The sequence below is a fragment of the Leptinotarsa decemlineata genome, unplaced genomic scaffold, assembly GCF_025532065.1.
Source record: "Leptinotarsa decemlineata unplaced genomic scaffold, Ldec_3_MD MMD2_tig00078422_RagTag_RagTag, whole genome shotgun sequence".
Classification (NCBI taxonomy): Eukaryota; Metazoa; Arthropoda; class Insecta; order Coleoptera; family Chrysomelidae; genus Leptinotarsa; species Leptinotarsa decemlineata.
Window position 1 is genome coordinate 22,366,286 of NW_027412747.1, and position 72,089 is coordinate 22,438,374.

A 72,089-nucleotide genomic window follows, 5' to 3' on the forward strand; every position below is an offset into this window, starting at 1 on the left:
AATAGGTGCTATTTATTTTCTTTCAGAATTCTCTGTACATTAGATTTACTCACACCGACTTCTTCTGCAAGAGTACGGATAGAAACATGTGGATGAATAATAATATAAGCCAACACATTGATCTCTAAATCTTCAGTTCTAACAGATCTCGTATGATGACGATGCTTTATAGTAGAAGGAAATGGCCCAGTTCGCAATTTTTCTACAACTCTCGAAAAAGTCATTCGTGACGGAATGGGTCTGTCTGGAAAACGTTCTTGGTATAGACGTTGTGCTTGACGGCAGTTTTTCTGACATTCCCCAAAAATTGGTAACATATCAATGCAATCACTTGGACTAAACGCGAAAGGCATACTGGAGTTTTCGCACAAAGAACACAGTTACTGTTTTGCAAAGAATCACTGAATCGAACTGACAAATAGATACAATTCGTAGAGGTGAGAATAATGGTTTGTATTCAGTAGTAGTCTAGTTCAATTTAATAAAAGATATAGACTGGATTCGTGTACGAGTAAATAAGTTTTTTGAAACTTTATATTTAAGGAAAAGTGCAATAACTCAACAACGCCGTAACCGAATTTCAAAAACCAAACATGAAATGATATCAGAATTCAACGTAGCATCTGAATATGTAATGATATACAGGGCGTTCTATTTTAAAAAATGGAATTTTGGTCTGTAGCACCTACACCAAACACCCTGTATATTTAAAACTTATATCAAAATATAGCTCTCATGAACTCCTAAAACTTTTGTATGAAACATTTTTGTGTATCTCCTTCAACAAACCAGATATTGCCTGTCACATAAAATGTGGGACATCCGGTATATGCTAAGGAAACCTACTGAATAAAGAAAATAGCCAGGACTTAGTATTTATATTCTACATGTGGAAGTTTTAGGATATCACGCTGTTCGCAATACAGCAACAAAACTTAAACTATCGAATCATTTATCCGAAATCGAAATATTGACGTCAAACGGTTTCAACGGATTATTGAAAATATAGAATATTGCAGAAAATCAATCGAATTTATGATTAAAAGTTGGACAACAAAATATGTCACCTCTATTTCGTTCGTTTCAGAATCAGTGGACCGATGGTTTGACATCAAGAATGTACATTAACAGGGCACACCTAGGGGATTCAGGAAATTACTCGTGTGTGCCAACCACCGCGGGATCAGCGAGCGTCAACGTCCACATTATCAGTGGTGAGTAATCTATATACAAAGATAGGTACATGTATTTATTTACCAGGGTGGTCTCATCTAGAGATGGCGGTAGTTGATTGAAAAATATCACTGTATTAGGGAGTACACAATCTATAAAGCATGTGTTTTAAGTTTGAAGACGCTGCGTTGTTTAGTATTTTTTTCTTCTGGGATACGAGGACGTTATTCGACAGTATAGAGTCTCCCCAGGCAAATACCATACCTCAGTCGTTTTTCCAAATGGATTTAATCTCCAGTGATTCAACTCCAATGTGAATCGCTACTTTCGCACAGACACCGCTCTAAGAGAGCTTTAAGGATTTTCCTGTAGTACTTGTGTTTTGTCTTTGAAAAAAATTATGAAAAAATTCAATTCAGGCTTTTGCGGAATTGAAAAAAAAATAAATGAGTGAAATTTTGACAATATTTGAAAGATATCTTCAACAGTTCAAAAGAGCTGAAACTCTGCATTCATTTGAAGAAAATATTCTTCTCCACGAGAATAAATACACTGTTCCAAGTTAGCACCATCAGAAACTGCATCATTCGCATTTATGTGACGGCGAAGTCATAATCTCTTTTCTCCAAAGGTGAAAACTTCATTAGCGTTTGTTTCACTAGTTTTTGCGCTCCTGGAATGCCCGCTAGCCATTCTGAAACATTAATAATGGCTCACTTTGACAAAAAGCAATGGAGTGCATCCGCCGCATACGCTATCTTCTGTTAATTCGTTTCTCTGCAGCTCATCCTCGTGAAATATTTGCCTGGCACTCCAAATTAGAGCTATCATTTATCAAATTTATTACATTCATTGTTATCTCGATAGTTGGATGTAGGATACAAACACCATTATTTAAAGCAAATAATGTCCATACATACGGTTCGAAAATTGAACAGCCCCGTTCCTGAACGTGATACCTGAAATGATGTGGACTCGAATTCGCATGTAACAATGAAGCTATAGTTCAAGTTAACGATAGTGCAATCTACCTTTAATCTACCTTTAATTTAATCTCCCCTTTAATAATATAGTTGGGGATCTAACTAATTTCGTTATTCAATAATAATTTCTAATTATATTAGAATCACAATAACTATATAATATACAGAGTGTTCCTTAAACACCTGCTAATATTTAAGGAGGTAATTCTTAGACCCATTTTAAGGGGACATAGGACATACGTCCTATGGACGTATGTCCTAAACGCCTTAACTTTTGAGATACAGGGTGGCAAAGTTTTCAAAAATAATCAGTTTTTAATAATAACTGAGATAATTTTGTAGACATCTTTGGCATATTTGGTACATATGTTCCATGCCTCAAGGCGCATTTTCTGATGTACAATTTTCTGTATATTTTTAGCGAAAAAAATACTACGCCACTGCTTTATCTTGAATTAAAAATTATTTTTGAAATCTGCATACATTTTTGAGCACATTTGATATGCTGGGTTTTCTTTGTCCGACGCATGGTTTTCGCTCAAAAAATTAAAAATCGCTTTACTTAACGATAAAATCCTTAAAAATCTGATGCGGTATCGTGCATCGACTGAAAGCAAACTAAGAGATCAGATTTGTTGCAAAATAATTGAGGATCTAAAAGGTATTTGTTTGTTGTCAGATGCACTGTTCTCAATTAAAATTACGTCATAACGCAGCACCGCTTAATAATTTTTGAAAACATAAATTTAGTTATCCTGGAATAAATGACGTGTAGCAGAATTTATTTACTGCACCTCTTGGAAATATGGAGTTTGTCTATATGTGATTTCTTTTAAAGATTAAAAGCAGAAAAAACAGCGTACCCGCCATAGCAATAAAAAACGAATTCTCTGTATGTACAAACGTCAGTAGCTAATATTGATGTTGGTTTAAAGTAAGGTGTTGGTGTTAAAAACTGTCACAGCGCGTTTTGATTGATTTTGAAGTGTTATTGAAGTTATTTTGGTAGTCCGCTGTTTTTCTGAATATCAGTAAATATGGTAAATCATACGAATGCGGAAATGGCACAAATGCATTACGTATATGGCCTTGCCAATGGTAATGCAACAGAAGCCAGGCGCATTTATCAGGAAAGATATCCTAATCGTGCCTTACCAGATAGCCGAACCTTTTCAAATATTCATCGTCGACTTGGGTAAACTGGTAGTTTCAAGAATGGAAATCCGGAAGGTAGACCTCGTGTAGTAAGAACTCCTGAAATTGAGGAAGCGGTGCTGCAAGAAATTGAGGAACATCCTGAGACGAGTACGAGGAAGATCGCTAGAACTCTGGATATTTGTCATCGAATTGTTTGGCGTATTTTGGTTGATTTTTTTTATACCCATACCTAATTTCAAGAGTGCAGGCATTACTCCCCAGAGATTTTCCACAGCGTGTGAACTTCAGTCAGTGGTATCTACAAAGTATTGCACTAAATCCGCAGTTTGAGACACAAATTTTGTTCACAGACGAAGCAAATTTTTCTAGGAATGCCATTCAAAATTTACATAACAATCATCTGTGGGCTGAAGAAAATCCCCATGCAATAACCGAAACCCATTTCCAACAACAATTTTCGGTTAATGTATGGGCAGGAATTATAGGTGATCATCTAATAGGCCCATTTTTTCTACCAGGACGCCTTGATGGTCGTTCTTATTTACACTTTCTCGAAGAAGACTTACCTAGGTTATTGGAAAATATGCCACTTGCGTTGAGGAATCGAATATGGTACATGTCCGAAACCATTTAAATACAGTTTATCCTAATCGTTGGATAGGTCGCGGAGGACCTCAGCAATGGCCAGCAAGATCCCCCGATCTCAACAGTTTAGATTTTTTTATGGGGTCACCTTAAAACTCTTGTGTATAAAACTCCCGTTAATACTTTAGAAGATTCAAGAGAGCGAATAGTTGCCTCGTGTGAAACTATACGAAATACGCCGGGAATATTTGAACGGGTGCGTAATTCCATGCGTAGAAGGGCGAAAGCATGCATACTAAGTGCAGGTGGCCACTTCCAACAATTTTTATCATCAGTTTTGGTATTATTACTAATTAACAAATTTGTGCTATTCGTTTAGACTTACTGTCACAAAATAAAATAAAACTTGTTTTTGTGAAAAATGTATTTTTTTGCAGATTATGTTTTCAAATATTATTAGGGAATTGGTAATGCGTTATGAAGCAATTTTCAGATTCTCATTCATTTTAGAATTGATCTAATTTCTTAATTTGCTTTCTGTCGATTTTTATTTTTTTGAGTGAAAATCATGCGTCGGACGAAGAAATGCCAAGAGATCAAATTTTCTCAAAAATAAATGAGGATTTTAAAAATGATTTTATTTTGAAAAGAAAGCATTGGCGTAGTACTTTTTCCCCAAAAATATTCAATGCGAAACCCGTAGGGATGCCACTGTTTGAAAAAATACAAATTTGTGTACATCAGAAAATGCGCCTTGAGGCATGGAACATATGTACCAAATATGCCAAAGATGTCTACAAAATTATCTCTGTTATTATTAAAAAACTGATTATTTTTGAAAACTTTGCCACCCTGTATCTCAAAAGTTAAGGCGTTTAGGACATACGTCCATAGGAAGTTTTTTTCTTAAAATGGGTCTAAGAATTACCTCCTTAAATATTAGCATGTGTTTAAGGAACTCCCTGTATATACAGTGCGAGTCTCTAACATGAAACAAGTTCCCTAATCAAAGGTGTTGTTTCTTTCGGAAATATGCTCGGACATGTCGATTAGTATTTTAAATTGCCTTTATTTTAATGCAAAGAGAAAAAGTATACAGTGTGTCTCAAATATGAGATCATCGATAATTTTTTCAAATGACAACCCTGTTTTTTTAATGACTTTTAATAAAGGGTTCAACAAGTTGCACATGCTTGCCAAATTTCAATTCTTTACTCCTTGTTCTTCAAAAGATATTCAACAAATATTATCTAATTCAAAAAATGAATTCAATTCAATAGTCTTTCTTTAACAAGTGTTCAAAATGTTGTCCTTTTACTAACTGACAATACCCTAAACATAACTGAAACTCGTTTTGAACATTTCTGATTACTTCGCCGGAAATCAGCCTACACTCCTGTCTTATTCGTTCTTTTAAATCCTCAATATTTGCCGGTTTGGTCTTAAAAACTCTCCAAGTAACCCCATAAGAAAAAGTCCAAAGGTGTTGAATCCGGAGACCCAGGTGGCCATTCATAGGGTCCTCTTCTGCCAATCCATCTACCTGGACAGGTACTCACGGACAGGTCTTGCAAAATGAGGAGGCGCGATGTCCTTTTGAAACCAGATGTTCCTATTCGGGACGTCAGCTTCTATAGGACAAGGGAACAACATAGCCAAATTCGGAACTAGGTCCTCCTGCAATAATTCTAAATATCTTGTTCCAGTCCCTGCCCAAATATTGACTCTTTCTGGATGTTGAGTGTGGCCTTCGCTCATCCAGTGTGGGTTTCTGTCTGCCAAATTTCAACAATTTTGACGATTTACCACACCATTCAACATAAACGTTGATTCGTCAGAAAATAGAACGTTTTCTTTTTGTACAACATTCCTGTCTAGTAGATCCATCATTTGTTCGCAAAACTGGATTCTTCTATCTGGATCATTTTCGGTGAGTTCCTGGAAGATTGTTATTTTATATGGATGGAATGTTTCAGCTTCAAAAACTCTTGCCACTGAAGACTGGCTAATTTCGAGTTCCCTAGCTATCTGCCTAGTGGGGATATGGGAATTTTCTTCGACAGAGAGAAGAATTTATTTTGACCTCTTCACTGAGCGCACTCCGACGATGATTATTTGTTTTTTTCAAATGCCCATTTTCTCGGAACTGTTTTTCGATCTTGCTTACGGTACTTCGCGATATGGATGGTAAATCAGGATACTTCTCTCTGAATAAATGGGTAACTTCATTTTGTGTTCTTGTCCTATCTGTCCTATGTGTTTCAGTTAAGTATGGCATTTTACTAATGGCGAACAACAAACTGTGAAACTACTAACAGTTTTTGTGCACAAATATGATTGGAATGCGATACTACTCTCCTTACTTTCTTTTGATAACCTTTTTATGACAATGTCACTGTAAGGTGTCTCTGACATTCTATATATGGCATGCTCAAGGTTGCCTCTTTCCTCTCAGACATACCTACGACTTTATAGGTAGGTACGTGGGGCAGACACCCAACGGAAAAACCAACAACTAACCCAGCTACTGCCGCGCAGAGAGTTGAAGTAAAACCATCAAGCACCTGTGCAACGTCTTCGACTTGGAAGATTCTTTGCAAGTTATTTCCCACTATGAAACGCAGAAATTAATTTCATTTGGTCGATCCGACCAACCGATAGACCGATGTCGGGGTGACTGCCCCATCATCAGTACTGGGCATGGATCGACCAAACGAAATTAATTTCTGAAAATAACGAAAATGTGTTTTCATTTGATTAGTCCTCATTTTCGTTTGTGCCTATGTTGTCTGTCTGACACATATATTTCAAACATTTTTTTGACATGGATAACTAATGTTTGGTAAGTGCACCTGTTTGTTTCTCCTTTACATAATATGAGATTGTATAAACTTTATAAATTTTGCAATATATATTGGCATATACTGTTTACTTATTAAATCATTTTATTATCGAGCACTGATGATGGATTTAATAAAGTCCGAAACGTTGGCAAAACTAAATTGTTTATCTACGAACATTTTTTAACCCTTTCCCAACCAATAGAAAAAACCGCATTTGTATTATTTATACTGAATCAAGGTATGGGATTATTGTAGATTTCAATTCATTGTATGAACATTTCTGAATTTTTCAGGTCTAATTGAAAAATTTTATTCATGTAATTTGATAAGGGAATAAAGTATGAGTGGTTGTGAGTTCATGATCACCGTTCTGTGTATCACTTCCATTCACAATCAGTTCAATTTTATTTGATCAGTTTTCATCAACGGGCATAAATTTGTATCAACGCAGCAACATTTTTACTGATTTCCATATGGTTATTTCCAAAATTCTGCAATTGTCCCTGGGTACAAACTCATAAAACACCTGGGGATATGGAAAATGCACCTAGGAAAATGCATTTCAAAACTCTGCTTTTCCCTGGGAACAAACTAATAAAATACCTAGGGACATGGAGAAACATATGAAGTGACAAATATTGAAATGACACCTGTTTTGACAAGGGGTGTAAACTCATAAAACACCAGGGGGCATGGTAAAATGTACCTTGGGACAAGTATCAAAATGGTACATGTTTCGACAATGGACATACATTTGTGTCAACCCAGCAATATTTTCCTGATTTTTCAATGTTCATTTTCAAAACTCTAAAATTTTTCCTGGATACAAACTAATAAAATACCTAGAGACATGGAGAAACGTATCAAGTAACAAGTATTGAAATGGTACATGTTTTGACAATGGGCGAGTATTTGTATCAACCCCGCAACATTTGGTTTTGTATGGTTATTTCCAGAATTCTGCAATTGTCCCTGGGTACAAACTCATAAAACACCTGGGGACATGGAAAATGCACCTAGGGACAAGTATCAAAATAGTAAATGTTTTGACAATGGACAAATACTGGTATCAACCCTGCAACACTTTCCCCTTTTTTGTATGGTTGTTTCCGAAACTCTGCAATTGTCCCTGGGTACAAAGTCATAAAACACCTGGGGACGTGGAAATTGTACCTAGGGACAAGTATGAAAACAGTAAATGTTTTGACAATGGGCAAGTACTTGTATCAATCCCAAAACAATTTTCTGATTTTTGTATGGGTGTTTCCGAAACTCTGCAATTGTCCCTGGGTACGGACTCATAAAATACCTGAAGATATGAGAAATGTACCTTGGGACAAGTATCAAAAAGTTACATGTTTTGACAATGGACAAATACTTGTATCAAACCCGCAACATTTTCCTAATTTTTGTATAGTTATTTCCGAAACTCTGCAATTATCCCTGGGTATAAACTCATAAAATACCTGGGGACATGGATGAATGTCCCTAGAGACAAGTATCAAAATAGGCCATCATAAACTGTTGATATCATCGAATGCATTATACCAGTAACAATAGCTCAAACTTCAATGGAATATGTATTCACTAATTCCATGTTATTCCAGTTTCTCAAATTCTGTCATACAGAAATTTCCTACAACGAATAATAGAAACATATCAAGATCCACCCATACAAATATCTAAATCCAATATTGGATTTGTTCAACGGATTACAAAAGAACCCACACACATTCTAAATTACAGCTTTCCCCTTTTATCCATTGATTTATATTCTTCGTTTACATTTATCACCGTACGATGGCTTGTTTCGATAATTTCAGGATTAAAGGATGGGTGGAAACCTCCAGGGATTCAAATTCCGATATATCTCTCCGAGCATTTTCGTGTCATTCCAGCTCCCTTCGCTGTGAATAAAAATATCAAGACATGATATTTCTCTTATTCGCCGGGTTACATTGTCATTCAAGCTGTATAACGCCATACAAGAAAAGATACGTTCAACAAAAGGAATAAGTGTACCTCACTCTTGTCAGACACAGATATACTGTTGCGATTTATTTAATATTTTTTGATAAATAAGGCGATTTCAAGGAAGAAAATTCAGCGGCTATTAATTATATGTTATATTTGTTGTATCCGAATGGTAGGTACATGTTTTGACAATGGGCGTAAACTCATAAGACACCTGGGGACATGGTAAAATGTACCTAGGGACAAGCATCAAAATGGTACATGTTTCGACAATAGACATACATTCGTCTCAACCCAGCAAAATTTTCCTGATTTTTAAATGTTCATTTCTAAAACTCTGCAATTTTCCTTGGGTACAAACTAATAAAATACCTATGGACATGGAGAAACGTATTAAGTGGCAAATATTGAAGTGGTTCATGTTTTGACAATGGGCGTAAACTCATAAAACACCTGGGGACATGGTAAAATGTACCTATGGACAAGCATCAAAATGGTACATGTTTCGATAATAGACATACATTTGTGTCAACCCAGCAAAATTTTCCTGATTTTTAAATGTTTATTTCTAAAACTCTGCAATTTTCCTTGGGTACAAACTAATAAAATACCTATGGACATGGAGAAACGTATTAAGTGACAAGTATTGAAGTGGTTCATGTTTTGACAATGGGCGTAAACTCATAAAACACCTGGGGACATGGTGAAATATACCTAGGGACAAGTATCAAAATGGTACATGTTTCGACAATGGACATACATTTGTGTCAACCCAGCAACATTTTTCCTGATTTTTCAATGTTCATTTCCAAAACTCTGCAGTTTTTCCTGGGTACAAACTAATAAAATACCTAGGGACATGGAGAAACGTATCAAGTGATACGTTTGTGTGATAAGTATTGAAATGATACATGTTTTTTTGATAATATGCGTGAACTCATTAAACAGCTGGGTACATGGTACAATGTACCTAGGGACAAGTATCAAAATGGTGCATGTATCGACAATGAACATACATTTGTATCAACCCAGCAACATTTTCCTGATTTTTAAATGTTCATTTCTAAAACTGCAATTTTCTTTGGGTACAAACTAATAAAATACCTAGGGACATGGAGAAACGTATCAAGAGATAAGTATTGAAAGGTTACATGTTTTGACAATGGGCGTAAACTCATAAAACGCCTGGGGACATGGTAAAATGTACCTATGGACAAGTATCAAAATGGTGCATGTTTCGACAATGGACATACATTTGTGTCAACCCAGCAACATTTTCCTGATTTTTTAATGTTCATTTCCAAAACTCTGCAGTTTTTCCTGGGTACAAACTAATAAAATACCTAGGGACATGGAGAAACGTATCAAGTGACAAATATTGAAATGATACATGTTTTTTTGATAATGGGCGTGAACTCATTAAACAGCTGGGGACATGGTACAATGTACCTCGGGACAAGTATCAAAATGGTGCATGTATCGACAATGAACATACATTTGTGTCAACCCAGCAACATTTTCCTGATGATTCAATGTTCATTTCGAAAACTCTGCAATTTTTGTGGGTACAAACTAATAAAATACCTAGGGACACGGAGAAATGTATCAAGTGACAAGTATTGAAATGGTACATGTTTTAACAATGGGCGTAAACTCAACCCAACAACATTTTGATATGGTTATTTCTAAAATTCTGCAATTGTCTCTGGGTACAAACTTATATAATACGTGGAGCTCTCACCTATACCCCCTCTTACCTCTCCCCGCTTCATCGAGTTGGTCGTGTAGACGTTTCGTCTACTACTGCGGTAGAGATCATCAAAGGCGATTAGATAGTGGAGACCGGAGACATATTCCACGATTGTAGTTTCTGTGTTGACAACTCGATAACTTCGACCGTTATTTTATCGCTTTTGATAATGTCTACCGCAGTGGCAGACGAAACGTAAGGCATCAAACCTGCAGAAGACGGTCGAAAAACCCAGAAACTGCCTTGACACAACTATCTCCGTCTGTGAAAGTACACAGTCTTTCTCCGTGAACTTGAAAAGTCAATATTTTTAGGTTGTTCACGACATAAGTGTCTAACATAATTTTGTTGTTTCAGGAGAACATCCCGCTGCTATGCAACACGGAAACAAAAACAAAGCGTCCCCACCTTTCTCATTCCAAGGCACGATAGTTTTTTGTAGTATTTTTTCCATACTCATAAAACATGGTAGATGAAATATTTGTAAATATGTAACTTCGAATTTCCAAAATACTTTCTCTCATAGGTTTCACTGAAAGAACCAAATTTATTTCATTTCCCATATTCTCGTTTCTCCATCTAACCCTTGGCATGAAAAGATTTGAGAAAATGAACGATGATGTAGGTCTTATAAAGTGTTGAGATACGATCATAGTCACTCTTCTGTGTTAATACTTTCCCTTGATATTATATCATATATTTATAGAAACTTGCCTTTTGTAAAATAAAATTTGGAATATTTAAGTTTAACTTGTATTATTTTATTATACCTATAACATTTTTGACTGTGTCATTGACAAAGAAAGTGATTTATTAAAGGTATTTTGTTGTGTCTTATGTTAAAAAGGGTGTTTCATTCTCCAAAGGTCAGATAAGTATGAAAAAGGGTCCAAAATGTTTTATTTGCGAATGGGACAGCAGAGACAGAAAAAGTCAGTATTTGTTGCTCAAGCGTGAGTCACTTAGGTACTCCAGGCCGTAAAAATGTTAAAAATAAGCCTTTAGTAAACCCTGATGATATACTTTTACCACCGTTGCACTCGGTCTGATGAAAAAATTTTTAAAAGATATGCGCAAAAATGTCAGTGGATTTTTATATCTGAAAAATTCCCCAAACTCAGCCATGCGAAAATTGAGGGTAGAATATTTGTAGGCTAACAAATACGACAACTTATGAAGGATAAGAGATCTGAAGGAGAACTAAATGACCAGGAAAAAATCGCCTGGAAATGTATTGTGAGTGTTGTCCAAAATTTCCTAGGAAATCATAAAGCGGAAAACACAAAGACTTGATAGAAGAACTAATATTGTCAGATAATGGTTTGGGGTGTAATGTATCCTAAAAAATACGTATGTTTGACTCTCATCTAGATTTGGGTGCTGTGAGTGACGAACAAGGGAAGAGATTCCATTAGGACATTTACTTAATAGAGAAGCGTTATCAATGGAAATCGAGCCCAGGAATACTAAAAGATTATTGTTGGTTGGTTAAAAAGTGGTTAAAAAGTTTTGGGATCTAGAAAGTGAACAAAACGAACAAGAGGGGTCCTGAAATTGGCCATTGAGGAACACCAAAACGCACATCTTTTATCGAGCAATGTTATTGCATTGAGAGTGAATCCCACACAACTAATTACCGATGGAAAACGTGCATGACTGATTCCATCAAAAGCTTCGGAGTAGTCCAGCAGTACCGTTTTACGCACATGCTCATGAAACGGAATCATTCATACTTCAGTTCTCAGCTTATGAGAGAACTGGTGATCGTTTCCAACTAAAATTGACAATGAGACAATGATTTAAGAACTTGGGCTTTCACAGCCAGAGTTACGATTAGAAAGAATAAAATCTGGACTAGTAGGGTGTGATCGGAAGGAAGTTGTAGTACCAAACGTTTGGTGTGCTACCACGACATACATCTTCAGTGGTGTATGCATTGGCTATGACTATGTAGGTAAGTAATTTCTATATAATTCAATGTTCATATGAAAATAGTTGCTTCTATTAAGTATGTAACTCAATGTTCATGTGGAAGAAGTGGTTTTCTTCTAGTTTGTATCTGAAAGAAACTTCTGTGCATTATCTACACATTTCAATCAGTTTCTTGCTTGAAGATAGAGGAGTAGAAAGACAAAAGATTAATATCACAGACAGATTCCAAACTGAGTCATATTACCTATAATGGAAACACTACTCATGTGAAAATAAATATATTTCGGCATTTCAAAACTTTTTTGGGCTGGAAACAAATAGTTGTACATATTGAAAAAACTATCTATTGAAATTACATCATGTATAGCATAGTTAGCTACTAAGCTAAACCAACCGATCCGAGAAACTGAAACATTTAAATACTAATTTTTTGTGTACAACTAAAGCCAGAAAATCTTTTGAAATGATGTGCCATAAAGAATGAATACATAATTTCAGAATCAAAAACTTATTTCCATTTAATGAATTCAACAAGATTCACAAGATTAGACGCAGCAAATTATACATACAACACACAATACATTTTGTTCTCAATTATTCGAATAGTTATACATCCTTTGGTAATTTTTCATTGTGTTTCTTAATATCCTCTTCATCGCTAAAAAATTCTGCTAGATTATCCCTAGGATTGGTGGGATGTGATGTCAGAAGCTTTTTATGAACAGGTATAGTAGCCTTCTTTTGAGTTTCCTGAGATTTGGTTATTGTAGAATAAATGGACATGGCCTGAAATAAAAACAGTAGCAGTAGATGAACTTGTAATCCATCATCAGACAGTGTCTGTTTTGATCTGCTAAGATCTCAACAGCACAACACTCAACTGTCCTAAAAAGGACAAGCCTGAAAGTATAGGTTACATCTGTCCTTACGAAGACATCTCATAGATGGCGTCTTCGTAGGAGAAGATGTCATCACCTTTAGTTGTGAATTATATTGCCATCGTACATTGAAATCACAACCTTTTTACACAGCCATCTGTATTACTAATTACAGGCTTTTTAAAATGAATTCTTTGAAGTAGAATGGAACAGATTTGTTTTACTCAAAGTGAAATTCTACAAAAATGTAAACCAAAATTTGTAAAATGGATCACTCATCAAAAAATAAATGAATATGACAATTAAATTGTTACTTACTTGTGAAACTAGGTTGGTAACATCTCCAGTATTGGCAGGAAGGATCAGAGTATTATTTGTTCTCGCCAATTTATTGAAAGCACTAATATACTGCTCTGCGATACTAAGTGAAGCTGCATTGGGTCCCAAATTTTTCTGCAAGGCTTCAGCCACCAGTTTCAAACCCCCCGACCGAGCTTCAGCAACTGCTAATATAGCTGCAGCTTCACCAGCTGCCTTATTGATCTGCTCTTGCCTTTCAGCTTCCGAAGCCAGAATTCTTGACTTCCTCTTACCTTCGGCTACGTTTATGTCAGCTTCGCGAACACCTTCGGACTCTAAAATAGCAGCTCTCTTCTTTCTTTCAGCTTCCACTTGCATTTGCATAGCTTCTTGAACTCTAGGAGGCAGTTTGATGTCCCTTATTTCGTAACGCAAGCATGTCATTCCCCATGCCTCGCTAGCTTTGTTGATAGAGTCGACAATTGAAATATTCAAGCTTTCTCTTTCTCTGAAAACTTTATCTAGGGATATTTTTCCCAGCTCAGATCTCATTGTAGTTTGAGCCAACTGCGTTATTGCAAATTCAGGATCTTCGACGCCATAACTTGCTAGGTAGGGATCTACTATTCTCAGATACAATACTCCGTCTATATTGAGAGTTACGTTATCGGAAGTAATTGCGCTCTGTTTGGGAATGTCGACTGCGATTTCCTTGAGGCTCTGAACGTATTTGACTCTGTCAGCAATAGGTATCAGTATATTTAAGCCTGGTTCTAGTATGCGATGAAATTTTCCCATTCGTTCCACAACCCAGGCCTGAAATCCCATAATGAAAATCTCTTCAATCCAATATGGTAATTGCTATGTGACGTTGGATAAGTCAGGTTGAAAATACGATGAATATTTTTGGAGTTCAATAAAATAACATTCAAGCACAGATATCTTTAAATATTCACACTATTTTTGCGTCAATCATCTATTCAGTCATCTCTCACACAGTCAACAAAAAATACTTACCTCCTGCTGAGGAACAAACATAACGACTGTGTTCATTGGAGTGTAGGACTTTTGTCTGATGTTAGCACTTTGATTTGCCAGTCTAAGTACATTATCCTAAAAAAAAATGTTTGTGAGTAGAAGACAAAACTTGAATTTAATGATAAAAGTTGACATACTTTCAACACGACCCTGCTTAAGCTTCTCGAAATCATTTCTATCAGACAACTTTACCTGTATGCTATAAATGAAAAATATTTAATAAATAAAAAAAATATTCAAATAATATTCAAATGTATAACCTAACATTTGACATTTACTATCAGTCTTCTTCTTTTCCTGTCATTTTCACGAGGACATTTTATAAAAGATGTTTTCTTGATGACGAACCGGAATCGGTTGAATAATCAAAATTACTCAATCCAAAGAAACGACATGAATAGTATTCACAATATAAGTCCATCCCAAAGATTATGTCGATTGAGATGCAACGAAAAGTTGAAACTGAAACACGAATCAAGCAGCATAGAAACGACAGAGTAAAGTGTAAAAAATAATGGATAGATCAAATGAAATAATATCATTCGGCAACATTTTTCATATTCTGTATTCATAAATCATCAAAAACTCCAAGCAACAAATCATTTTCTTCAGATTCTAACTTTTTAGAGTCATACATGTTAACATTAAATAATTTTAACATTTTTACAGGTGAAATGTTGTACAGGTTCTACCATTCTGTTGTAGCGTGAATCAAACAAAAAAAATTGAAGTTATGAAAATCCCTAAAAATATAACACCTCTAAAAAATCACATCCCACTTTTCCTCCCTTAAATTTGGGGGAAAACCCCCCAGTTGGGAACCCTGATCAATGGCATGTAAAAACATGCGCACTCAGGTACATCCAACGATGACGTCTGACACAGCTGCTATGTTGTATCCTCTTCTATCGCACGGACTTCAGACGCTCTAACGCTCTCTATCTCGCATGTATTGAATCGCTTCGATTTTAAAACTTCAATGGATGGCAATACTTTTCTATGAACAATTTTTTACTTATTTTTTGTTATTGAATTTTCTTTATTTTGACACCAATTTCGATTGGTTAACAGCTCGGTGTAGATACCTATATTGATTTACGTGTTCAGACCTCCTTGCCGGGGACCTATCTATGACCGGAAATAAATAGGCAAGCCTACCTAGGCATATTCTCCATATAAGAAAGTAACATTTGAGACTAAATTTTGTTGGTTATCAATAGAGGGAAGGTGATGACAAAAGTGCTCAAAATTATTTCAATCAAAAATAGTAGTAACAGTTTTGTGATAGGCAAGTTGTCATAGGCTTTTTCATTAACAAATGAAATTTCAAAAAAAGTCTTCAATCTCTTACCGGCTCTTATAAGAAACAGGTTTTGAAGAATACAATTTCTTTAAAAACAGAACCGACAAAACATTTGTCATTTTAAAATTTGAATAGGTCTTGCCCAGGTCTAGTGGTTTATTGCTGCATTGAATTCAAACCAATATATTATTTTTTCTTTCATATATACTTTGAACATTTTCTTGGGATATTGAGATTATTCACGAGTGCTTGAGCAATATTCGAGTTATTTTCAATATTGTGTCAGTTTATTGAATTGAAATTATGAACACACTTTCCATGTATTTTTTCCGCACAATTTTATCATATATAATAATCATTGTGCTAATCATTTAAATCCCAGTAACTGTCAGAATTTCAGTGACGTTTTCATTTTGTTTCTATTTTTAGTAACACGCGTTAATACAACTTTCAAAGAGAATAATTTCGAGGAATTTTCTTTGTTGTGAAATCTTTAGAGTGGTCTTCTCAGGAATAAATTATATTCCAGAAATTCATATTTGAAATTTCCCGCGTTATACAGTATATTGATTCCGGTTCTGGGTTCTGCCATTTCCCGTTTCTTCGTGAATCAGCGTAGCAAGCACCAGATTCATTTGGCGAGATTGTTTCTTTTGCTCGTGTGGGTGCTTTTTTCAAAACAGTTTATACGTAAGTTCAAATTTTTGTATTAATTTGGAATGCTTTCAAAATTTACTATATAGTTTTGTGTTCTGGTATAAATATTTGTTGTTAGCGACTTGATGAATATATATTTTTATCCGTTTTATTAGCAGAACTTCCATTTGTGTAATGGTGGTGATATTTCGGTTTTTATAATTTCTTCCCCAGGGGAAGAACGAGTAGGTTTTTGTCACTACTTGATGTTGGAAAAACATGAAAATATATATTGGGGAATATTTATAATTCTGTTAACCTTTTGATATAAAGCCCATAGGTGTATGTCGATGACCTTTCTTGTCTTATGATTTGATACCCGTTATTTTTTGTGAATTCATGAATCACTTTTCCACGAAGCTGTCCAGAAATATTTTCTTTGTTCGAATTAATAGTGTCAATTTTATGTGAACCCGAGACTCTAATAATAATAACTACTGTATTGAATACAGAAAACGTGGCTTTCTCTGTAGCCTGCTTTGAGAGAAAGCAGTATTTCCATAAGGATTTATATATTGATAGCAATTGCAGGGAAAATATTCTATCAAAGTTTTCCCAATCATATGTGTGTATTATCCCACTAAAAACTGCCATTTCCTTTGTTTTTAGAAATTTTTGTATGAGTCAGAAAGTAGAAAAACCAGTCCTATCAGGTCAACGCATCAAGACCAGAAAAAGAGGTGAGTGTTTCTTATTTTTTTGTCTCAAAATTTTTTATTAGCAGCACTTTTTCTTGGAGAAATTATCTTTTGGTTCCTGGTACAAATTGCAACCCTATAGTTGAAGTGAATTTGTGCACATTTAGGTAGTAACAAGTAACAGTATGAATTATTAACGAAAGCATCTGTGCATTCCCAATTGACAGCTCATTATAAAATAATAGGTGAGCGCTTTAGCTTTTCAGTTTTTTGGTAAATAAATCGATGAAATACTATACAATTTTTTTTCATGTTCTTACCTGACAAACTTACAATAGTCTTTGCATTTTTAAAAGTTTGAAGAATTATTACTCAATGTGTGATAGAAAATAGATTCAAGGTGGATTTATGCAGCATCCACTTTCATTTCAAATTCAACTTAAACTATGAAATTTTCATTGAGATACAACAGATATTTTATGCAGAACTATTGTTTCCTAAACTGCTCTTGAACTCTCATCACATTCCTTTATATAAAATCAAACAACAAAGTCAATGTTTGTTAGTAAATGTTTGCGTATTGGGAATTCCTTTAACTGATTTGGTCAAGTGGATGATTTATTTCCATAGAGTATATGTAAACATGTATGATCAATACTAAAAACATTTGTATGAGAAACACGTCAGTAATGAAGAACTGTCATGACATTTCAAAGGTATGAAGTAATTGAAAATAATTTAAAATGTTTTGGTAAAATACTATGCTAATGGTAATATCTTGAGGAAAATATTGAAAATCTTAGTTTTCTAAAATTGTCACAAATCCCTCAATAATGTAAGGATGTTTGTAATAGTGAAGTTTTCCCCAGTATTTACAAATGCTGCTTCTCCTCTAATCTGTCGTTTTCTTTCTTTTCATTTTTGCCTTTGCACATTGAATGTTTGTTCCAGATGAAAAAGAGAGGTATGATCCAGTAGGGTTTAGGGATGCAATAATCTCTGGACTCGATAAATGTTCTAACGATTTTGAAGCAATATCTCGATATTTGGACAACGCCGGAAACAAACTAGATTATCGTCGATATGGCGAAGCCCTCTTTGATATTCTCATTGCTGGAGGCATTCTGGGTAAGTGTGTTTTTATGTGTTCCGCGTTTTCAAAAATTATGAAATAAATAACCGGAAATATGTTGGACCTTTTTTGAGAGGGAAATTATCTTTTATTCTGTGTTCAGTTCCAGGAGGTACACTGTCACAAGAAGGTGATGGACCATACAGGTCAGAGGCCTGCATATTCAATACTCCAGATGAAATCAACATGGAAATAATGAAGAACTGGGAACAAGTTTTTATCAAACTTATGCGTCGCTACAAATATTTGGAAAAAATATTTCAGGTAAGTGAAGAATTTAGTTTTATCAGTTTTGATTAAAAAAAATACTATCAAATATGAGTTTCTGGATAAACTACTTTACTACCTTTTTTGTTGATATTGTCTGAACTATTAACTTTGTTTTGCACTATATCAAATGTGTGGATACTTTTGAGATTTTAATTGGGAGGTTCATCTCAGTGTTGAAAATTGACAAAAATATTTTTCTGATTGATTCGACCTTTACTTGATGAAGATCCGTAGTAATTTCATAAACTACACCTCACGATTTCATCTCCACAAATAGTTCCAAAACTGTCTTTTGTACAATATTTCTTTTGGAAAATGAAGCCTTTTGGTTTTGTACTTCATCATTAAACTTGGAATGTGGGAAACTTTCAAAGAAATGAAAAAAATCCAATGTAAGCTTTTTAAGATGTGGAGATCATATATACATCTTTCTTTGACATGCAAACTGGAAGATAGTCATTCTGAAACAAATACTTTCAAAATCTAAACACTGAATTAGGTACATGAAAATAACTTTTTTTTACTTGATACTCAAAACATTCAAAATGAGTATATTGTGAAAGACTATTAAAGTTGATTTTCTATGTATCTTGAAATCCACTAAAAAATATGTAATGCCATGTTGACCATGTAAATACATTACATTTTATGTGCCATTTTCTAACTCGGATATTTTGCAATTGATATTTGTTCAGTGTGAAGTAATTGAAACTGTAGTAACTTTTCAATAAGCAGCATGTAAACTGTCAAACAATAAAAGTATTATGACATCAGTTGGTTTCAAAGTCTAAGTAATTGTTGATGACATACCTTTGTATAGTTATTTACCTCTGCTTCTCCTTTCTCCCCTCTCCTTACTTCCCCTCTTCTTTCAACTTATCTCCTTCTACTTTGAGTTTCTCTCCCCCTCGCTTTTTATTTCCCTCTGTGTTTCTCTCTAACAGACTCCTTCCTCCCCTTCTGTCTTCAACATCTCCTTCTCTCTTCCTTCTCCTTCCATTTTCTCTCTATCTCCCTTCTTAAGACTTTGTCTCCTTCTATCTATTCATATTCCTATATTTTTTGTATCCCCTATCTCTCCCCTATTCTCTACCCCCCCCTCTGAATTTTTCTCTTTTCCATATATCACCCTTCCTAGTTTTCCCCTATCCCTTTTCTTCTTCTCCCTCCCAGGCTCTCCGCCTCTTCTTTCTCTCTCTCTCCCCTTCTTTCTCTCTCTTTCTCCCCTTCTTTCTTTGTCGCCCCTCTATTTCTTTCTCCCCCCTTTCTTTCCATTCTTCCCCTCTTCTTTCTTTCTCTCTCCTTTGTTTCTCTCCCTTTATGTCGGACATAATTTTAGATCGTTTGATATGTGAAACTATCTCTTCCCTTCATTCTTTATCTCCCCCCCCCCATTCTTTTTTTCTCTCTCCCCCTTCTTTTTTCTCTCTCCCCCTTCTTTTTTCTCTCTCCCCCTTTTTTCTTTCTCTCTCCCCATTCTTTCTTTCTCTCTCCCCTTCTTTCTTTCTCTCTCCCCTTCTTTCTTTCTCTCTCCCCCTTTTTCTCTCTCTCTCCCCCTTTTTCTCTCTCCTCCTTCTTTCTCTCTCCTCCTTCTTTCTCTCTCCCCCTCTTTCTTTCTCTCTCCCCCTCTTTCTTTCTCTCTCCCCCTCTTTCTTTCTCTCTCCCCCTCTTTCTTTCTCTCTCCCCCTCTTTCTTTCTCTCTCCCCCTCTTTCTTTCTCTCTCTCCCCTCTTTCTTTCTCTCTCCCCTCTTTCTCTCTCCCCCCTCTCTATCTCCCCCCTCTCTCCCTCTCCCTCCCTCCCTCCCCTTGGTTTCTATCCCCTTCTTTCTTCGTCTCTATCACATTCCTACTCTACTCTTGTTTCTACGTCTCTCTCAACTTCTTTATCACCCATTTATTTTCACCCCTCCCTTTATTTCTTTTCTCCCTCCCTCTCTCCTCTTATTTTCTTCTACCCCACTCCCCTTCTTTCTCTCACCTTTATTTTTCTTCCCCTCCCTTTATTTTTTACTCTCCCTTCCTATCTTCCCTTCTTTCTTACTATCCCTCTCTCCCTATCTTTCTTTAATCTTTCTCCTTCTTTTTTTCTCCCCCCCTTTCTATCTCTCCTGTCGCCTTTTCTCCCCTAATCTTTTTTTCTCCCACCATCTTTTTTTTCCCACCATCTTTTTTTTCCCACCCCCTCTTTTTTCTATACTCCTCTCTATCCCTTCTTCCATTCTCTCTCTCCCCCTTCTTTCTTTATCTCTCTCCCTTCCCCTTTTTCCTTTTTCTCTCTCCTTTCCTCATTTACCCTCTTTTCTCGCCCTCCCTCTGTCATTTAATGCAAACTGTAACAGTTTTGTCTTCCTTTTTCATTTGCATAAGAAAAGGATGATAATGAAAGTATGTTTTTTATCGTGTATATCATTGATGATGCATGTGTGTTTGCATTTTTTTTCTAACTTTGTGCTAACTATATAATTCAACAATTTTTCAGGATGAAATCAAGAAAATCTTGATGTTTGTCAAGTATTTTCAACCATCCGATAGGAAAAAGTTGTCTGTCATGGTGTATATTTGGATAGCTAACGGTAGCATTCCGTTCAACGCCGTCCTTGTCCTAAACAATTCTCATTTGGTCAAAGACCACCTCGCGCTGGACTTTCTCATTGACATGTTCAAGGCGTGGCGGCAGGAAAAAGGTGTGAATTCTCTTCACTCCGCCATCAAGAAATCCAATATCGAGTCTCACTTGACAAGTTTTATACCCGACACTAAACAGTCGCAATTGTATTTTCGCAACGCCTTTCAGGTAAGAACATCATCAATACAACAGATTCATTTAATATAACTGTACACATGATTAGTCGAATAAACAGTATAAAATGACTTATATAAACGAAAATACAACTATATTAAATATATATTACATGGTTAAGCCCTTTGCCTGAGTTGTCTGAGATATTTCCGGGTTTATTAGCTGTGGTCTACAGGTCTTCAAACTCGACGTTTCGTTGTGGCAGGCATCAGCAGCAGACGAAACATCAGGTATAAAAACCTGCAGACCACGGCAAATACATTTTGAAACATCGGACAATGGTTAGTCAGCTGCCATGGAAGCCTACATACCATGATCTTTGCAATATTTTTTAATTTTTGTATTATAAAAGGGACACTGAGATTTTCTTATTGTAAAACTCCTCCAAAGTCTAACAATTCCTTACTTTATATTTGAAAATTGAACAATAACTTTGGATACCACAATGTGATGACTAATTATACTTTCTAGGTTACGAAAACATTTTACCATATTTGATAGGAACTTAGCGGTGACCATCTTTTTTTATGTTCCACTGTTGGCAACACTGAATTCGTGTCAAATTATTGAACTCCACTTTTCCTCACTAGATGGCGCCGCAAGCACTCATTATTATTATGTATACTTTTCAAATTATTGATACACAAAAAAATGAACTGGACTGCAGACCCTAGTGGGGGGCCAGATCAAATTGTCTCCAGTGAGGAAGATACCGTGGAGTTGACAATTCAATTTATATTTAATGAGTAAGACTCAATCCGCTGATATGAAAGTCTCCTGAAACCATTACAGAACAATTTTGACTATAGTTTTTGGTCTCCTTGATGGTTTCCGAACTCTACTTCATCCCCCGCAAGGCATTTTTCATTATTTCATAATTGTAATTATTTTTCTTGCTGCATACTGTCTTTGAAGTATTAAATTTGGTTTTAGTGATCATGTTTGACGAGAGATATTTAATGAAATCTTGTGTTTGTCACAAATTGTTCATTATGAATTTTCTTCAAGGATAATGGCTTAGATGAAATACTCAAATTGTACAACGACCAGCACCAGCAGTTAGCCAAGAAGGAGCTGCAGGTGTTGCTTGCAGACAGCCTTGGCGAGAATAAACCGCAACGTGATATAATTAACGAAATCAAGGAGATAGCCTTGAGAGAAAACATACAGGAGCACGAGACTGCTTGCATCATTTGGGCAACTATCATGGACATTCCCGAATGGTCCAAGAAAGAGGTTAGTAGAGTAATTATATGTATGTCCTTTTCAGTAATGTGACTTTGTATCGCAACTTATTCTGACAAAGTTATTGTAAGATTTTTTTGTTGTACTATTCCTTTTTTTACTTTCAAAATGATAATAAATCTTTAATTTTCACTTAAGAAACAAATGTATAAATGCATACTGAGTGAGACAAAACATGAAACAGAAAACCAAAACTTTGGTTACTTTTCAATGGAGACCCTAATGATCCAATTGGATTTTACTTCGATCCCTACGTATAAGCGCCATTTGAATCAGTGCACTCTTGCCAACACAACAAATCGATTAGTTCCAAGAGCATAAAAGTTGTGTGCTCGCGATTCGATGAAGCCGACCAATGCAGTTTTGGCCTAGTCCCGATTGGCGAAGATTCTATCCATGAGAAACTAGTCCAAAGTTCTTGAATGAAACGTTTGTAATCGGTAGGCGAAAGGTCTGGGGAGTATGATGGGTAAGGCAGAAATTTCTCACAGTAGAACTCTGCTGTGATGAGAAAGTTAGAGTGAATCACACTAGCTGCTGGTCGTCATACAGTAACCATGGTCTTTTTTTGGTGGGTTTTCGTCTTGGGAAGTGTCTGGGTGGCTCATCGGTATCCAACCACTGTCTTGAAAGTCTCCTGTTGTCGTAGAGGATCCACTTTCCATTGCACGTGACTCTGTGTACACTGACACAGGTAATCATGAGCTATTGATCCATAAACTTTATTTATATGGTGTTGATGGGCAAATATTGCAGTGGCTCAAGAGCTATCTTACGGAAAGAACATAAATTGTTAGAGTTAATCAATATTATTCTCATACCATCGCAGTTACATCGAGTGTTCCACAAGGTTCACATTTGGGACCACTGTTGTTTAACCTTTTTATCAACGATCTAATCAGCTGTTTCCATGAAAGCGAAGCTTTGCTATTTGCCGGCGATTTAAAATGTTTCAAAATAATTAAAAGTGAAGCTGATACATTGTGTCTACAAAACTATCCAACTGGTGTTCGCAAAATGGTATGTGTTTGAATGCATCCAAATACCAAATTCTTCGCTTTCATCAAACACATCACCCAATCATTTTTGAATATAGTATAAATAATCGGACCTTACATTCTGCTACTGAAACCAAAGATCTAGGTGTGATCCTAGACTCCACACTTAGCTATAAATCATACATTACCGCTGTAATTCAAAAATCTATGAAGATGCTTGGCTTTATAAAGAGAACCACTCGTGATTTCACCAACATCACTGCTATTGATTTTCTTTATTTTTCCCTGGTTAGATCTCATCTCGATTATTGTTCCAAAGTTGGTCCCCTCACTTCGTTACAAAAAAAAGAAACTCGAGGCTGCACAGCACAATCTCCTGCGATATATTGCCTTCAAGATGCGTGTATATTATGACTATACTGCATTGGAATGCATTTTGAACATACCTTTTCTTGAAGCTCGCAGAAAAAATAGAGATTTAATACTTCTATTCAAAATTATCAACGGACTGAGTATCAGTCTCTCCAAATTATCTTTACATGTCCCCAGTCGTTCAACTAGACAGGTGCAAACGTTTTACGTTTCTTTTCACAGATTTAATTATCCATATAACGGCTTCATTAATAATAATAATAATAAATATCGTTTAATGTCTTAAGAACTAACATCTTGTTGACAAACACTTTGTAACTCTAATGCGTGTTACCATACGATAGATGCAATATATGAAATAGGGAATAAGCTTTTTTCCATTGGCAGGTACTTATTAAACACTAAGTTACAATGTAAATAATACTAAGTTCAGATCATAGATGAGGGAGAGAGTATCTTATAAATATGTATAAATTAAGTTTTTATGTATAAATAAAATTGTCTTAAAAAATTAAAATTGTAAGATAAAATTAAATTAAAATTAAAATAAGATTAAAATAATAATATTAATATATAATATTATATATAATATAATATAATAATAATAATAATAATATTTATTAACTTCTCTCGTTAAAAAGTATAAAATTTCTTTCACAAAATAGTACACAGTAACAAGGAAGACGTCCATAGTGTGTAAAACACAATAAACATAATACAATACAAATTAAAAAAATGGAGTGTAAAACATATTAAATATAAAACAATACAAATTTAAAAACATTTACCGTCTAACATACAAATGGGGTGTAAAACATAATAAATATATTACAATACAAATTTATAACATAACAAGGAAGACGTCCATAGTGTGTAAAACACAATAAACATAATACAATACAAATTAAAAAAATGGAGTGTAAAACATATTAAATATAAAACAATACAAATTTAAAAACATTTACCGTCTAACATACAAATGGGGTGTAAAACATAATAAATATATTACAATACAAATTTATAACATTTATAGTCAACATACATATGAGAGGGTAAAACTCTCAGATTGGCCAACTCTTTAAACAACCTTCAAAGCTTTAATATATCAGTATCCTGCTTTAAAAACCATATTCTTCACTTAACCATCTAATACTCTCTGCTTGTGTTGTTGTATTGTGTCTAGTGTTACTTGCCTGTACGAATTATATTAGTTCATTTTGTTATACATTTTAATTTTTTCTTAATAATTTATTTGCTATCTTACTTCGGAATTGTATTATTGTTATAACTTGCTTTTAATCCACTGTATTGTATAAAGTACTAAATAGCACTGTACTACTTATATCTGAATTGGGCTTACCTGTGTATATAAATAAATAAATAAATTTTGGTTACGTAAAAGCAAAAAAAAAAACAGACCTGAAAACTTAACAATTTCTGTTCAAATCGTGGGACATTCACTTAATTTTTTGAATGACAGCATATAATCGTTACTTAAACATTAGAATAACTAATTAGAAATATTCCACTCATGATAAAACTACATTTTCCAATGGCAAATCGGTGTTTATTTTTCAATAATTAACACTTTTGCTGACTGGATCAAATTAAACAACGCTAGTACTGGCATTCAGTTGTTTATCGTCTACTGAATGTTATCGTAAAGTGTGACACTCTTTATACAAAAAAATGTGGAGATCTTCCAAAGATGTGTAGATCATGCAAAGAAGTAACTTTCAGTTACAAACTAGAAGAAAGGGGCCTCTGAAAACAACGTTATTAACAATGTTCAGAAAAATTATAGTCTAAATAATGTGATCAAAATGGGCAAAGATCATTTCTGACAGTGTGGGACATTTTTTGACGTTTAGCAACATTATTGCGGTGATTTGAATAATTTCTTATCAAACTGCCCCACCAAAAATAATCCATTGATTGTAATTTTGACAATTTAGTAACGGCTCTAAATTTGATCCCTGAGGCACTCCGGAGGTGTGGTTTAAGCTTTATACATTACTGTCTGAGTCCTATTGGACATGTAGGATTGAAAAATAAGAAACGTTGACTAAAACCTACTGTTAATTAATATCTAAGAATAGGCAATGTGAATAAATCAATGTCAATTTAACTTTCAGAAGGCAAAAGGCATAAATGATGCAATCTTTTCCTTTATTGAGCATGTCTACACATCTCAACAATGGCGAGGTCGTAGCTGCAGTATTCTTCGATTTCTCCAAAGCTTTTGATTGTGTAAATCATGAACTTATTTTGCGAAAGTTGAACTACTATGGCTTTAGAGGAGTGTGTAATGACTGTTTCAAGTCTAACCTAAGTGATTGAAAACAGTTAGTAAGATCAAACGAAAAACTATTACACACTAAGAATATCTAATGGGGCGTTCCACAAGGATCAGTACTGTGCCCGATTCTTTTCCTTATATATGTAAATGACCTGGTTAGTCTCTCAATTCAAGGAATTTTTACCATCTTTGAGGATGACACCACGCTCCTTTGGCAAGGTAAAATACTTCTATTATGAAAGAAATTATCTCTAGTGATTTAGAAGTTGTGAAAAAATGGTGTGACACAAACTACTTGTGTGTTAATGTTAAAAAAACAAACCTACTCACCTTCAGCTGTAATATCAACAATTTATACTTGGACAAATTCTTGAGCATCAAAACCAATCCAAATTCCTGGGAATCTCTATGGATAACAAATTAAAATTTGATCAACATATTTCAGCTTTGAATAAAAAATAGGAATCAGACAATGATCAAAATAACAAACAACTTCCTGTTAATGTTAGATATCAACTTTGTTCTCCCTCCCAAACAAGTTTATAGTGGTGTAAAAAAATACTTTTCAAGTTTAGAATAACTATGTTTCTTCCTTCCATTCGGCTTTATGTAGTAACTACTCGTAGATACAATGTAACTGTATTCACATATAAATATTAGAATTCTATTTATGATTTTGACTGTATTGACATTTTTATAAGAATAATTCTTTTCATGTAATGAGGTTTTTACCTGTTTGAAAATAAATAAATAAATAAATATTTTATGTGTGATTTAATGTGTGATATGTGAACTTAGTTTTGCTCAAAGTGTGTTTCTGTCTATTTTTGTTTTTGAATTGTTTCTTTTCTTTTATTCTGTGAAGTGCTATATACTTAGGAAGAGTAAATCAATTGAATCTGCATCTTATCAACTATTGAACTATATTTATGCACGAGTGGATAATAATAACCTGGTTTTAGTAATGGGCTTTTCCAATAATGTGTTGTGTTGGATAGAATCGTACATGGAAAACCGTAGTTTGGTGGTTAAATGTAATGGAATTACATCAGTTCCTTATGATGTGAAACTAGGTGTTCTACAAGGGTCTGTTCAGGGTCCATTGTTATTCTTGACTTTTATCAATGACTTGCCTGAATTCATATCAGATTGTCACATAACTATGTACGCTGACGATACTACAATCACTGTTTCTGGAAAAAATGAGAATGAATTATCGATGAAAATCAATTTAGTTATTGACGAATTCAGTGGTTGGTGTCAACGTAACATATTGATTTTAAATAAATCTAAGTCAGTGCTGATGAAAACATTTGTTAGGAGGGATTTCTGTTGTAATTTAGTCACTTTGAATGACATAAAAATATCAAAAGAAGTTGATTTTTTTGGAACTATTTTAGATGAGAATCTCACCTGGAGAAGTCACATACCAAAAGTGTGCAGTAAACTCAATTCCGCTTATTATTCGATCAAACAGTTGAAACATTGTTTAGATAGGTTTGGTTTACTAAATGTTTACTTTGCGAATGCATACTCCCACATTAGTTTCAACATAATGGCTTGGGGATGCACAAAGGAATTTTCTAGAGTTTTCATCTCTCAAAAACGACTGATAAGATTGATATTCAACCTGGGGTACCAAGAAAGTTGTAGACCCGTTTTCAAAAGAGAACGCTTGTTGACTGCACCCGCAATTTATATAATGAACTGTGTCATTTTTGTGCACTGGAACCTTGACTTGTATATAACGAACTTGAGCATTCACGGTCGTGATACTCGCTATGCTACTGCTCTGAGGGTCCCTTCACATAAGAGTGATCATTTCAAAAAATCTCCATTATATAATGCCATAAATTTTTATAACAGACTGCCACTTTCTATAAAGAGGTTGAATTCTTCAACTTTGTTCAGTAAGAAAGTTAAAAATTTATTACTGGACAAATGTTACTACAGTCATAAGGAATATTTAGAGGATTCTTTTTTTTTTTTCTCAATATGTGTGTACATGTTTGTAAATATATTTATATATGTAAATATATACATATGTATATTTATTTGACTACGGCAAGCAAAATTGCCACGTTTTTTATTCATTTTTTAAATAGCATTTTATATATCTAAATGTACCTATACCTTTGTATATGCAAATATTAATTTTTATTTAAGCTTTGATTCCATAATTTTATTCATAAGTGACGTACTGTTTTTTTGTAAATAATCATTGACCTACCATATATACGCTATGTATCACAAATGGTGAATAAATATTATTATTATTATTATTATTATACATACCAGATTTTTTAACAAGCTTTGTCAATAGGATTGTATTTTCTTGGACAATAAAATATATGTCTATCTATCTGTCTAAATAAATAAAACCTACTGTTTCCGATTTAGTGATCTATACTATCGGAAAATCGGTAATATATGATGTCAATCTGACGTTGCTTATCCAGAACAGAGCTCATATATTGCAAAGTTTGATATGATGGAGATTGGTCTATAATTTCCTTTTCAAGAAAAGTAGAGGGGTTCTGTGATGGGTTGTAAATGAAACATAGCGGTGCAGATAAGATAGAGCTACGGTTTTTCACATTGAATGAAAAATTGGAATCCAAACAGGAGGACATGTTAGTCTACATCTGGCAAGGTTGGATTTGTAACAATAGTCAACTCATGAGTTTGGAATCCATTAAACGTAGCAACAATTTTAATAATGGTTGATTTAAATTTCAGGAACTTGTTACCGAACAAGCCGTAAGACACCTCCAATACTACACGAGCCTGTTTGCAGCATTCACGGAATCCGCCAGGTCCGAACTGAGCCTCCTGCTCAAAGTCCAAGACTACTGCTACTCCAACATGATTTTCATGAAGGCCTTCCAGAAGATCATCATGCTGTTTTATAAGAAAGACGTCATTTCGGAACAGTCCATTCTGAAATGGTATAAACAAGATTTCAATGTCAAGGGCAAGATGATGTTCGTCGAACAGATGAAAGATTTCATCAACTGGCTGCAGAACGCAGAGGAAGAGAGTGACTCTGAAGGTGAAAGCGATTAGGTGAGTTTTCGAGTTGTCGGTGCTCTCACTTGTCTCTTTGGCATTGAACGGATGCTAGAAATGTGTTTCCTGAGAAAGAATCGTTTTGTTTTTTTTTGTTTTTTTTAGAGGAATGTAATAAGATTGCTTCAAGAATAACAAATGATTTGAAAAAGTAGAACTCCTTGGTTAATTTTCTTGTGGGCATTTCTCAAAATATGAGCTGTTCAAGAAGATATTCATTCTTTTACATTATTGTTGTCGCCTTCAAAATAGTCCCTTTTAGGTGTTAGGCACTTGTGCGAGTTCTTCTTCCAATCCACGAGACACTTCTCGAACTGGATCTTTGGGATTGCCTTCAGCTCTTTGAATGTCATTTATGTGAACATTTATGTTATGTGATACGACCACCCTACAAGGTTGAGGTTCTCTTTATTGTCGGACATAGAAAAAAGTAACACGGAGTTATGTCTGGCGAATATGGAGGCAGGGGCATCATTACAGAAATGTTTTAGACTAAAAACTCACGAACTAGCAGTGGAACGTGAGCAGATGCATTCTGGTGGTGCAGAAGCCATGAATGATTTTTCCACAAATCTGATACAATCAGCGTTTTTTTGCATGTGAGCTTCAAAGAAAGTACCTGGAGATATGATCACCCAATCCGTATTTTTTCTGGATTGAGGGAAAGGAAGGGAAAAAGACACTGCCCCAACCAAGCATTGCCCTGTGTATACCAACCAACTCGCGTGTAATTCGTGAAAAAAGGAGTTGAGGTTGTCACGTCATCAACTCCCTTCTTGAGCTTCTCCTGAAGAACCTTTACGCGGTCGTTCAAAGTCAAACCCTCAACACTTATCTCAACGTCACCTTGACTGTGTTGTATGACATATGTCAAGGTCATTCGAAGCCGAACTCAATATGCTTCCTCAAAGTCACCTTGGCTAAGTCGTGGGATGGAGATCAAAGTCGTTCAATGTCAAACTCAAAACACTTCTCATAGAAATTTTGACTATGTTGTGTGACGAAGGTGAAGGTTGTTTCGAAGTTAAGAGTGGTGGGGGAGGTCTTGAGATCGGCTTTAACCCACTACGGCGGGCTGCTTCACGCAAGGGGAGTCGACTTTATAGGTAAAGGCGCTGCCACGCTATGCCATGGTTGACAAAGCCGAATCGATGTAGACATGACCGTTGGCATGTGGCAATGAAAATCGCCGAAGGGTCTGTCTCCTTCAAAGTAAGACAAACGTAGAGTAGGGTAATTTCAACCACTGGATTCTTGCTTCGCTTGCTAGATATTGCTAACTGCTAGGCATTCTTTGGAAATAGCTTTTTGAATGACATATATCTTACTTGATATTTTGTGCAATCAAATTCAGAATAAATTGAAAATCACTGCTTCCTATGAGTGAAGAGTTTCCAAAACCACATCCCCTAAAATCCAATAGTGAATCTTCATTTTTATTTATTTACAAACTCTACAGACCATGGCCCAGTCACAAAGTAGGAAAGGTACATATCACAAATAGATTTGTACATGCAACAAAACGTCAAAAAGTCGTTAAGTCACGAGTTAATGTTGTGCTCTACTTTGAAGGTTCGTTGGTACCCAAAGTCTTCGTTTGTGCATCTTTTCTTTCATGCTCAAGTATGATCACTGCAGCTGAAGCAATCAGTAAATGTTCATCAGTGAACTAAACTAAATGAATGCCAACACACATGCAGACGTTTTTTCACTCGTTTGTTTTGCCAATGGAAAATTGCCGCATTATGTAGATGCGTCTTAATATTACTTATTGGCAGCTTGGTCTCTTGGCAAGAATTTTTAGTTTTGGCAAGCCAGAATGGTTTTGCTCACTGTTTTCTTCCATTACTGTCTCGTTGTGCATCAGCAGTTCTTACCACATGGCAAGGAGTATTATCTTGAAGTATTATCTTGCCACATAGTCATACTGTTAATAAGAAGTATTAATTTGGAGTTATGCGGGGCTTGCGAAAAGCAATACGAAGAAAACGTCCAGTATTGTGGAAGAACAATTCGTGGCTCTTGCATCAAAATAAATCACCTTCTCAATCGTCATTTCTTGTTTGTGATTTTTGGCCAAAAACAACACCGTAAGCATGCATCAGCCACCGTTTTCACCAGATTTGGCCCCCTGCGACTTTTTTTCGTTCTTAAGATTGAGGAAACCCTTGAATGGACGGCGTTTTACACTGTAAAGTGTATTACATCTGAGAGGGGCTACTTTGAAGGAGACAAAAAAAATTGAATAAATAAATGTTTGAGAAGAAAGACAATTCCCCTTATTTTTTGAACTCGCCTCGTACATCGACTAGTAGTGTAGGAATACATTTTTTGACTTAATGTATGCTCCATCAGGAAAGGTGCAGCTTGAGAGAATGGGGAATGTTCCTCCTGACGAAAATCAATTAGTTCTCATAAAAGAGCTTTAAAACAACGCATTTTAAACTTATCATTTCCACCTTTTTCTTTAAAAAATTATTTGAATGCTTAAAAAAGAGGAATGAAATAATGCATTCAACATTTAAAGGGATTCGTTTGTATTTCACCATTTGGCAACATCGGTTATAGCTAATAAAGGACAATGAATCTGTTACCTTTCTGAGACAAACAAAGATGACATATTTCAGAGGCGTGCTGTTCTGTTTACTTATGTTCCGAGTTCCGAGACATTCTGTGACATATGTATGACATTTTGTGCACCTAACCTATCTTCCTCTGTATAAATAAATAACAAAACAACTGTTGTTTATGTGGCTTGTGGAGGTGGTATTGAACTATAATTTAAATTTTGCCTTTATTGTTGGTTTATGAAGATAATTTTCTTTTTTTAAAGTAGAATATCTAGGCACGTATAAATTATTTCAACTTGATATAGGCGCTGTTGCCAAAATGTGAATTGGAAACAAATCCCTTTGAAAATTGAAACCCAACATTTGAAACATCAATTTGAATACTTTTCGAAGTGAATTTAAAAAACTCACGAATTAAACTCAAATTTTGTTCAAACTTGCATTTGTTGTAATAAAATAACCCAAGTTGAGGAACATTCCTCATTCTCAAATCTCTTCCCATATTTTACAGTGTATTTTCATTTCAGACGATGTGGACCCTCAATTCGGGACATAAAATATCAGTGCCACCTATCATTGTATAAAAACCCAAACAAAAATGAGGTATAACATTTTTTCCGATGTATTTAAATTATTATATTGTATAAACATTCTGGTGCCTTACTATGTTCGGTGTGCGGCAGGCAATAGTTGTCCGGGGACATGTAATACTGACCTCTTCAAATTTTTACTTGAAACGTAAGTGCATAGGAAAAAATGATACTCGTGTAAGAAGTGTCGCCAATAAAAGTCACAACTCGATGTTATATATTAATGATTTATTGTCAATTTTTTTAATATACGAGAAAATTTTAAATAAAGTGAGCCTCATTTCCCATCTTTTATTTTTATGTTTGTGTTTTGGAGTTAAATTTTTTTCAGTGTGCAATGGAAGCAGGTTGCACCCATCAAATTTTAAGTGCAGAGCCAATTAATGCAGGGTTGAGCGTTGGTGAGTTCTTTATTCAACCACATTCCTTTATTCATGGGCTCGAAACCTCATTTAGTAAATACGTTGAAAGAATACAAAATTAATGAAAGGCATTAAGTAACAATACAAATGAAAAAAAGATGCATACAAAACAGTATAAAAAAGAGTAAGTTTGAATATACAATACGATACAATAATTGAAAATATATACATATTTATCTGGAGACTATATCGAGAAGATATGTATACATACTACAAAATGAATATTTTTTAATGAAAACTCTATATATTCATAACTACCTACACCAGAACCTATGTTGTAGGAAGACTATATCTCACTCAGACTATCATAACAAAGCGAAGCCCTGCTTTGTTATGATAGTCTTATGAACTGTTTTCAATGCCTTGCTGGGGCCTTAAAAGAATGATATTGGCATGTTGCTGAGCTGAATGAATTACGAAAATGTTCTCTACAGTTGAGATTAGCCAAGAATCGAATGACCATTCGCATCCAAAAGGTACATGTTGCGCCATCTTCCAGGTATAAATTGAAATACTACTATTTTTTTAGTACTTTCGCGTTGCCATCTTTCGGAGAGTAGATGAAGTTACCTACCTTTGTTTATAGTTAGGTTAGGGTGTTTTTGATCTGTCAACCGAAAGTAAGATATCTCTTCAAATAACGCCTGTATCTTTGTAAGTTAGTCTATTATACAATATACAAAGCCTGTATGTATGTTATATGCGAATTAACGTCTCAAACTTATTAAATTACAAGCGATAACAACTTCCTGCGAAAAGTGCTAATTGTGCAGTACCAGCAAGATGAACCCGTGTGGTTCAGAAAAAGCAATTGCTAACTCTGTTCAAATATTGTTTTCCATATCAAACGTATAAATAGACCCTGGGAAGTCAGAAAGACGTTCATTATCAATTACTTATTCTTGAGGTACAGTTCAATACAATTCAGTTTTAATTGTTAATGTTCCAAGTTTTTCCATATCATATTCAAATAAAGTTTTTAAAGAAATGAACCAATTTTCAAAAAGTGAATTGTTCACATGTTCCAAAGAACGACTTCCCAGGTGAAATAAAAACTGTCGAATGGGAACATCTGGCATAAAATGGATCTGAGGAAAAAACTTTTTCCACGGTATATGTAAAACACTCTTCTCGATGCGCGTTTCGATAATTATCAGGAAATGACTAGAACTGATTAGAAGAGCCACCTGTAGAGCCGGGTACCAAAAGAATGTAATCTGAAGTGCCGGACGAAATATAAGGCATATTACAAATGTAACTTTCTTTTTTTATTACACGCTTTTTATTAGCTTCACCTGTATGTATGTATGTTTGTTTGTACGTATGTTTGTTTGTAACTTTCAAGCTCGGGATCTGTTTTGACAGAATTATCGGCATTATTGCTTGATTTATTCGTGGGTAGATGGCACTGTACATAACCTCCTTGATATATTCGCGGGCAGATGGCGTTGTACGTAACTCTCGACGTTACTGCTTGATCTATTCGCGGGCAGATGGCGCTCTACGTAGCTTCTTTGATAGGTTGTTCAAGAGAAAATCGAAATGAATAAATATAGTTTGAGAAAAACTAAAAAACACGCTTTTAAAGAACATCGAACTAAAAAGTTGAAAATATATATTTTTTAATAAGCTTAAAACAATAACGATGAAAAAATACTAGCGTGGGCGTTTTGTGCCATATTTTTTATACAGTGTGACCCATTTTTAGTTTTAGTTTTAGTTCGATGTTCATTAAGAACGTGTTTTTTAGTTTTTTAAACTATATTTATTTAATCTGTTTTTCATCACAAATTTACTTGACTTACATGACTCGTTCATGCTTATACAAATATTCGCCTTTTTGTCGCGAATAACCACTGCAATGAGCGTTCATAATTATATTGTACCAATATTTTCTTGGGAATAGTTTGTTACCTGCTGTCAACAGTCATTTTTTTTTTCATTTTTCCTCATTTTTATTCAAAATGTTATGATCTTACTTTCATAATGTTAATAGTTTGCCATCTTTTGGAGACTAATTGATCTTACCCTTTACTGTTCTTACTTGTACAACTGTTGTCGATGGACATCTTTCGTATAGTATCGTCTTTGTAAGTCTATATACTATATATAGAAAAAAGGAGAAATTTTCTAGTATAAAAAAGTACATTTTTTCATTATTAATATGTCATGGTGACTACTTGTTTCAATAGTAATATGAATTAATTTCATTTTCTCCGTTATAAAATGAAATGAAATATTTTCTCCTCCATAATTTTAAATATTAGATGATGATGAACCTGTATAGGTTCGAAACATGTACTGATTGACGGTTTTATCGCTCTAACATTCGATGGTGACACTAAATTGTGGAGACGACTTTGAGTTCTTTAATCATCGCAAATCTACTGCACTCCACTTTGAGATATAGTGAACTTCTACCAGAGGTTCCCTATAAATGTGCATTTACGAGAGAGACAGACACTTTATTCTTGGACATTTATTTTTTACACATAGACTTATTCAGCAAAAGAGTTGAAATAAATCAGTGAGTGGCTAGTGTCATTTCAACTAAATAATTTGGCAGTGAATAATGATACTTGTTGACGTGGAAATAAATGGGAGTGTATATTTGTCTTTGCGAAAAGTGATAAAAATAAATTATTGTCATTAACTAGAAGTTTCTTCTTTCTAAAGTGAATAAAGTTCATAAAAATTTTGATATTGTTCAGAGAGCCGAAGACAAAAAACCTCTGTGGAATTAAAAATAATCAGTTATCGACAGGGCCGTAGCGAAAAGAAAAACCAGGGTGGGAGGGAATCCAAATTTTCCCAACCCCACCAGCAAAATTTCCCAGCTTTCGAAAAAATGAAAGCTGAGGGATTAGTTACTACTATAATATATTAATTTTCTTACTTAGCTATCCAATGATTGGCTGAATGCTTATGCCCGTTAGGGTATGCACAAACAAAAATAAATTTTGGTAATTATAAACATAATAATGGTAAGTCGAAAAAGCAGGGGGGTGGCTCCCCCTCATCCCCCATGGAGACGGTCCTGGTTAGCGACTAATCTCATTTCGAATAAATAATTAGGGAGTGAATGTCGTGGCGTGGAAATAAATGGAAGATACCAAAAAGTGGTTCACGTGAAAATATTTCGCGAGTGACAATAAACAGGATATTTTTCATTGCAAAAAAAGATGAAAGTAACTCATTGTGATTAACTAGAAGTTTGTTCTTCCTATAGTTCATAACAGTTTTAATATTGTTCAGAGAAAAAAAAACTAATAAATAGAGTTTATTCTATGATTTTCACTATAAGGGTTTTACAAAAACCGCGACACGTGTTTCGCTATACAATAGCTTCTTCAAGCATAACTAGTTATGCATAACTAGCTATTGTATAGCGAAACACGTGTCGCGGTTTTTGTAAAACCCTTATAGTGAAAATCAGAATAAACTCTATTTATTATTTTTTGAATATGGATTTTCATCGAGTATCGGCCAGTTCTATTCAATTGTTCAGAGAGTTCAAGGCAAAAACCACCATTGAAGTAAAAATAATCGGTTAGTGATTCATCTCATTTCGACCAAATAATTAGGGAGTGAATGTCGATACTTGTTGACGTGGAAATAAATGGGAGTGAACAGAGTCGTTCACGTGAAAATACTTTGATAGTTACAATTAACTAGAAGTTTGTTCTTTCTACAGGTGCATAAAGTTTATAAAAATTTTGATATTGTTCAGAGAGTCGAAGACAAAAAACTTCTATTGAATTAAAAATAGTCAGTTAGTGACTAACCTCAGAGTCGTTAACGTGAAAATATTTCGAGAGTGACAATAAATAGGATAATTTTCTTTGCGAAAAGTGATGAACGTAACTTATTGTGATGAACTATAAGTTTGCTCTTTCTACAAGTGCATAAAGTTCATAACAATTTTAATATTTTTCAATTCATGGCTTGCGTCCTACGTAGAATGTTTGTTAATTGACAAAACTCCCCGAAAGGCGCCCCAATAAGGACTCTCCCCCATTTCACAGCTGATCGAACGTAAGAAGTCCTCTGAAACAAATTGACACACAATCGAATCATTGTGTTGCATTCGCAGTGATTCGGAGTTGTTCTGTGTTTCTGAATGGGTATAATGGGTAATATAATCGGCTCATTGCGCCTTGAGTGTCTGAAAGATCGAGTAAAGAAGTGATTGTGGGGAAATGGCTCGGAATGGTGTGAGGAAGGAAGCTGTTCGATCTGGAGCGAGTGACGGTTAGACGGGAGAGATGTGTGGCCTTTGGTGGGCGCCACTCTCGGGCTTTGCAGGCTGGTTAATAAAGGCCATTAGCGTTGATTGTTACTTCGCTCCGATTTATACCCGGCTCGTTAAAATGCGTCCGCGATTTTCGATGAATGGGACTTGTCAATTATACTGAGTGGGACTGAAACATTCAACATTCTCACAAGTTCTTGATGTATCCAATCAAAGGAAATATCAAGACTATTTTTATATTTTTCTGACAGGTAAGCTTGTTAATCGTAAAGTCATTCATAATGATGATTCGAATTTGGAACTTCTTGTGTAAAATGAATCTACGATAAAAAGCTAAATGTTTCCGAACCGGATATAATAATGTCAAGATAGCTGATAGACAATTTCGCTCTCTGCTTCGATAAGTTTGTTGGGGGTTGAAAGGGACACCAATATGTCTTGGCACAATCATGTTGCTGGAATTGCAAAGGCTGCTTGTCGAAAGCTTGACACACACAAGGTATTCGAGGCCAACTAAACCTATGGATTGAAAATTACATGACAGATAGAACTTTCTCGGTCAAAGTGGGTCACTCTTTTTCTCCGCACAGACAAGTCACAAGTGGAGTTTCCCAGGGATCTGTTCTTGGCCCGCTCCTCTTTGTTGTTTATGCAAGTGATCTTGCTCTTCATATAAAGTCCAGCAAGTCGTTTTATGCCGATGATACTAAACTGTATGGAAATGCCTTAGTCGAACATTATTCCCTTCAAGAAGACCTCAACTCGATTAGTCAGTGGTGAGAGGATTGGCTTCTTCCTCTGAACGTTGACAAATGCGTCGTACTTCATCGAGGAAAGAACAATCCACTCCATACGTACACAATAAGCGGTCAATCGTTACGTACAGTATCCTCACATGGAGACTTGGGAGTGACTATCAATACTGACTTAACTTGGTCCGAAAATATAACCACATACAAACGCGCAAACACACTGATTTACCTCATCCGCAAAACGTTCCTCCATCTATCGTATTCAAATTCCCTAAAACTCTACAAAACCTACCTTAGTCCAATCATGGAGTATGCAGGTCCAGTGTGGTGTCCTGTTCTGGTGCGCGATAGGGACTTGTTGGAAAATGTACAGCGTCGAGCCACAAGTATGGCTTTTGGTGAAGTGCGTCCAACCTATCCCGAAAGACTGAAGATGGCACAACTGCTAGCTTTTGACCAACGTCGACTCCGTAGGGACCTCATCATATAATTCCGTATAGCATTGTTTTCAACAATGATTATAGCCGACAGGTGTCAGAGCAGGATTCTTCACTGAAGTATTCGATTTTCAATTATTGGAACACACTGGCAGACCGGTTTCGGGCTGTTTGGCCACTCGTCAGTGCAAGGTAGTGTCTATCATCAACATAATGTCGATGATTTTCCATAATTGAAAATCGACATCCTTCAGATTATCATTCTTTGAACTAGGCTGAAGCGGACAACAAACAACATGTTTGTCATCGCTCCATCTGTCTGTGAACGATGTAACGTTATGTGTAGTTTTGCTACACATAACGTTACATCGTTATGTACAAAATCGTAACAGACTCAGACAGCTAACCAGAAAAATGTATGAATTGAGAGCAGCTCCGAAAAAAACCACCTGCTTAGATAAGTAGATATGCAAGTTTCGTAAAAAACACTAAAAATAAGAAACAGGTGCAATTAGCTTGTCTTCTTCCAACCTCATTTGCTGCTCATCAACATCTTTTCCGGGTATATTACCAAGTTCAAGTGTGGCTTGGTTATCAGCTAGACCCAAAAGACTGGGGTTGGAAGTTGGTCGACAATGCATTAGAACCTATTCAGTCTTTATTCCCACCTGCGCCGGAGAAACTGCTGAACACAATTTTTTGCAACTGTGAGAAGGGATGCAGCGATAAATGTGGTTGTTAAAAAGTTGGACTGTTGTGTTCTCTGGCATGAACACATTGTCAAGGCCAGTCATGTTGTAATGCTTAATCACCAATAGTGGAGGATTTATTTGATACCAACGAGGAAACATGCGATACATCACTCTTAACGCAGTTCACCTAAACCCAGGATGAACATCAAGAAGAAGAAGAAGATCAAGAAGAAGAAGAAGACCAAGAAGAAGAACGACAAGAAGAAGTATTTGAAGGTTATGACTCAGATGAATAAATTTTTACAGTTTTTTAATTTCAATCGCTTTTATAATTTCCAACCCTTCCTAATATATTTTATTATGCAAGTTTTTAATTTGACAGAATCACAACAGATATGTGGAATAGGCCTAATGGGGAAACCACTTAAAAAAAACGCGCTAAGTACACTACCTCATAGGTGGCGTGGAAACGTGTGCATATAATGACGATTACAACTAATACAACTTTTTGACTCGTCGTATCTCAGAAACGGTAGCTCTAAGAAAAAAAAAGTATTGATACATTTTTGTAGAGAATTTTATTATCTACAATTTTTATCTGAAGTTATTTTATGATTAAACTTACCGTTTTCCTGAAAATCGCGAAAAACCATTTTTTTTCGAGATTTTTGACCTTTGACCTCGAATACATTTTTTTCCAGGCATCGCAATCATTCGGAATTTTGAAATTTTATTTTTAACTATGTTTTGAATAATTACACGCGTTTGCAGCTTGTTGTAAAGTTATGTACCTTCCAATGTATATTTTGACCGGATTATTATTATAGCTTAGCAGAATTCTACGATGATAATTTTAATTGAGTATGACTAACTGCAATAACTACGGTATTTTATTGATTTGATTCAATTTAGTTTGAATTGATTTATTTAATTTTATTGACCATGTTCTTATATCCTGAACGTTTCTATTAGGTTATTGTTATTTACATTTCTCTTTTCAGTTCATTGAACTGAATTACTTCCACCCCAATTCAAAATCACTTCAAGGTTCCTATTAATGGCCTCAACAATAATATTTAAAGCTTTGAATAATATGTTTGACGAAAAGAAACAGAACAAAATGTGTATTTAGGAAATATAACGTAATATACCAACAAACTCGGTATGTATTGATTAAAGGTGGAGCGTGAAAGGTATGAAAGTTTTGAAAAAAAAATTCATTCTCTGAGAAATTGAAATTTAAGCAAATATTGAAAAGGATGAATGATAGTTCAGCCATGACCAGTAATAGTTTCATCTGTAATGGTTTCACACAGTACATTTGCCTATTAATTACGACGGAGGTTCATTTCTCAAGCAGTGGCAACATTTCATAAAAAGGGATTAAACACATTGGATATTCAAGAGGCACGAGGTCCTATTGATCGAAATATTATTCCGTTCATAGATTTCCGTGAATGCGATATGGAAAATTCTAATAAAGATGTCATTCAGTCAGTTTAATACTTCATGTGATATAGTTAATGCCGTGATATTAAATGTTCATTTGAGAGGGCGAGAAATCTTTATATTATGTTTGCCCTTGTTATTGTGGGTTTAATATTACTCGGTTTTGACTCATCAATATTATACGAGTTGGTCCGACAATAGTCAATTACATCTGAAGTGAAATTTCTTATTTTGCTGTGTAATAAAACAAGTGAATTACTCCCATACAGAAAAATATCAATAAATATACTAATGAAAGAGGTGTTTTGATAAGGTAATTTTGAAGTAAAGTAAAGTAAGTTTGAAGGTGATTGACAATGTTTCATGATGAATTTCACTGGTTCGGACTTCCATTGTCTACTATATAAAATGATTTGAAATCCCTGAAACAACTAAAAAAGAAGAATTAAAAATGAGATAGCTGAAAATAAAGATTATATTAACCAAAATAAACCTGAAATGAAATAATAGCGAAATAAACTACAAGTAAAAATGTCCCTCTCTGTGCAAGATCTCAGCTTGAGACCACTCGATGTTGTGTTGATGGGTCCAAACATGGTCTGCTATTCCTGATTTGCTGGTTTCCCCTCGCTGTGTGTACTTCTTGTGCTCGGCAATGCGAACATTCAATGGCCTCTTAGTTTCACCGATATAGGATTTTCCGCACTCACAGGGTATCCGGTAAATGCAATTCCTGGAATCGCAGTCCGCGTTTGGTGGCCTGGTTTTCGTGAGGCTGCTACGAATAGTGTTACCGGATCTGAAACAGGTTCTGATGTACTTGGAACCAATTCTTCTTATCCTCTCCGATAATCCTCTGATGTAGGGAAGTGCAAGCACTGGTTGTGACGGCTCCTCTTCCTTGCGAGGCTCCTGCTTTCTTCTACCCAAAGTTTTTTCTACCATCGCTTTGGAGTAGCCATTCCGTTGAAGATCATTTTTGATGATTTCTAGTTCCTTTTCGAGACCTTCCTTCGTATTACAGAGCCTAAAAGTACGGTCTAATAGAGTCTTGATGATTCCCCTTTTAGTCGATTGATGGTGGTTGGATTAGTGGTTCAGGTACTGTCCCGTATGAGTGGGTTTTCGGTATACAGATATTTCCCACTTAGTGTCGGTCCTCTTCACCAAAACGTCTAAGAATGGCAATTCGTTGTGGATTTCCTTCTCCATTGTGAAAGTGACGGAAGGTCTCACGCTGTTGATGTGTTTCAGGAAGGCGTCTAGTTCAGTATTCCCATGGTTCCATATTATGAAGGTGTCGTCAACATTTCTCAACCACACTCGGGGTTTCTTGTGGGCTTCTTCAATGGCCAGAGTTTCAAACCACTCCATATATATGTTGGCTATGACTGGTGAAAGTGGCGATCCCATTGGCAGTCCCTCATCGTGTGTAAAGAATTCGTCCTTCAGTTGGAAATAACAGTTTCGTACACAGCATCCTAGTAATTCCATAATTACTTCTATAGAAGAGAAACATCTACAGAAGAAACATCTGTATATCGAAAACCCACTCATACGGGACAGTACTTGAACCACGAATCCAACCACCATCAATCGACTAAAAGAGGAATCATCAAGACTCTATTAGACCGTGCTTTTAGGCTCTGTAATACGAAGGAAGGTCTCGAAAAGGAACTAGAAATCATCAAAAATGATCTTCAACGGAATGGCTACTCCAAAGCGATGGTAGAAAACACTTTGGCTAGAAGACAGCAGGAGCCTCGTAAGGAAGAGAAGCCGTCACAACCAGTGCTTGCACTTCCCTACATCAGAGGATTATCGGAGAAGATAAGAAGAATTGGTTCCAAGTACAACATCAGAACCTGTTTCAGATCCGGTAACACTATCCGTAGCAGCCTCACGAAAACCAGGCCACCAAACGCGGACTGCGATTCCAAGAATTGCATTTAGCGGATACCCTGTGAGTGCGGAAAATCCTATATTGGTGAAATTAATGTTTGAACCATTGAATGTTCGCATTGCCGAGCACAAGAAACACACACAGCGAGGGGAAACCAGCAAATCAGGAATAGCAGCAAGCTGAGATCTTGCACAGAGAGGAACATTGGTTCAAGAAAAAATTCAAGGATGCCGCATACATGTTGTCCAACAACGTATTCAGCCAAGCCAGCGTAGAAATACGCAACATATGGAAACCCATCATCAAGCGAAAAATGGCCAACTCCCGCCAAAATGATCATTTCCCATGGAACTAGTGAAGCGGAAAATGGAAAGCAGGGATAAGTGAAAGTAGTTGAATGACCTATAAATAGTTATCTCTCGGAGGAATCAGTCCAGTCATCACCCGAAGACGATTGTAGATACTAACAATCGAAACGTCGTGAACTAACGTGACTTGAAATCTCTACCCTTTTTATTTTTATTTTCTTTTTTCATTTCTTTATTTTTATTTTGTTTTCAGTCATTCAATTGTTATATTTTTACTTGTAGTTTATTTCACTATTATTTCACTTAATATACTTGTTATTTTCAGCTATTCATTTTTAATTATTCTTTTTCAGTTGTTTCAGGGATTTCAAATCATTTTATATAGTAGACAATGGAAGTCCGAACCAGTAAAGTAAACTTTATTGACTACATAATGAATACATTACACGAGTAGCAGGTCAAATTTAAAAGACATCACAAGGTGGACAGTAACAGTACACATATGAATGTAGAGATAATAGTATATTATGCAACGAGCATTAATCGGGATACGAAACGAGCCGAAGGCGAGTTTTGTATGGTATATGCGAGTGTATTAATAACCATTACATGAGAGTTGCATACGCTATTTTTTCTAAACCCGATAAATAATGAAAAACTATAAATATTATATTTGTATTGAACACATTTACAGTAATTAACTCATATTTTTTTTAAAAAACACAAACTTAATGGTATTATCATGGATATATGAAAACTATAAAGATTCTAATTATAACTGTAATTAATCTGATCTTTTAAAAATATTGGAGTCGATGGTATTCCTTCTATATCGCTGTTTTCAGACATTTTGATAATATAGGTAGGTAATATGAAAACTGATTTTGACAAATAAAGCAATTAGTTACTTAGGTTAGAATCTAGGACAAACAAAGGAACAGGATTCTTGATTGAAAAATTATGGGTTTCTATTGGTTCATAATTTGTATCGTTATGAAAAATCTGTATCATAATGGATATCATTATGAAACGGATTATGGTCATATAAGTGTATTGTTAGAGTACGGGTGTTGAAAAAATCATATGAAACCTTGAATGTGTAGTACACATGCAACGGGCTTGGTAATTTTATATTATTAGAAGCAATGAACTAGTGAATTCTTTTATTGAATAGAAGCAATGTTCAGTCATTTTTTTTTCTTAAAAAAATACATGCTGAGGTTTTTCAGGCCTTCACTAAGTTTATTGTACAAATTTGAGTTGGGAGAGTTGGAGGAAGATATTTTCAAAACTAAGTAATACAGTTCATCTTCAAAAGCAAACTAAACTTCTCTGAAGAGGTGGAATAACTTGGTAGTACCCTCAACAGGAAGCTAACATGGAACCCTCACCTGCAGAGTAGAGCAAAAAGAGCATATGTGGCTCAACTTTAGATTTCCCCTATTTCTGTCCAATTCAATGAGGGGCTTGATGTATACAGGGTGTCACTGGACTTACCCTTTTCCTCTCGGAAATGAATAGATGGAGTCAAAATATCACGAGTACCTACTTTTGTTCCTGAAATCCTTCGTTACCAAGTTAACGGGCCTTCAAAGTTACAAAATGGAAAATGTCATTCTTTGATAACTTTTCAAGTTAATATTCAAACTCATCCAAATTTTGGTGATTGACTAAACGAATAGTAATAATTCGGATAAACCTATTTCAACTACAGCAGAATTTCTTAATCCCGAAAAATGATGTTGAAACTCCAACCCTCGTCTCATTTCGAAATATACCGGAGATAATTAAAGTGATATCATTTATTGAGGCGGTCTCATCCCGCCAGGAGGCGATATCAGAGCTGTCACCAACATCTGGTTGCCTAATAACCCTCTCATTACCGATTACCGTGCCTTGATTCGAACTCCGCATACCCGGCTTTTATGTGTCCCTTAACTAACCAAAAACTCGGCTTAATTAACCTGTACAAACCGCTAACTATCTGTCTGTGATGGGTTGATTACATTCGAAACTCGTTTGAAGTCAATGGAGATCAATTAGGCATCTGCTCGATTGTCTGGAAGTATCAAAGTTCTATTTTGTTCTGTCATGAAAGCATTTAGTCGAAGAAATTGGGCGACACTTTTGTCAAGATTAGACAAGAATGAACGAGTTACACTTTTAGCAATGTTACCAATATGTATATGTCAGCTATTTATTCATTCTACGGAATCAGTACTGAAAAAAATCACTTCAATAATAAAAATATGTAAATACAGTAAAATTCGATACTTGGTAACTTGTAAATAACTATAATACAAGTATACAGGGCTTTTCATGATGAGCGTTAATTAGCCGTTTCTGACAAACGGATCAACTTGAAAATTCCACAGTATGCATGAATCAATATGACCTACACGCCTAAAATATTTCAGACGAAGCGGCGTTGTCGCTTCTACTATAAAGTAGCGGCTTCTTTGATTTTTCAAATGGAACACCCCGTATATAATATCATATTATGATTCATTATCACTTTGTCAACAAATTCATATACTATTTCCCTATACCTATCTATTACCGTTTAGAAGATTAAATAAATTTCGATATTTTTTTTACCAAACATGAACTTTTATAAAAGCTGATAATCTTGAACTCTCTTGCACTAAAACGATCAAATTTGAAATGGAGTGGAGTGATACTATGAGGATCTTCACTCCGAGTCATACTTTCATTTGCCTCATACAGGGTCTTCAAAAAATGCAGATGTATATCGTTGCTAGTTGTAGGATATCCTTCGAATGGTGGGGTAGATGGCTGGTTCGATGATTGTGGAGGAGAAACAATGTTAGTTGTTAATGGAGTTTACATTTACCTCCATAGGCTCATCCTACACGACAAATAGTAAGAAATACCTATAATACAGGTATATAAAAATACAATTGTCTAAAATTGTTAAAAATCACACTGAACCTAAATATCAAATGGAGTTGTCGTTCCAAGGAGCTTTGAGAAATTCATTGATGGAATAAAAACAATACTTTAATAATAGCACTTTGCATTTTCTCTTGAATAATCCTAGAAGAAGTTGTTTCAAACTAGTTGGTAACTTGTTGTATAACTGCAGTTTAGGTGAGTTATTCCTGGACACGTCAAGTTGATAAAAAGATATTTTGAACAGATTCGCTGGTCTCGTATTATGAATAGAATAGTTTATTGGCTACGTGATACGCACGTCAAAACACAAAAATTTATAAATTTGACGTCATATATACAAATAAAACTATCACAAAGCTTGTATAACAGAACAGTGTACATAATAATGAAAACAATCAATCAACTAATGTTAAAAATGAGAATAATTGTTACTCACTCAAAGTCTCATGAATTATCTATTTTGAATAACATGTATTCATCTGTGAGGTGCTCAGTCTGAATTTCTCAGTTCTCATCAGATTTCCTGATCTTGTAGGATATTCATGTTGTGGCGATTGTAAAATGTATTTTGATTTATTTTTATGAATTTCAATCAATGTTTCATATACAAAAGCTGTAGGAAGCGGCATAATTTTGAAATGAATAAAAAGTGGGCGACAATGATCTTTAAAGTTGGCATTAGATATTAGACGTATAACTCTTTTTTGCAATATAACATTTTTTTGGAATGACAAGAATCCACCCACAACACTATGCCGTACACCATGTGACTATGGAAGAGTCCGAAGTACGAAGATTTGACCGCTCTGATACTGACGAAATTCTTCAGTCTACGAATCATAAATATTACACTTGATAATTTCTTGGCCAGTTTGTCAGCATGACATGACCAGTTCAATCTGTCGTCTATATGAATCCCCAGTAGCTTAACACTTTTACCCGAGGTTAAATACGTATTTGTGGAAATTATAAAAATTTTATTTTCAGCCTCATTAAGGAGAAGTCTATTTGAAACAAACCAGTTACTTGCAGACTTCATGGTGGCGTTGGCAGAAACACTCAAATCATTAACACTACCGTGACAGTCCACCAAAGTGGTATCATCCGCAAAAAGAAAACATTTTTTAGGAAGTATATGGTAGTATAGGTCATTTATATATAGTACAAATAAGATTGGTCCCAGTACAGAACCCTGGGGCACACCATGTTTGACAGATTTCACATTCGATTTAATCCCATGTAATGATACACATTGTGATCTATCGTACAAATAGGATTCAAAGAATTTAAGGGACAGTCCACGGATACCATAATAGGAAAGTTTCTTAAGCAGAATATTATGCGAAACACAATCCAATGCCTTCGATAGATCGCACAACGTTATGAATGAATGTCTGCCCTCCTCAAAACCTATCACTACAGCGGATATGATATTCAAAAGAGCATCGATTGTGGACTTACCCTTTCTATACGCAAATTGTCCAGGGCAGAAAAGAGAATTAGCTTCTAAGCATGCTATTAATCTGCTTTTGACAATTACCCCGATAACTTTTCCAAGTATAGGTATTATTGAAATAGGTCGAAAGTTGTCAATAATATGAGGGCCTCCTTTTTTAAAAAGAGGTAGGACTACAGGTTTTTTATTATTGCAGGAAAAACCCCATGAGAAAAACATTCATTTATTAATAGGGAAAATGGGTACGCAATCATATTGGCAATACTTTTGATGATTCCACTGTTAAGCTCAAAAAAGTCCGAACAATTGGAGTTCTTGAGAGACTGGATAATTTCCATTACTTGATATGATTATGAGATTCAGATACATTCGAATAAAAATGTCTGTTTTTGTGAATATCTATCACGGCATAATAGACAAACAGGCACGGTAGAGGCAAGATGCCATATTTCTCGAAAATTGGCTTACAGTGAGCATTGAGGTCCGCACCAACGATTATCCTCATTGTTTTTTTCTGTAGAACGAATATTTTTTGAGCATAACTTGTGTTCCACCACAGAAGAATCCCATAAGTGATCTGAGAATATATGCAGAGAGCAGAGTGTTAATGTTAACAACTTTTTTTAGCGCTGGTGAACAATGTGAAAAAGAGATACCAGAAAATAAGATTCACGCTACAGACTGTGGCTGCTCATCATCAACAATGTTTTTACAATATTATTTTCACATTTTTGCTTAGCTTTTCTCCACGTACGTCCACAGAAAAGTTATTTTACTGAATGATAATCACATTCACCAGTTTTGGGCGTATTTTCATGTGTTTTCAATAAAAATGCGATCCAGCATATCTCGCGAAGAGTTTCATTCTTTTCAACGAAATCCAGATCTATCGCATAAAGGAAAAGTCGGGAGTGGCAGGGAACATAAAGAGCTTATTTCGTAGATGAAATGATTGAAGTATTGAGGGACAATGTACGCCATTACGAAACATTAGCGCTTCTTTGAACGTTTGCAGCCTAATAGCAGAGTAATGGATTCCGGTCGCACTCGACAATCAGACTCATTCAATTTTTAACTCCACACAAGTACTCGACTGCGGATTGTGACTGCTGAGCAGAAAACGGGGTGATGTCGGACTTCGATTTGAGGTCAATCGAATACAATGACTGAAAATGAATAGGGTATGACTTATTTTCTGATATAGACCTACGTAACTGACAGTGGGTTGCGGATTCACATCTTCACCGGCAGCAGGAGGTTGCATATCTTAATAAATCATTTCATTCTGGAAGATTCCCTACATGTCTGAAACTAGCAATAGTCATTCCGCTTCATGAAGGTGGTGAAATGAATGATCCATCAAACTTCCGGCCTATATCATTGCTCCCGACAACCTCTCAAATAATTGAAAAACTGGTTAAAAATATAATGCTGAACTTCTCAAGTAATCATAACTTACTATGCGATTCTCAATATAGATTCCAAAGCCATAAAAACACAAGCGATGCCATTTTCTATTTTCTGGAAGATGTATACAGCGTGACTCACGGTCGATGGTAGGTTAGACGTTTCTGGAAAACGCAAAGCATGATTTTTCTGAAAATTTCACCTCTCACATTTCCTTACCTGTTCTATCGATCTAAAATATTTTCAGCATTGCAGCGTTGCCACTTCTGTAAAAAAGTCCTAGCAATTTTATTTTTTTAAATGGAACACCTCGTATATTTATACATTTTTGGAATCGCACTAGTATTTTAATACTTTTTGGTTAATAATGTCCTATACCTATCTCTATCTGTTTTCGAGATAAAAAATAAATTGTGCTAAATATGGTCCAAAACATAGCCTTAATTGAAATTAAGTACATCAGTACTCTCAATTCATGAAAAGTTGATATTTTGATGATAGTTTGGACAAACTCGAAATATTCAAATAACACCAAGAAATCGACTTCAAATCATACAAGGCGTGCTAAAATTACTATTATTTCCATTGTGCATAAAAGTAGTCGAAAGTTCATTTTTTCAAATGAAACCCTGTATATTACTCGATAAATTGAAAGATGGCGAAGAATGCTTCAAGATGATACACATGTCCCTATACCTAAATCGTCAAGTTTTCTTAATGAAGCCGTTTTTGTGGAAAAATAGTTATTCACGTTTTACCTACAAGTGTTGAAAGTGGCATTTTATTTTGTGAGTGGGGATTATTGCAAAACGAGCGTCAGCAAGTGAAGCAAACTCACGGGCAAAATAAAATCAATTTTAACAAATGTATCATACAAATTTTTTTGTATAACGTTACTGCTGATAATAAAAAAAAAATTATAGGGTCCATGGGATTTGAACACACGATTTTTGGATTACAAGGTATATGTTACAAATACATACGCCAACTCACGTTATTTTAAGGAGGATTATTGGTTAGTCATGAAGGACTTTCTACAGTTGGACTGAATACTACTTCGTCATCGTCAGTAACTTCACAGGGATTTGATATTACCAATAGCACGAACTGCATGTGTGAACTTTTCTAAATGATTTTTTGGTAGGTGTTCTGATTGAAGTGTTTCTATCAAAGAGATTTTCAATAAAATAATTTTTAAAGAATTTTATTTCTAGGTAGCTGTGGAAATATCAAGCTCATGACAGTTTGGTGACTTTTATAAGTAACTGATGAATGGTTATTGACGGTGTTTCAAAAAATCGCCAAAAATGAATGCAAATATTGATTATTCAAACGAAGTTGTTATGAAATTATTTATTATACACGGACAGTGTGATCAAATCATTGCCAGAACTTGTAGAAAATTCAACCAAATGTATCCTGAATTAACACCAATGAAAGAGAGGAAGTTTGTAAGATTACAAAATAATTTCCTTAATTATGGCTCCATGTTAAAAACGCCTTCAACATTACCAAAACTTGTTACTTCAAATGAGAACAATACTGGCATACTTTTATGCATATCCAGAAGCTTCCATTTACAGTGCAGAAAAAGATTTAGGTGTATCACATGCTTCAGTACAAGGAATTTTGAAAAATCACGCAATGCATCCGTATAAATTTACCAAAGTTCAAGCTCTAAAAGCAGAAGACTTCGAACGTAGAATGCATTTTTGTGAATCCCTTTTGATTCATACACAGGAAGATCGGGAATTTTTGTCAAAAATAATTTAGAGCGACGAATCAAAATTTACGAGGGATGGTATTTTCAATAGAAGAAATAAACATTTTTTGGCTGATCATAATCCTCATATTACAAAAGAAATATGTTTTCAAGAAAAACTTGACCTGAATGTTTTCTCTATTCTGAAGAACAATGAAATTAGCTTTTTTATTTATGAAGACACACTGAATGCAGAGAGATATCTCCAAATATTAAGGACGACTGTAACCGATTTTCTTGAAAATTTGCCTTTAGAGGAATATAGGAATTCGTGGTTTCAACTGGATGGAGCGCCAGCTCATTCCACCCAGGAATTTTCCAGGAATCTTGACGAACTCTTCGACGATCGTTGGTTTAGGCGTTTAGGGCCGTGGGATTGGCCACCGAAATCACCCAATCTCACGCCACTTGACTTTTTTTGTGGGGTGTTTTAAAAGAAAGGGTTTACAGGTACTTCAATGCCTACCAAAGAAGAATTGCGACGGCGAATAGTGCGGAGTATTGAAGATCTGGATCCCCAGGAAATTGAAAAAGCAACCACAAGTCGCGTACAAAAAAAACATTTTGAAGTGTTTAGAATGTAATAGACAACATTTATTTTTCTTTGATCGAGTCGCACTTGACATACGGAATTGTCTCTTGGGGCTTTTGTAGTTAGCAACTACTGAATTCAGTATTCGTTCTACAAAAAAGGGATGTTAGATACATATGTAAGACAAAATCACAAGACCACTGCAAACCACTTTTTATCTGTCAAAAAATTCTTATTGTACCTTGTTTGTTTCTTTCAGAATCCGTGTGCATTATTCACAAAAAATACTCTAACTCAGTAACACATAATGACCACACGAGAGAAAGTCGGAATTTACCCTTGCCAATCCCAAAATAAGCAATTATGAAATTTTCTTTGATATATGAGAGCAAGAATAGTTATTTATGTATCAAGGGAATTAGGAGGGCCTTAATTATCGATGGCAAAGTTTGCGTCCCGAGGGCCTCTGGCCCGAGGGACAGCAATTGCCTGAGGTTATTAAGGCTCATTAATTCCCGTGGTACATAGATAATTTTATTTCTGACCGATTTCAATAAAATTTTGTTCATTTTTGAAACGGAAAAATGTACCAATTCATTACCTTCCCGGTATATTTGAATCAGGTACCGTTGATTATAGTAGAGTTTTCTTGTTGCTAGGTTGTTGCTATGTTACTTGTTTATAAACAGAACTTTGTTATCAAGCTGTGTTTGCGGTGAAAACGTGTTTTCTACCCCAAATATAATGGAGGATATTTTGAAAAAACCTGAACAAGCAAGAGAATCATTAATTCCATCGAAAAGTGAAGCCATATACCAAAAAGAATACAAGATATATCTGGACTGGCTGACACGGAAAAATGTTATGCCAAAAGATGTCACTGAAACTGTATTTCTGGCATATTTTCAAGAACTGGTAAGGAATTTTCTATGTTTTTCGGTAGATTTGGTAGTAATTGTGTTTATTCGTTTCAGTCAGAAACGTATAGTCCGAATTTTTTATGGACTAAATGGTCAATGCTAAAATCGATGGTGACTATACATGAGAAACGAGATATCACCAAGTTCAATGAACTACAGGCTTTTTTGAAACGGAAGAATAAGAGTTATAAGCCGAAAAAGTCTGCTGTTTTATCTCCTGAAGATGTTATCAGATTCCTAAAGGACGCTCCTAATGATATTCATTTATTGCATAAGGTAATTTTTTTCTTATTTTCCTTTTTGTGTGTATTTATTTCCTTTTTTTTGTTATAGGTTGTTTTGATTATGGGTTATTTTGGAGGATGCAGAAGTCAGGAACTTTTGAATATGAAGATATCGGATATAGAGGACCGGGATTCCGTTATGGTAGTGAACGTACCGGAAAGTAAAACTGGTGTATCGAAGAAATTTACAGTTGTGGATGAAAAAGAGTTCTCCGCTTTGCCTTTATTAAGACTTTATATGTCTTTGCGTCCTAAAGGTATTGAACGATTTTTTTGAGCTTCCGACAAAATAAATGTACATCTTAGCCAATTGGAAAAAACATGTTTGGGAAAATCCCCAGCAAAATCGCAATGTATTTAGGATTGCCAAACTCATCTTCCTATACGGGACATTGCCTTCGTCGCACTTCTGCTACTGCTCTAGCCAATGCAGGAGCAACTATGACTAACTTAAAAAGACACGGAGGTTGGAAAAGTTCCACGGTGGCGGAGGGGTATTTGGAGGATAGCATCGAATTGAGAAATCAAACGGCGCGTATGTTGTCTACTTTGTCATCAGAAGAGGCAGGTACCTCGACTGTAGTGAACAGAAGCTCCAGCCATACAAAAAAAGAAATTGTTTCCAGTGGCGGAAGTAATTTTCAGGGAACATTTCAAAATTGTACATTTATTATTTGTAATGACGTGAATAAATAAAATATGGTTCAGTTTTCATTTCTATTTATTTTTACTTGTGAAAGGTAGAGGGAATTATAAAATCTATAATGTCCCAAGGGAGTTATGACCCTCTTTATTGATAGCGTAACTATGAGGATATAAGCTTATAATATCCCGGTCAGAAATAAAATATACAATCACCTTTCAATGTGCTATAGGACCATAATACATTTTTAGAAAATCAGAAAATTAGTTTAAGGAGTAGGTACTTCTGCAAAAAGCCTACTATAACTTAAAGAAATATTACAATGATGTATTTTAACTCTCAGTATTTCAGATGCTTACATATCTGTATTCATTCATATATTGTTTTATTTATGAGTATTCCTATTCCTATATGTACATTTTTCAACCGTATAATGATTGTTCATTGTTTATCATAATTTTAATATTTTTTTATAAACTTCAACACTGTTGACTTCATAAAGTTTCACTAGATTTTTCAATAAGGATTTCTTGGACAATAAAGCATGAATGATTGATTTATTGAATGTATCTATCATCTATTGAGCTGAAGCCGAACGAATTATAGAAACTACGTGGATAATGTAAGCTTTGAATAATATGTTTGACAAAAAGAAACAGAACAATATGTCTATTTAGGAAATATATCGCATTGTTTACATTCGTAACTTTCCAATCTATATCTAATTAATATCGTCAAACACCCATATACATCCAACGATAAAAAAGCTTTTTGTTCCCGAATGTTCGGAATGTCTGGTATGACTCAATTCAGCATTCGAAACGCCATCCAATAATAGCGCTACTTCGACAATGGACGAGTTGAAATGCGCAACATCAAAGTGCTCCGCCAATTTAATATAATACAATTATTATTAATTTCTCCAGAATTATTAAATCAGACACTATAGATGCTTTTCATTACGCCATTTATCGTCGTATATTCGCAATTATTACATTCCTGCTGTTCGTATAGACGGATCCACCTGAATATGCTGTCGAGAAGTAAATTTAGATTGCGAGACATAATGCAAATGAACTCGTCTTTGATAGACTCTCTTCGAGTCGGGTGTAGGTGGAGTGGAAGTGATTCGAGGAAAACAAATGGAGGGTGGGTACGATGGATCGGTTATCATTTTCCTCAGGAACGGGACGTTCATGCTCTGGGTTAATTCAGTTGTCTGATTTAAAGCTGCAGAGAGGCAGAAGGCGATTTCCCATCAGAATGTTACATGTTAAAGCAAGCCCACCTAAAAAATATTTCAGAGATTTTCACCCCAAACAGTTTAAAAAAACGCAACATAATATATACGGTATAAAATAATTTATTCAGGCATATGTCTTCACTAACTGAAATCTACATATTCATTGGTATATATGTGCTATCATCTTCATGGCTCTACTCGAACTGAACGTTTTATCTTCTTGTTTGTTTTTTTATACGGTTAGAACGCCTCAGTGCAGGTGTTTGTCCTCTCCTTTCATCCGGATGTTTCTTTAAATTTGCCTGTACTTGGGCTACATCAGGCATTTATCTTCCAATAGGAACAACCCACTATGAATTGCTACAAAAGCATAACTTTTTCAGTCTCGAAAAAAGGCGTGAATATTATAGTGTTGCACTAACCTATAAAATTATCAAAAGCATAGTTGGCTACCCAACATTACTGGAAAAGTTCAATATTTGCATCCCTAGAATATGTTCCAGACACCCGAGAACTTTCTGTATAAAAACATCTCGCACAAATGTTCTGGAGAATTCTCCGATCCATACCATGTGTACGTGACAAACTGTGTTAGCGATAATTACGATATATTTAGTTGCAAATTGTCAGATATAAAATCCCACTTCCTAATATAATTGTTTTGTCACCTATTAAATATAAAATGTGTAGTCTTTATAGTCACTTGTTTGTATTGTTTGTAGTGTTTGCAAACTTTTCATTCACTTGTTTGTGATGTATTTGTTATACTTTGTTATTTCCTGCTTTGTAGTTGGGATATGTCCTGTAGAGTATTCTATTACAAATAAATAAATAAATAAATGAATAAATGAATTACATGCGAGCGCTTTCGACAGCTGGTTGTGCTAGCATCTTCTTGACTCTACTCAAACTGAACTTTTCATCCTCTTGTTTGTTCTTTCATGCGGTTAGAACGTCTTAGTGCTGGTACTGCAGGTCAATTTGCCTAAATTTGGGTTACATCAGGTAATAAATATCTTTTGTGTTGGATTTTCTCTAGGTTCACTGTTTCTAGGAATGTGTAATGTCTTGTGTAGTATATTGAATGTTAGGTCTTGTTGTGTTTTGATTTGTATTTATGCCTCGATAAGTGAATTATGACTTTTAAATTCATGGATTTTCAAGTTTTCCCAGATGTCCGTACAGTTTCCCTTATTGACTTGTTTTATGAGTTTTATGTTCGCTGGTGGGAGGACAATATGTTTGTTTTGTATGGCGTGTGTTGCGAGGTTTGATTTATGTATTATTGGGTTTATGTATGCCTTTCTGTGCTCGTCGTACCTTTGGATAAGTTTTTTCCTGGTTTGGCCGATATAGAATTTGTTGCAGCCGGTATGCTGTACACTCCGTTGAGGGTTTTGTCTTCTTCTTTTTTGTGTTATTTTCGTTTTTGACTTGTATGTGATGTTAATTCGAAGTCAAGTAAAGTCGAAGTAATTTATTGAATGTTTTACCAACATTTCAGTAGTGAATTTTTTTTACGGGGAAATGGAATTGACATATTCGACAAATGTACCTGATTGCCCAGCTGCACCAGTTAAACAGACCGAGGTATCATCTATTTTTTGAACATACCTCGTATCTCTGTCGTTCGTAATTCGGAAGATATTTGTGGATCTTATAGGCAAATGAAATTTTGCGAGTTCCAACTGCACGTTAGATATATTACTTGAGAATTGACATCATAATGAAAACAGTTTGGCTTTGTATTCGGGTTTCATTTGAATTTACAGAACGACATCACAATATGCTTCCGCAGCTTATTTGTTTGTTGGAATAAACATAATTCTCCAACCAGTCACGGTTGTCACAAGTCTAAAGTTGAACAAGAAATGTTTAGATTCTATTCGAGTAATAAACATTGAAAATGATAGATACCTATATTCGCAGAAAGTTATGTAAAAATATTACGACGGCATCACAAGAAATGAATAGAAACATTTCTGAAGATAATAATAAAAGGTAGTAAATCATCTTTGAATCAAACTAAGCACTTCAATTTATTACATTGAACAATTTATATAATATTACAAGTTGTCGCGAGATTTGCCTATTTTATAAAAAAAACATATTTTTTCTAAGAATTATTTGTATCAAAAACAAATTATATAAAGGGATATTCAAATTCGCTTCTGTACATGGGGATCTCGTAAACAATAAGAGATAGAGTGTCGGTTAAATCGTGGCAAAGTTGTGTATTTCAGAGACCTATTCAATGATGTAAGAAAATCGAAAATATTTTGGTTCTGGGGATAAACAGGAAAAACCAAAATATCCCAAATTATGTTTTTGCCTATATCTTCTTTATTCGCAAACATATTGAAAATCTGTCCACATTTTGCTATTTGCACTTGATGTGAGCTATCAGAATATGTCCATGAATCTTTTATGCAGGGTGTCTTGACTCTTGAATTTTTATGATTTTGAAATATTTTTAATTTTTTCAATTTGGTAATTTTAAATTTTTTTTCCATAGCTCTGAGTATCCTCTTCAAAACGAATGATAAATGGCCTTTATTTTTCTTGCGGAGTTCAGCTTACATAGCTATTTTTCCACTCAACCAAGCATACATAGTTAGTTACATACAAATAAAATCATTTCCAAAATGATTTTCAGGAAACTATTTGAAAATAAAGTAAAACAAGAAATATTCTGAAATTTTTTTTGCAACTCGGTTTCGCAATCATCTTTTATTCAGGCATTTTTTCTTAAATCTACATTCGAAAGATGATAAAGAAAGCTGTTTCATATTTTCTTCGATATTATTATAAATAATAACGACCTTATAAGAGTAGAGAAGCCGTCTGTATATATGCAATAGGCATATATACAGACACATATATACAATATGCATATATGCAATATGCATATATACAGGCGGCTCAGAAACCAAAGAAGGTTCAGGATGTGGAGGTTTCTTCAAATCACTAAGCCTAAGGATTAACTAGGGGATAGAAAAAATACCAACGTGGTTTAAACAGAACTGGCTTGTATCTCAATCGCCACAAATAATCAGGAAAAGAATTTGTGGCAAAAATATAACAATCTGCACTGACAGCAGACAAGCCTTATTAACCTTGAACAGACAATATGTTTCCCCAGAGCTAGTACTAGATTGCCACCAAGATTTAGCCAAAGCCTTGGTATATAATAACTTTATCGTGAGGTGGATAAAACGCACGACAGGAGTAAAGGAAATCGTATTGCCGCATGGCCAAGGAAGCGGAAGGACTGAGAATGTTAGGACCCAGTGGCACCTACAGCCTGTTGACTTCGACAATTGCGGAACTAGCCAAACGACACATCCATGCTCAATCCCAGAAGAGATAGGATGAAATCACAGGATGCAATTTTTCCAGGATCACCCTGGACGACCCTGGAAAGCTGGCGCCGAAGAAATATCTGGGATGACCAGAAAAAATTTACGCTTAGCAGTAGAATTTCTGACTGGCCATTGTCAACTAAGGAAACACCTACACAATATGGGGTCAGTAGACACACATCTATGCAGGATGTGTGAACAGGAAGATGATAGTGTCAGGAGAGTGTGTGTTCGGCGAGTCTTGGCCTACACCTGCCGATATGAACGAGATGTCTCTCAGAGACTTGTACACCTTTCTGGAAAGGACAGGATGGACGATGACATAGCAGGACAACGCCTTGGGAGGATGTACAATTGGTCACATGTGGCCTAAGTGCTGTTGGCCTACACTCACACTCCCTACTCTGCAGATACAGAAGAGAAGGATCGCTCAAACTGTTTGGATTTTATTTTGTTTACTTTCTCTACTGTAATTCAATCGTAGAAGTAGGTTTTCATTATTAAAATCTCTATGTTTTCCGAATAACATCCATTTTGGTTTATTTACGTTCACCTTCAGCTGATTTGCAGAGCAATATCTATACACCTTTTCAAGACGAGCGTTTATAGTATCAACACACATTTTCACTACTAAAGTACAGTAGGGTATCGTCGGCAAATAAGTGAATTCTACATTATTCTGCTATGGTTACAATGTCATTTAAATATATGAGGAATAACAATGGTCCCAAAATAGACCCTTGAGGTACACTTTGTAATGGATCGTATGGTATCTCAGGGTTGTAGTGGGTCAAACCTGGCTCTTTGTAGTGAAAAGCAGAAATGTGGTAGACTGTTTATTCTCAGATGACTTGACAAAACTGAAATAGTACACGTTTAGATTTACACTTGAATTTTATATCCTTACCTACCTAAAATAGTGCAGGCACCAACCAAATATCAAAAGGATAATATTATGAGTTTTATTCAACCAAAAGCACGAAAACAGTTTCATCAATGTGTCGATCTTTTCTGACTTTTAAATGGCCTTTGCAGTAACCACGATCGAAATAGCCGTTGCCGTTTTTATGTGGAACTAAAAAAACTCGCCTTGAAAAACCTTTCTCGAGCTGCTAATCGTAGCCCTGCCTAGAGCACATAGAAATGTATTGTGGGTTCTATAACGAAGTGGCGCTGTGGAAATCACGTTTCGCTACATCTGTCCCCCCTCAAGATGAATACTTTCTATCGTAAAGTGTTCACAGTTTGTATTGGCGAATGATAAAGTTTTAGGTGACTGGCGTGAAACATGCCACGCTCAAGATCTTGGTCCGGCTGGCAAAGGATATAAGTATCATTTGCAATTTTTTGTTTGATCCGGTAGGGACCCTCAAAGAGAAGCAAAAGCTTTCTCGTTTCGGCCCGAATGGATGAACAAATATTGTAGGCCTTAAGTAAAACTAAGTCACCCGGCTGAAAACGGGTGTAAGGGCGACCCGGGTGTTTTGCGGCTCGTCGCTCCGCTCTGCACCTAAGGTTTGCTTCGGCCAGAACTAGTTTGTCGTTTTGCGACTGGACGATATCAGGTGGTAACAACTTCACTTTATCCTTTCCGAACTCAAGCTCAATAGGAGCGAAGCCGTTGGATTCGTGGACGACTGAGTTCAAAAAGGAATGAAATAGCGGAATATCCATTGCCCATTTCGAATGCCGGTCATGACAATAGCAACGCAAAATTCGGCCAATTTCAGGTTGGTAGGACGTCGATAATCTTGGATGGCCTGAATCCTTTCTGGATCTGGACAAATACCTTTCGGAGAAACTACATAGCTATATTATTTTGCATTTTATTCAAGTGAACCTCCTCTATTTTCAATCTTTGCTGTCTATTGCTCAGATAATTCATGATCCAGTTTAGTGCTATTCCATCAATACCTGAACTTTCAATCTTTCTAATTAGTCTGCATCTATCTACAGTTTCAAATGCCCTTTGAAGGTCAAGAAATACTTCAATAGTATACTGATCCATTTCCGCACCTTTCTTCCAATCTGTTGAAACACATTGTAACGCAATTTCACAACTATGTTTGCTCGGAAAACCCGATTGGTACTCACAAAGGACCCTATACCAAGTGTATAATTATTTTCATGGATAATGAACGATTGGACGACAGCTTACGAAAAAAATATACCGACAGATATCGTTTACCTTGACTTTGCCAAGCCTTTTGACAGGGTCCAAGTGAGGAGGCTAATGCACACACGGTATTCGAGGCCAACTAAACCTATGGATTGAAAATCACATGACAAATAGAACTTTCACGGTCAAAGTGGTCACTCTCTTTCTTCGCACAGACAAGTCACAAGTGGAGTTCCCCAGGGATCTGTTCTTGTCCCGCTCCTCTTCGTTGTTTATGCAAGTGATCTTGCTCTTCATATAAAGTCCAGCAAGTCGTTTTATGCCGATGATACTGAACTGTATGGAAATGCCTTAGTCGAACAGCATTCCTTTCAAGAAGACCTCAACTCGATTAGTCAGTGGTGCGAGGATTGGCTTCTTCCTCTTAACGTTGACAAATGCGTCGTACTTCATCAAGGAAAGAACAATCCACTACATACATACACAATAAGCGGTCAATCGTTACGTTACAGTGTCCTCACATGTAGACTTGGGAGTGACTATTGATACTGACTTAACTTGGTCCGAACATATAATATCCACATGCAAACGTGGTGGTGTCCTGTTCTGGTGCGCGATAGGGTCTTGTTGGAAAATGTACAGCGTCGAGCCACACGTATGACTTTTGGTGAAGTGCGTCCAACCTATCTCAAAAGACTGAGGATGGCACAACTACTAGCTTTTGACCAACGTCGACCTCATCATATCATCATATATTTCCGTATAGCTAAGTATAACTATGCTAATCAGAAAGAACTTTTTGTTTTTAACAATGATTCACGGTTATGTGGTCACACACTCGAATTAAAAAAAGAAAAATGCGCAACGAGGCAGAGACAATATTTTTTGGTGAATCGTATTTTCGAAATATGGAATAACTTACCCAACGATGGATATTTCATACCACAACGTCCAGTCTAAAGGATTACGCAAGGAATATATTCCCTAATAGGCGTTTATGACAAAGCGTTATCTCAAGCAAACAGAGGAAGTAAATATTGCGTAGGTAACTATCTGACCAAGGCTAGCAAGAAACCAATGGTTATTGTCCGAATAATTTAAGCAGATTTGCGGCGGGTTAGAACAGTGTTATTGAGAAGCGAAGAAAGGATCTAATCCTTTTCAGATACAAATCCTCCTAATGATTATTCTAAGTAGCAAGTCGGGTATTGTGCCTCTCAGTTTGAAGACATTGTCCACCACTGTTTCTAATTGAATCACAGCTCATGAAATTCTTGAACTGTTGTTAACGGAGCGTTTGTCAATTTCTTGAGAAAAAAAAGGTAGCCAGGGTGTCGCCAGATTCCAAAAGTAATCTTTTGTTCTTACATTTGTATTTCTACTGACGTTCTATGATTTATGCTGGATTTTTATCCAGCTAGGTTATTAATCATCTTCTTTCCTTCATTCTACGAAAGTTTCTCACTCAAACTTTTTGTTTAAAGAAGGAGAAGCAGAAATTCGAAACGCCTTTTTCCATCGATATTGGTGGTCAGAACAATAAATATAACTTGACAAATGGCAACTCAACCAGCAAAATTGTTTTTTTTTATAATTCCATGTTGCTGCAACAGTTTCATTTTGTGGGTATTTTATAAGATAACAAAATACAGTTCTAGGCAATAGAAGTGTTTTATAGAAAGAAAGGAAGAAAGAAAGAAAAAAAGAAATGTATTCATTTATAGACCAACTACATGGTATCGAACATGTTAATTTATAATTATAAAATGATTATTCAAACTGGACATAATAAAATAAAGTTAATATACAATTTGAATTGTTCATACAGATTTGATAATAAATATGTGAACAAACAAACAAACATTTAAATATACATCAGTAAATATATAGAAGAAAAATCACCATCATTATGTATATTTGTAGACTTGAAGAAATCATTTGATACAGTTAGCCATGATCAACTTCTAGATGTACTTGAGAATATTGGATTCAGAGGAACATCCCACCAACTCCTCTATAGTTATCTCCATGAAAGGAACCAATGTGTGAAAATCAAAGACACTCTCAGTGAATCTCGAGTAGTACAATATGGTGTACCCCAAGGGACAGTTCTGGGTCCAATTCTCTTCAATATCTACCTAAACGATCTTTTCATGCTAGATGTGGAAGGGGATATAATAAGCTTCGCAGATGACACAGTAGTCATTCACAAATCGGAAACGTGGAGCTGTTTGAAAGAAAAAGTTGAAGAAAATTTCAAAGCTATAATTCAATGGTTTGAGTATTAATATGGCTGAAACATTTTACATTACCTTTACATCTTGCCATTTACCAAGTTTCAAATCACTACTTATAAAATATAATAATGTGAATCTCACTATTTCTTCAGTAAATAAAATGAAGTATCTTCGTTTATATATAGATGCCCATTTAAAATGGGATGCACATTTCGACTATTTGGTGAAAAAATGACGAAGTGTTACAAATAGATTGAAATACATGACATCCTACCTCAATATAGCTCAAATGCTCATGCTATACTATACCGTGTTTGAAACTCACCTCTCCTATGGGATAGTTGCCTGGGGAGCGGCAAGTAATTCTCATATAAAAATCTCAGAACAAATTTAAAAATTAACTCTGGAAATAATCACAAATAAAAAAAGAACTACCCCACAGAAGCGCTATATAAGGAAACATTGACTTTAGACATAAGGCAACTTTACTCCTTTAAAACTGTTATAAAGCAACACAAAAATAAACATGAACTTAGAAAAATTGAACACCATTATGCAACTTGCCACAAAATGAATTCAACCTATGTACCAAAATCAGAGAAAAATACTTTACAAAAGTGTTATACTTACTTAGCTCCTCGGTGTATAATCTTATTCCAGCACATATCCAAACTATCTTTGGCATTAATATGTTCATAAATAAGCTTAAAGCTTGGATCTCAGGTTTACCTACAGCACAGATACACCAATATGTTGATGTGAAAAATACATATTACTACAATGTATAAAGGTCTGTAGAAGATGTATGTGATTAGAGTTATGTAATCTGTAGGTCAACTTCTCCATGGTTTGTTTGTTTTTTTTTCATTTAAAAAAATAGGGTATTTGTTTGATTGATGTGTGAGTGATGTTCGATGTAATTTACCTATTGCGATTGTTTCATTATAGGTATAACCTAAATGTTTTATTTATATTAACTATATGTAATTTTGATGTGATATCTGTATATAATTTTTCTAGTTCTTTTTTTGTTCATGCTAAATGTTTCTATTTATATTGACTATATATGATTTTATTGTAATATCTGTATACAATTTTTCTAGTACTTTTTTGTTCATACCGAAAGAAACTTTATTTTTTATATTTCATTCATTATAATCTATTGTATATTAAAATGATACAGCCCACGCACAGATTTATCTTTCTGTGGGGACTAAATTTATTTGTCGTTAACTAATATTATTGTGTATTTCAAATTGAATGGCAAATAAATGTTATTATTATTATTATTGAATACACATGAACATAGGCCCCTAAAATATAAATATATATACACATTTTTTTTAATTGATGCAACTAGTTTTTCTTATTTTCAGTATTTTAACACTTGTTCAGAAAAAGGATTTGAAGCTTGAATAACTTCCAATTATTATATGCGAGCGCTTTCGATAGCAGGCATTGCTACTCAGTAGAGCCATAAAAATTATTAGATATTATAAGATTGTGTTATTTAGAGCAAGTTGAAGTAATTTGCGACTAGAAAATCAATAGATCGACAAAGTGAATTTTTGTATAACTAGTAATTTTGTCCAAAAACATTAATAAAAGAGTGATGCGCTTAAGTTTATCTAATAATAGGCAAAATATTTGTCAATAAAATTTAATTTGCAGTTTAAATATCAATCATTGAAGCACAAACAATGTTTTTAATGGTTTTATAAGTACAAAAATCAAATTATTAAAATGGCTACAACCTTTCTACTCGTTTCAGTTGGTGACATATCTATTATATTTATCCAGTGTCCCATCCAAACTTACTTCTTGCGCCTTCAAGAAAACATTTTGAACACTTTTTTATTTTATCGTTATAGGCTGCATTATATTTTATCACGCTCACTTGGAACTACTGAAAAACTCTTATAAAAATTGCATTTTGATTATATTATAAGTATCTTTACAAAACTACTGAATATTCTAATGAACGTATAATATTTACTTTTCTATAAAAGTATTCAAAGGCTCTTTGAATTGAGAAGGCTCCTGAGAAAACTTCACATTTAATGGTTAAATATTCGTTTACTTATAACATGCTTATAATAAAGGAGAAATAAAAAGATACTATAAATTATCAAAATGACGTAATACAAATTATGAAATTAGGAAACAACAACAAACAATTGGCGCTCCGGGGCGACTTGATTGATTCCAGTGGCGCATTTGCTTTTTCAGCTGCAGGAAAACCCGGAAAAACCTGCAGCACCTCATCATCTGAAGATCTTGATCTGCGAATGTCCTCTCTTTCATAGAATAAAATGTAGGGTATCTCCAGAGACCCCAATAAATTCAAGATTACGCTAGAATATTTAGTGACAAGACTAGTCCGTATCGTCTTTAACCAAGGCGTAATAATGACCAGATTCAACGCCAGAACCACAGTGAACTGGTAGAAGATCACAATAGTGGTCTGCTAGATTGAAGAGTTCATCTATTTCGAATCTTAGTAAGAGTTTGGTGCTTCCGTATCAATTTACAGTTTTATTTATCACTTATAGGTCTAAAAACATACAAAAAAAGAATTACGAGGTACAAACTAAGCAAAAACTAAGTCATCATACAAAACTTCATACTTTTATAGTCTTTAGTGCGAAACCTGTTGTTTGCCTGTGATCAAAATATCAACATTAGAAGTAATCGAACTTATCTTGTCTCTTAAGCCCACTTATTCTGCTTCAATGCTCTCATCCAAGTAACTCGTAACAAATGGCATCGTATGTCACCCATATTTGGAATAAGGCAATCGAGAAACATGGAGAATCCAGAGCTGTTGCGCTTGGTATTTCTAAGGCCTTTGACCGTGTATGGCATGAGGGTTTGCTGGCCAAACTTCGATGCTAAGGCTTGTTGGATCATTGGTATCAGTTGGACCAGTTGGTACTGGTCAACAGAAGATGTCCGATTCTGCTCCACAATAACACCCGTCCGCACGTTCCACAAATCATCGTCCAAATATTAAACGAATTGAGCCTAACCCACCATACTCTTCAAGCCTCTCGCCAACAGACTACCGTCTTTTCAAGCCCTTCAATAACTCTCTCACCGGACCAGACAGAAACGGCCTTCGTTGACATCATCGAATCCCGAGCACCAAGTTTTTATACTGACGGAATCAATCCACTTGTGATACCTATGTTGGCAAAGGTGCAATGGTGCTGATTTCGATTTAATTGAATATGTACTAACTGAGATAACGCAGTTTCAAGTAAATTAATAAAAACTGACAAAACAACTTAATGATTTCGTTATTGATAATTCAAACTGAATGATTCCTAATAATTCACCACCGCCTATCTATCAAGATACGAGTGTATTATGCAATGTTTCACTAATTGTTATCTACTTATCAGAATGATAACCCATTTGTTATATAAATATTTGTGAATAACGTAGGATATTTCTAGCAACAGTCAATCAGTTTTCATTGCATAAGCATATTCAATCATGGGTTGCGAAGAAATAAAAAACCTTCCAGACTTACTGAAGAATTACTTGGGCACAAGTAAACAAATACACGATGTCAAAATTACTCGACTCACAGCACCGGGAGAGAATTTTGGAAGCGTGATGCTCAAACTCGATATTACAGTGCTCAATACCGAAAATGGCACCAAAGAGATATTACACGCTGTAGGAAAGACACTCCCAGAAACAGAACTGTTCAGGGAAATTTTCAACGTTCAAATGACTTATCGATATGAAATGGCTTTCTACGAAATCATAATTCCTGCAGTTCAAGATTTTCAACGACGACTGGGAATAACTCAAGTTTTCGACACTGTCTGTAAGTGTATAGCTACTAGAAAAAACTTGGATGGTAGCGATAAGATAGACGATGATGCTGTAATTGTTCTGGAAAATTTGATGGAACTTGGTGAGTGATATTTGAAATCATTTTATAGAAAACATCCATTCTGTTTCTCAGAGTAAGAACCTCTTTTTATTCATTTCTTTCTACTGTCGCCCGTTAACTGGTATCGAAATCTCAAGTACATTTAGATTCCTCATTATTTTCACTTGCCACAAATTATCAAACTAACTCGAATGATAGTCGATTGGTTAGTGTTTTCACTAATGAAACCTCCTCTATTGGGAATGTAGGTTTCATTCCAACTCTGGGAGGAAAGGTATCCATCGTGATCAGACTCAATTGATTTCATACCATTTCTTGAAACGTGTGGCACTCCAGGAGAGTTTCTCAAATTTCTACTTACATAGTTGTCGGTCAAATCACCAAACCTGAAATAAAAACTTGGCAAGCAAAGTTGGGTATCAAACAAAAGGTGGTTCCACTAACGTCTCACTTGCGTTTACATAGTGATTTTAACCAAGTACGCTTCTTGATTTTTCGCAGTTTGTGCCTGATTACACGGAACTGAGGCCTTGGGTATCGAAATTCGACTGAGCAGAGATTGCCACAACCTAATCTCAGTTCACAACCCTTAACTATTCGTTTACTTCCTGAATCACTGGATGATCTGCTGATGCGAAACAGCGGCGGCTTGTCAGAGGAGGCTTAGCTTCTCCATAAAATTTGAGGCTATTCATCGCAATAAACTAAAAGATGTTGACAAATAATTATGATTATTTTTTTCTAAAAATGCTTTTGTATCATTACTTCACCATTAATTTTTAATATAAATACATAATATGCCCGAAAAAACACTATCGCTCACTACGTAGTACGTACCACCCTGTATCCTGCATCAACAAACCTCAAACGCACCGCTCATGAACGAATAACGAATAAACCATCAACCCGAAATAATAAATGCCATACGTTGCAAGGGAGCCAAGCCTCCGACCGTTTTAAAAAACACAAGCTTCGCGAGGCCGATCCCATCAGCGACTTACGTCCCGATTTGTACTTTTAGTTGCAGAAATTATAGCGTTAGAGGAGGCTAGCCTCCAGTTGGTCTCCGTTAGTGTACGGCTGCCTTTGTTTTTTAATTAATTATTCAGACGGGATGCCGTAGCGGGCCGGGACAGAAAAATATTTCGGTAAATCGTTTTAGTGTTTCTTGATAATATTTGTTATTTGTGTATAAAACAGGCAGTATTGTATTATAGCTTTTTGGTAATATTTTTGATGTGTTTTCAAAGTGTTTTTTTTCAATTTCAAGGTGTTTTCAGGTTATCACTTTTCGGTAAGTTTTTTTTCCATTTATTATCAGTTGGACGAAATTAAAAAATCTGACGATATAGTCGATTGGTTGCTGACAAATAGTCAGCAAAAAGTCTTTATCTTATGATAATATATTTTACATCATTGAAACTCTGGGAAGGCCTTAACCAAATTTGATTTCAATTAAAGCGTCGGATAATCGACAAAATCGAGGATTTAATATTAGTTGGTACGATAAATGCAATTGGTTAACTGGCTCCATTAAACGAGAAAAACTTTTCACCTTGTAAATTAAAATTGTTCAGCAAACAAAATATAGAAACAGCTTCAGATACAGCTCAAAAAGAGGCCATAATTTTTCTCAAAAATCAGGTTGGGGAAAATCGGTAGAATTCAAAAAGACTTATCGATATTACGATTTATTTGGGATCCCCAGAATTAACTTTTCGCGGACACGATGAAACCGAAGATTCGATTAATCGCGGCAATTACAAAGAACTTTTAATGTTATGGAGCAAATACGACTCACAATTTGGCACTTTTTTAAATGGCAGCGTTTTTTCGGGCACCTCAAAAACCATCCAAAATGAGCTCATTGACAGTGTGGCATATATTATTGAGGAAAATATAAGCAAGGAAGTGTTTCTTTTTTGCATGGGAAATTGATGAAACTACTAATATTACCTGTACATCACAACTGTCAATCGTTTTTAGATATGTCTCAAAGATAAGCATAATTGAGTACTTGTGCTTATGAAATATCTGTAGCAATTTTTAACAAAACTGTTATATTAGAAGAGAAAAGTTTTATTATTTATCGACTGAGGAGAGTTCATTTATATTCAACAACTCAAAGACATTTTCCTAGTTTTTGTTTTTTTTCAAGTTCAGTTTTATAAGTATAATTTTCGGCAGTACACAATTTTTGTTTGCAGTTATGCAAATAATACGTATTTTACTTCAAATAGGTGCGGTACCCCAAAAAATTTTCGCGCCTCTGGCGGGCTTTTCTGTGTGTATATAGTCTTTATGACTTTAGCCTCCCCTGTTCTCCAATCATGTTCTGTCGGAAACGGATTCCGATCATAATCCAGTAATTCTGGTACTGGGTGATGATCTTCCTTCCCATGATCATTACATGAGGTCATCGACGGACTGGAATGCCTTTGCAGCCCATCTCGGAGAGATGCACGCCTCTACTGAGGCACTTCGCTCTCCCGACGAACTCGACGTGGCACCTCTAGAGAGGAACGCCCTCTGAAAAGCTACGAGTTCTTCCGCGTATTGAGTCCTTAATACGCGTCTAAGATGATTTTACCAACGTGCCCTCTTCCCAAGGGATAAAATTGCAGCAAGCAGAATGGTCAATCAAGTGAAACAGGCTATCGTTGACTACCGAAACGAAAGGTGCAATCCTTTAAGCCTGGGGATGGCCAGCTTTGGCGGGTCTTCCGCAGACTCAAGGCAGACTCATCCATTTACGGACAACGCGGAGTATGCTATTTCTCCGCCGACAAAGCGTTGGCCTTTGTTGACACGATGAAACGGCAGTTTCGGCTTAACGTCGACGATAATGATGATTTCGATCAAGATATTCTGTTGGAAGATCAGGTTCATCGCATGCTTAGTGTAGATGACGACGACAACATCCGGTTGACTTCTGTGGAAGAACTAAAGGGATATATTAGGGCCGCAAACGCTAAGAAGTCTCCGAGGTTCGACTCAATAACTAATAGATTATAGCAGAGGCTTCCGGACAACTGCGTTGAAAACCTTTTGAATATTATAAACAGTTTGGTGACCCTCAGATACTTTCCCATAAGGTGCGGTCGTCCTTTGATCCCAAACAACTTGTTGTTCCCACAGAACTATCCCCCGACCAATCTGCTTTCCTCGGCGGCTAAGCTGGCTGAGAGAGCCGTTCAGCAAAGGCTCAACAAAGAAGTTGAGGATCAAAATGTTTTGCTTGACGAAGGATTCGGCCTCCGGAGGGAACACTCCATGAGTTACAGGTTCTGAAGCTGGTGGAAAACACCATCTAAGAACTGAATACGAACAAAAGAATGCATATTGTTTTATTAGATATCTCGAACCGTGTATTGCACGAAGGCTTTCTGCACAAACTACTTGCGTTTGATCTGCCTTGTGGCCTGATCCGGTGGATTGAGTCTTTCCTGAAAGACAGAATGTTTCGGGTTAGAGTATAGGGCTCTCTGTCTGACAATAGGGAGATTCTCGCTGGAGTGCCACAGGGGGATATGCTCTGTACACCGATGATGCGGCTCTCCTCTCATCTTTCATACTGATACCTCGATTGGAAGATTCGAGTGAACCCAGGAAAAACTCAGGCAATAACCATAGGGAGAACATGAAAGTGAGGGTCTTTGAAAGGTATATCAATTGGCAAGCACAGCTGAAGTACCTCGGCCTTCTAATAGACCGTAGACTCACCTGGACATTTATAGAAACGAAAACAAAATGCTTCAAATTGAGTACGCAACTAGTGACAAACTAGTGACATATCTTTGCTCATTGAGATAAAAAAAACAATTGAGAATGATATCCATGATGTTTTGTTTTACTTTTTGAAATGCTGAATTGGAGAATATTTCTGCCGGGTGGGACGTCATTGTCACCCATGGAGGGTGATTTAACACCAAATGACGCTATTATGATCCGCCCAAGTCTCATCAGTAGGCTGGACCACGACTCAACTATTCTTGAAGGACAAGTTTGAGCAGGTAAAGACGATGATATTTCCCATATACCATGAAACAAAATTAATGAGATTCCCTAAACGAAATTCGTTCTCTGTCTTTCAATACAGCTTTGACTGCAGAGCAACTGATTGAAATCAGAGCCCAAATTCAAAGCATTCACCAGACAGTGCTATTTCGACTCGCCGTAGATCTTATCAGTGCTGCTCGGCTGGACCACATCGCTGTTAATAAAGTATACTGCAGTAGTAGACGAAACGTCGGGCATAAACACCTGCATACACCCTTTGAAGGGTGAATAAACGCCTTGGAGTGAATATTACTCGAGCTTTTTCCCAACACCAAACCGTTAGTTTAATACCTCGATACGTGTTTCGATCACCTAGTGATCATCTTCAAGAGGAAGATAAAACTAATCATACTTATATAGCTATCCTTATTTATACCATAGATTCCTGATCTAGGTACTTGCGTCTAGAGTGTCTTAAATTAATTACAATTGTAAAATTAATTTAAGATTTACAAATTACAATTGTGAAATCTACAATTGTGATCAATTGGTTAATTCAAGACAAGCCGCAGGTACCTAGAACAGGTATCTATGGTATAAATAAAGATAGTTTTGTAAGTATGATTAGTTTTATCTTCCTCTTGAAGATGATCACTTGGTGATCGAAACACGTGTCGAGGTGATAAAATAATGGTTTGATGTTGGGAAAATACTCCAGTAATATTCACTACTATACTAAAGGTTCCAAACAGTGCATCACAAGTGCTTTGGAATGAGCCAATCCTGGAAGATTCTGCCAGAAGTTCATAAATCTTCTAGCCATCCAGGTGTTTAATCTACGTTTGGCAAAGCCTAAAGAGATGCCAATGACAGGTTCTGGTCCGGTGAAGCTGCTTGCCGCACCCTCCTTTACAACAGAGTCAGCAGCCTCATTATCTTCCAAGCCAGTATGGCCAGGAATCCGAACCAGAGACAATCTGTTAGGTCTTTCTATACAAGAGAGCCGTTTTTGGCAATTTGCTACCAATTTATAAGACACGCCCTTATAATGCTCCTGCATTTATTGCTTTATATAATATATTTATACAATTATTGCCAGGTTTCTTACTACAGTTTTCAAATGAACAATAGAAAGAAGTCTGATGGACTGAGATTAAAGTATCCAACAGGCTTCCCTTCTTCTCAACTAACTGTTTGATAAGAAATAGAGATACAATGCTCCTATTGGATTTTCATCAAAAAAATCTGGACCAAATTTCGGGCAATACTAGCCAACACATTGAGAATTTCTTTGGCCTATTCTTGCAATTCTTGCATCAAGTTTGATGTACCGGATGTTACTAGGAATAAAACGTAGTGTTGCCTCGTCTGAAGAATTTGGCCTATCATACACATGCAGAATATAGGTCTTTGATCAAAGTGGTCTTTAACAATTTCATTAGCATTATAAGGATTGTATGTCACCTTTTCAAAAATATTGGAAACTGAAGGTTCCGTGGGAGATGACCGTTTTGGCGGGAGTTGGCCATTTTTCGCTTGATGATGGGTTCCCATATGTTGCGTATTTCTACGCAGGCTTGGCTGAATACGTTGTTGGACAACATGTATGCGACTTCCTTGAATTTTCTCCTAAACCAGTGTTCCTCTCTGTGCAAGATCTCAGCTTGGGACCACTCGATGTTGTGTTGATGGGTCCAAACATGGTCTGCTATTCCTGATTTGCTGGTTTCCCCTCGCTGTCTGTGTTTCTTGTGCTCGGCAATGCGAACAATGCAATGCTTAGACCGATCATCAGCCCCAGAGATTCGGCTACTCAAAACTTGTCTAGATTTTTACTTCCCTTGATACAACCATCACAAGGAAAAACATCGTCTTTCGTGAAGAATTCAAGACATTTTGTCGAACTACTAGGGTCAATTGAGGTCACACAGGAAGATCAACTAATTAGTTTCGACGTGGAAAGCCTTTACACCAACGTTCCGGTCGAAGAAGCACTTCAAATCATACAGAGAAAGCTATCCGAAGACGGAAACCTAAAAGAGAGAAGGAATCTATTTATAGAAGTAATCATGGAATTACTAGGATGCTGTGTACGTAACTGTTATTGTGTACGTAACTGAAGGACGAATTCTTTACACAAGATGAAGGACTGCCAATGGGTTCGCCACTTTCACCAGTCATAGCCAACATATATATGGTGTGGTTTGATACTCTAGTCATTTCAGAAGCCTACAAGAAACCGCGAGTCTGGTTGAGATATGTTGACGACACCTTCATAATATGGAACCATGGGAATACTGAATTAGTCGCCTTCCTGAAACACATCAACAGCGTGAGACCTTCCATCAATTTCACCATGGAGAAGGAAATCCACAACGAATTGCCATTCTTAGACGTTTTGGTGAAGAGGACCGACACTAAGTGGGAAACATCTGTATACCGAAAACCCACTCATACGGGACAGTATCTGAACCACGAATCCAACCACCAT

At 35.6% G+C, this 72,089-nt stretch overlaps 5 protein-coding genes across 5 annotated transcripts in view; 4 read left to right on the forward strand and 1 right to left on the reverse strand.

Annotated features, from left to right (window-relative positions):
• The window catches only part of LOC111503101 (zwei Ig domain protein zig-8), a 296,655-nt gene extending 285,431 nt beyond the window's left edge, over positions 1 to 11,224 (forward strand). The window contains exons 5-6 of the mRNA XM_074186021.1: positions 1,088 to 1,214; positions 10,824 to 11,224. Coding sequence (XP_074042122.1) covers positions 1,088 to 1,214; positions 10,824 to 10,942 — 246 coding nt within the window. The 3' untranslated portion in view covers positions 10,943 to 11,224. The remainder of the gene's footprint in view (positions 1 to 1,087; positions 1,215 to 10,823) is intronic.
• A 1,436-nt stretch (positions 11,225 to 12,660) lies between these two features.
• Positions 12,661 to 14,910, reverse strand: Stoml2 (Stomatin like 2). Its single transcript, XM_023157327.2, has 4 exons — positions 14,752 to 14,910; positions 14,594 to 14,689; positions 13,595 to 14,392; positions 12,661 to 13,184 (listed from the first exon to the last, which is right to left on the reverse strand). Exons 1-4 carry the CDS (start codon positions 14,785 to 14,787, stop codon positions 13,005 to 13,007), a joined length of 1,110 nt encoding a protein of 369 aa, XP_023013095.1. The 5' UTR covers positions 14,788 to 14,910; the 3' UTR covers positions 12,661 to 13,004.
• Positions 14,911 to 16,335: 1,425 nt separating this feature from the next.
• Positions 16,336 to 32,883, forward strand: kra (basic leucine zipper and W2 domain-containing protein kra). The gene is made up of 8 exons (XM_023157326.2): positions 16,336 to 16,607; positions 17,223 to 17,293; positions 18,203 to 18,379; positions 18,487 to 18,647; positions 21,133 to 21,447; positions 22,462 to 22,689; positions 29,107 to 29,433; positions 32,534 to 32,883. Exons 2-7 carry the CDS (start codon positions 17,233 to 17,235, stop codon positions 29,431 to 29,433), a joined length of 1,269 nt encoding a protein of 422 aa, XP_023013094.1. The 5' UTR covers positions 16,336 to 16,607; positions 17,223 to 17,232; the 3' UTR covers positions 32,534 to 32,883.
• Positions 32,884 to 51,279: 18,396 nt separating this feature from the next.
• On the forward strand, positions 51,280 to 52,806 carry LOC141487344 (uncharacterized). The gene is made up of 3 exons (XM_074186291.1): positions 51,280 to 51,799; positions 51,859 to 52,080; positions 52,138 to 52,806. The coding sequence occupies exons 1-3, from the start codon at positions 51,629 to 51,631 to the stop codon at positions 52,363 to 52,365; spliced, it is 621 nt and encodes a 206-aa protein (XP_074042392.1). The 5' UTR covers positions 51,280 to 51,628; the 3' UTR covers positions 52,366 to 52,806.
• Positions 52,807 to 65,129: 12,323 nt separating this feature from the next.
• The window catches only part of LOC111503102 (uncharacterized), a 19,995-nt gene continuing 13,035 nt past the window's right edge, over positions 65,130 to 72,089 (forward strand). Inside the window, exon 1 of the mRNA XM_074186349.1 lies at positions 65,130 to 65,620. Coding sequence (XP_074042450.1) covers positions 65,191 to 65,620 — 430 coding nt within the window. The 5' untranslated portion in view covers positions 65,130 to 65,190. The remainder of the gene's footprint in view (positions 65,621 to 72,089) is intronic.

What these genes read in the sequence shown, in the direction of transcription:
- Stoml2 (XM_023157327.2), bottom strand. Translation starts at nt 14,787, where the DNA reads ATGATTTCGAGAAGCTTAAGCAGGGTCGTGTTGAAA. An exon ending in TAAGCAGGGTCGTGTTGAAA is followed by an intron (nt 14,690 to 14,751) that starts GTATGTCAACTT and finishes ATTTTTTTTTAG; the next exon opens with GATAATGTACTTAGACTGGC. An exon ending in TGTTTGTTCCTCAGCAGGAG is followed by an intron (nt 14,393 to 14,593) that starts GTAAGTATTTTT and finishes ATGGGATTTCAG; the next exon opens with GCCTGGGTTGTGGAACGAAT.
- kra (XM_023157326.2), top strand. Translation starts at nt 17,233, where the DNA reads ATGAGTCAGAAAGTAGAAAAACCAGTCCTATCAGGTCAACGCATCAAG. An exon ending in CATCAAGACCAGAAAAAGAG is followed by an intron (nt 17,294 to 18,202) that starts GTGAGTGTTTCT and finishes TGTTTGTTCCAG; the next exon opens with ATGAAAAAGAGAGGTATGAT. An exon ending in ATTTTCGCAACGCCTTTCAG is followed by an intron (nt 21,448 to 22,461) that starts GTAAGAACATCA and finishes ATTTTCTTCAAG; the next exon opens with GATAATGGCTTAGATGAAAT.
- LOC141487344 (XM_074186291.1), top strand. Translation starts at nt 51,629, where the DNA reads ATGGAGGATATTTTGAAAAAACCTGAACAAGCAAGAGAATCATTAATT. An exon ending in TGGCATATTTTCAAGAACTG is followed by an intron (nt 51,800 to 51,858) that starts GTAAGGAATTTT and finishes TATTCGTTTCAG; the next exon opens with TCAGAAACGTATAGTCCGAA. An exon ending in ATATTCATTTATTGCATAAG is followed by an intron (nt 52,081 to 52,137) that starts GTAATTTTTTTC and finishes TTTTTGTTATAG; the next exon opens with GTTGTTTTGATTATGGGTTA.